Source organism: Stegostoma tigrinum, chromosome 12, assembly GCF_030684315.1.
Source record: "Stegostoma tigrinum isolate sSteTig4 chromosome 12, sSteTig4.hap1, whole genome shotgun sequence".
Classification (NCBI taxonomy): Eukaryota; Metazoa; Chordata; class Chondrichthyes; order Orectolobiformes; family Stegostomatidae; genus Stegostoma; species Stegostoma tigrinum.
In genome coordinates, this window is record NC_081365.1 from 13,113,295 (window position 1) to 13,185,383 (window position 72,089).

Below are 72,089 nucleotides of genomic sequence, written 5' to 3' on the forward strand. Positions count from 1 at the left end.
TAGAATTAAAGTCGAGGGCTAGTAGATTTACAATATAATAAATGTGTAATGCTAAAACTAACTCCAATGATCAGAAATAGTTGCTTTAAAGTTGAAACTATTTTATTCCACGGGAAATTGTCAGCAGTGCTCTGTTGAAAGCCATTAAACCCGTCGCGCTGGATGACTAGAGAAAGTGAGATTTTGTTTAAGAATAAGAAGGAAGCATATGTCAGAATTAAATAGCAGAAATTGAGTGAATACCTCAAAGAGTATAAAGGCAGTAAGAGTACACTCAAGAGGGTAAAAGGGGGACATGAGACAGCTTTGGCAAATAGGATTAAGGAGAATCGAACGGGATTGTACAAATACATTAAGGACAAAAGGATAACTAGGGAGAGAATAGGGCCCCTTAAATATCAGCAAGGCCAACTATGTGTGGAAACACAGTAGATTGGGGAGATATTAAATGAATATTTTGCATCAGTGTTTACTATGGAAAAGGATATGAAAGATAGAGAATGTGGGGAAATAAATGGTGACCTTTTGAAAAATGTCCATGTTACAACGGAGGACGTGCTGGCCGTCTTAAAATGAATAAAAGTGGATAAATTCCTAGAACCTGATCAGGTGTACCCTAGAATGCTATGGGAAGCTAGTGAAATGATTGCTGGGCCCCTTGCTGAAATATTTGCATCAATGATAGCCACAGATGAGGTGCCAGAGGACTGGATGTTGGCTAATGTGGTGTTACTATTTAAAAAAGGTGGTAAGGAAAAGCCAGGGAACTATAGACCGGTGAGCCTGACATTGGTGGTGGGCAAGTTATGGAGTCAAAGAGTAATACAGTGTGAAAACAGGCCCTTTGGTCCATACTGGTCCATGCTGACCATGGTGCCCACTCAGCTAGTTCCAATTGACCAAATTCAGTCCATATCCCTCCAAACCCTTTCCATGCGTGCACCAATCCAAATGTTTTTCAAATGTTGCTATTGTACCTGCCACAACCACTTTCTCCAGCAGCCATTCCATATATCTGCCACTTTCTGTGTGAAGAAGCTGTCACTCAGGTCCTTAAATCTTTCCCTTCTCACCTTAAATCTATGCTCTCTAGTTTTCAATTCCCCACCCCTGGGTAAAAGACTATATGCATTCATCCTATCAATGCCCCTCATGATTTTATACACCTCTCCCTACAACTCCTGGCCACATCCTCATAAATCGTTTTTGCATAGGCAACCAAAACTGTACACGATACTCCAAACACAGCCTCACCAATGACTTATACAACTGTTACATAATATCCCAACTCCTCTACTCAGTACCTTGGCTGATGAAGGCCAGCATGCTAAATGTTTTCTTTACCACTCTGTCCACCTGTGACAATGCTTTTAACCATGTCCTTGTACTCCTTGGTCCCCTGTTCCACAGCCCTCCTCAGGACCTTACCATTTACTGTATAAGTCCTACCTTGTTTGACTTTCCAAAGTGCAACACCTCGCAATTATCTGTATTGCATTGTATTTGCCAATCCTATCTGATCAAGATCCCTCTGTAATTTTAGATAACCTTCCTCTCTATCAATGATATCTCCTAATTTTGTAACATCTAATTAAGCTAATTAGAGATAGTCAACATGGCTTTGTATGTGGGAAATCCTGTCTCACGAACTTGACTGAGTTTTTTGAAGAAGCAACAAAGAGGATTGTTGAGGGCAAAGCAGGGGACATGATCTATATGGACTTCAGCAAGGTGTTCAACAAGGTTCCTCAATGCACACTGTCTAGCAAGGTTAGATCACATGGAATACAGGGAGAACTAGCTATATTGATACAGAACTGGCTCGAAGATAGAAGGCAGAGGGTGGTGGTGGAGGGTTGCTGCTCAGACTGGAGGCCTGTGACCAGAAGTGTGCCACAAGGATTGGTGCTGGGCCCTCTGCTATTTTATCAATTATATAAATGATTTGGATGTGAACATAGGATGTATGGTTAGTAAGTTTGCAGATGACATCCAAATTGGAGGTATAGTGGATAGCAAAGAAGATAACATCAGAATACAATGGGATATTGATCAGATGGGCCAATGGGACAAGGAGTGGCAGATGGAGTTTAATTTAGATAAATATGAGGTGCAGCAGTTTGGAAAGGCAAATCAGGGCAGGACTTACACACTTAATGGTAATAGAACATAGAAAATAGAACCACAGGTAAGGTTCTGGGGCGTGTTCCTGAGCAAAGAGACCTTGGAGTACACGTTCATTGTTCCTTGAAAGTGAAGTCACAGGTAGATAGAATAGTGAAGAGGACATTTGGTATGCTTGCCTTTATTGTTCAATGCATTAAGTATAGGAATTGGGAGTTCATGTTGTGGACATTGGTTAGACCATTATTGGAATAATGCATGCAATTCTCACTGCTATAGGATGGATGTTGTGGAACTTGAAAGTGTTCAGAAAAAATTCACAAGGATGTTGCTAGAGGTTGAATACACTGGGACTATTTTCCCTGGGGTGTCAGAGTTTATAAAATCACGAGGGGCATGGATACGGTGAATAGACAAAGTTTTTTCCTTGGGGTGAAGGTTGGAATGAGTAGGTTTAAGGTGAGAGGGGCAAGGTTTAAAAGGGACCTAATGGGCAACTTTTTCATGCAGAGAGTGGTGCATGTATGGAATGAGCTGCCAAAGGAAGTGGTGGAGGCTGGTACAATCATAACATTTAAAAGGCATCTGGATGGGCATATGAATAGAAAGCGTTTAGAGGGATACAGGCAAAATACTGATAAATGAGACTTGATTCATTTTGGATATCTGGTTGGCATGGATGATTTGGATTGAAAGGTCTGTTTCCATGCTGTACATTTGCATGGTTCTATGATTCTAGAGCTGCATTCATCCAGGCAAATGGCAAGTATTCCATTGCATTCCTGATTTGTACCTTGTAGTTGGCAGACAGGCTTTGGGGAGGAAGTAAATGAGTTACTTGCTGCAGAATTCCCATTCTCTGACTTGCTGTTGCAGTCACAATGTTCACATGTCTGGTTCAGTTAAGTTGCTGGTCAAAATCATGATGTTGATTGTGGGGAATCATCAAGAGTCTTCCATGCCAAGGGCAGTGATTGGATGGATATAAAAATTGCCTGGTATTTGTATGACATAAGTATTATTTGAATGCTACTTATCACTCATCACCTGAATATTACCCAGGTATTGCAATATTTGAATTAAAGCTGTTTCAGGATGTGAGGATTTGCACCTGGGGCTTAATATTGTGCAATCATCAGCAAACATCCCCATTTCTGACCAAATGATGGAGAGAAGATCATTGATGAAGCAACTGCAGATGGTTGGGGATAGGTCATTGCTCTGAGAACTGGAACAAAACAAAAATGATATGTTAAACAATAGAGGTTATGATGAAATGTGAGGAAAAAAGTAGCTGATAAAAACAGGAACCAGTATTCTAGTAAGAAAAATTAAATCCCAGCAAGATATTTAGGAAATTTCAGCTCCTTTTGATTGTCAAAGTTAAATGTCAAAGTCCTATCCTAGTTAACAGAGATAGAATGTACCTGTATTATACAGCGATGACAGCTTTGGAAAATGAAGTCCCACAAAATGCAAGACCCCCATCCACTGCTGTTAAATTGGGCACCACCTTTAACCAAAAGCATTCTGACAACTAGTCGCTGCTGTAGTGAAAATTGGTTGTTGCTGTCTGGGTCTCAGTCTTATTGTGTTCTCACATCACTGCATGTTTGACAGCCACATTTGTTTCAGACCTTCAACAAAATGTCTGCCTGCTAGAAAGCATGCAATAATAACTCGGCCACAGCATCATCTTCATAACATTCCCTTCCTCTTGAAGGGAGATGCTACAGCCTGCTCTGCTAGCTGTTGTATGTTTGGCCTGCCTGTGGGCCAGTGCCATAGTGACCCTAAACTAGGGCTTTGATAACATGGACAGAGATTCCATCTTGATGCAGAATAGGAGCTTGATTCATCATAGCATTGGAGACTCCAGTGAACATTCAAATATATCAATGTGTTTAGATAGTTCTCCAGCTCAACATAGTGGGTATTGCATGTTGGGAACCCCAACGATAGTCAGTGATATGGAATTGCTGAAAGCTACATGAAAGATACTCCATAATATCTTTCAGTATATGACAGGGAAAATGATCCAACATATTTCTTTTTCTGATCCTCAGTATGATCCTCCTGTTTGCCTGATGAATAGAGGCATTGCCCAAGAAATACACATCGTGTCAAATGTCCCAGGTGTGCATCCTCACTATTTCTGAGCTTAGCTGGAGTAGCAGTCATGTGCACCAATCAGTTGGCAAATCTAAGTTTCTTCTCTTGATCATTGCCCAGCAACCCTTTTTCAGAAAGTGAACATTATGAGGAGGTCAAGTGGGGACAACACAAGCTCAACTATGATGGCCCTTGATCTTGAAAAAGCCTTCCATTGTTATCAAGGCCATGTGAAAAATGAAACAAGAAGCCAAATATTATACTGGTCCAATGGGGAAGTTACTTCTAAGGTGTAGTTATTTTTAATCAATATGTTCGATATGTTATGATAGAAGACATAGCAGATGAAACTTAAACCTTTGGCCACAGATAGGGACATTGCCACTTCTGTGGTGTATGCTGTGAGAGAACAGAAGGAGTTTTATTCTGCTTAAAATTCACACTATATTGATTCAAGAGATCTTGGTGCAGACATGAGGACTCAAGATGCCTCAGCAATGACTCCCAATCTTGTGAAAATAATGCGACTAGAGTTATTTGTACAACCTCAATTACTTCCTTCTTGATTCTCTGCCAGACTTTCTGATAGATAAAAGTTTGCAGGAAGTACTGCACCATTGTAGAGTTGCTTTAACTTACGGCGTTCAGCTCCAGCACAAGTCTTGGTTCAATATTAGGGCTGTCACTTATTCAAAAGGCTGAGGGTTCAAAAACCCACTTAAAAAAAAAGCTTAAACACATAATCAGGGTTCACACTTCGCTCTAGTATAGAGCCCTGGATGTCTGCAGCTGCCTGTCTTTCAGATGAGATGACGAACTGAGGACCTGACTTTCTCTTTGGTGGATATAAAGAAGACCACTCTTGGCTCAGTAGCAGCGTTTCATTTTTGGGTGGAATTTTACCAACATTGTTTTTAATTCACAGTGAACCTGCCCATGATGATGTTTAGGTTCCACCAGGCTGTGTAATTTTCCCAGAGGTGGCCAATTAACATGCTGAGCCTCAGCCCACTAAGGAACACAGGAGATGGGAGACAGTTGGCACCTCTACTGGGATGGCTGCATGCTATTGATGTGAGTAGGCAAAATGGAGCGTTCTTGGCGATGGAGATGTCTTCTGAAGGCTTCTAAAGTTAGTGAAAATAAATATGTCTCCTTATGCAATGGGAAACGCTTGACACCTTTATTCCAGTTCTGGCCTCTGATTGCTGCAGGTGCATTGTGGGTAGATTTTACAGGGGGCAACACTGATCCCCTGGCTCAGTTGCACCAGACAATGAGCAGTCTTGGTGAGCTGCGCTTTCACCAGCCGCAAGCTCCCACTGACATTTTCAGCTCTCTCCCAAGTGAACACTGTAACTGATTTTAATTTGCGGCTGGCTATTGCTGGGCACGTCAACACTGCCAGTCAACAAACACTTCAGGGAGGTTGACCCAAAAAGCTACTTGCAGGAGTGCCCTGCCTACTTGCCTTCAATGCTTGCACAGATAATGAGATGCTGCCTTAGAGTCAGTAGATCATGGATTCAAGTCAAATTCTGCTAGTTTCAGTGCATTATCTGAGTTGGCACTTCATTAATGGAGCTGTATTGCAGCGATGCAGATCTCAACTTTAAATTACATCTTAAATGCAGGTTGCAGCTGTTCCCAGATTAGGGCAAAGGAGTCATTCTGGTGGCTAGATTAACAACTATCCCTCAACTAAAATCGGTGAATCATGAGTAACTGATCATTTAAATCATCGTTCATGGAATTTCGCAGGGTGCAAACAGCTACCCTTTCCAAGGCTGAAGTAACAGCATTTCAGAGTATTTAACTGATCGAGATTAATTTGAGATGACTTGAAGTAATAGAAGTAGCGAAATAAATGTCATTTCTTTCCATGAGAAAGAAGAATTCTCAGGTGGTCTAACATTTATTCCTCAAACCATGAGAAACAGATTGTCCAGCCACATATCCAATTTGTAATGATTGCAACGAGGTCAGACAAGTGGACTTCACAGAATATGAATTCCTTGGTCTGTTTATCTGGCTCAATCAGGGAGCCCTTGTTAGCAGATAAGGACAGAATTGTTAGACAGCCTGTTCACTTTCAGAGCTGGCTCTGAGGGAATTGGATGTGTTACAGATGCTCCATGTGTAAACAAAGGGTGCCTTGGTAATGGGATACTGGCCCCTGGGGAGTTATCTCACAATTGATCTATGTGGAACTTTGCCATGTACAAATCAGCTTCTGACTTTCACTACCAAAAACTAATCTTTGCCAATGAAGCTTCCTTTTATTTATTTTCATGGGGTGAGGCAGTGCTAGCTAAATCAGTATTTGCTGCCCGACCTAACTGCCCTTGAGGTGGTAAGCTGCCTTATTGAACTGTTGCAGTCTGTTTTGTGCTTGTGCATCCATAATGCAGTTAGGAAGGAGATCTTCAGGATTTTGATCTAGCATGGGTGAAAAAACAATAAAGTCTGGATGGTGTGTAACATGGGTGTAAACTTGTATCCATTCATTCACTGTCCTTGTCCTTCCTGTTGCTAGTGGTTGCGGGTTTGGAAGGCTGTTGAAGGAACACTGGTGAGTGGCTGCTGTCCATCTTATAGATGGTACACACTACTGACACTGCATGTTGGTGGTGGAATAAGTGATTAATGGTGAATGGGGTTCAGCGAAGCAGGCTTTGTGCTGGATGGTATTGAGTTTCTTAAGTGTTGCATTCATTCAGGCAAGTGAGGAGTATTCCATCAAACTCCTGATTTCTAGTTGGTGGACAGGCTTTGGGAAATTAGGAGTTACTAGCTGCAGAGTTCACAGCCTTCCACTATTTCTTGTAGATTTTTTGCATTCTGAATTCAAGAAAACCATAAACAAATAGAATGTGTTTCTTTCTCACCTTTTCTTGACAAACTAAATGACTTCCAGTTTATATTCACAAAATTATTTTCTTCAGTTCTTTGCTTGAACCACGATTGCAATGTACATGTTAAGAACAAAATTTAGGGAATTATCTACTAACTTTCCAAGATCAACCGCAGGAGGCAGGTATAATCTATAATAGGAGGTAATGAAAGTCCTGCTCACAGAAACATAGACACATATGTACAGATGCACATTGTGTTAAATCTTATAATTAGCTTTACAAGGGTTGAAGCGTTTGTCTTTACTATATTCCTTCAATTCTATCAACTAAAATAATTACTTTAAAGCAAAGATTTCATGTTTCTCTGTTCTTGAGATAGATGTGATAGAGGAAAGAATTAAACTTCTGAATGGAAATTGAATATTGAAATTTTTTTCTTAAATTCAAATATTAAACAAAACAACACCGGTATTGATTATGGAATGTGGTATTGCATTTTGAATATATAATTTACACACATTACAAAAATGAATTTTAACATTAGTTATACAGACATGATTATTGTTACAGTATGTTACAGAATATTACTGATGTGCTTAAAATAATTGATAAAAGTACTTCTTAGAATTACAGACTGGTTACATCACAGAAGGAAGCCTGTTGGATCTGTGTCAGCACTCTGTGAGAATAAATCAGCTAGTCCCAGTCCCCTATCCTGTCCCTGTAATCCAGCAAATGTTTGCATTTTTGTACGAGACATGATTAATATGCATTACAAAATTGCTACGTCTTTTAAAACAAGTATTAAAATGCTTTTGACATGTTGTCTCAGTCAATTAATAATTTTTCTTAAAAAAGACAAGCACAACTTCCCTAATAAGGAATGCAAACATCTGAATAATTACACATGGAAAGAGCACAATGCAACAGTACACAAAGCAACCAGTGCTGTATATTACGTAAACATACATATTTAAAAAATATAGTGAACTTTCACAATAGGAGTGAAGCATAAATTAAACAGTTGTATAATAGAGCACAGTAGCAATTCTTTTTTCAAAAAAAATTGCATGGCGGGTGTTCTCCACATTAAATAACAATAAATAAAACTGTTACATCAAATTCACACCAGTTGTACTAACACAAATAAATTATTTCAGTGCTGTGCCTTAAACAATTTCACAATTTAAATTTACATTGGAATGTTTTCTCCCTCATAATGGAGACCCAATTAAAATCTATACATAGTAGAAAACGATTATCTCCTCAATTCCCCAGTTCAATGATAGAACTGAAGATTCCGAATGGATTTCTGGTCATTTTGATTCCATTGGCCCAGCTGAGTAAATGAATAAGGGTGGTACACACGATAGAGTTCAGAATAATACCATTTAATTTAATGAATGGACAAACCCAACCCACTCTATGGCTTCTCCCAGGACCATGCAGTCGGCAAGAAGCATCTCTTTGTTCTTGTGTAGCTCAGTTCACTTCAGGAGTGAATTTAGGATCGAAAGGGAGACCAATAGTACTCTTTCCCTTTTTCCATCATCTCACCTTGTTTCTCATATCTGGGCCAACATACCGGGTTTGGAATTGGTAGTTTATACTGTCCCCTGAGAATAGAAGGAGTTTTTTGTCCTACTTGGGATCACATGGTCTTTGCTGGGATTAGAGCTGCCCTATTATAACATGTGCCAAATCTATTATTAGACAGTTTCCACAGGAAAATGAATGTTTAAATGTTAAACAATAAATAATTTTGACTTTTGTGTAACAATAAGCTAAATAATCAAATGCATACCTGACGTATTGGCAATGAAATAACATTAAAAATGTCAAATTCTAATCCTTCAATAGCTGATTTGTTTTCCTGTCCTTTTCAGCTTTTTCCCTTCCCTTCTTGTCTTCCTTGAAAGTAATAGACACCTTCTGGATATTGTTGTTATTGTATCTTCAAACTCTTCCCTTTGAGAATAGTGTGAAGTAATGGAAGGATCTGCAGGCTGATTAACAGCCAGACAGGCTGCCGACAGAGAGGACCCATTCTCCTCTTTTTATATCTTCATTAAACCCTTTTTACATCTTTATCTTTCCATCACTGCCATTAGCAACCTCTTTGTCTTTGGCCCTGAATACTTTCACAATCTGTTTAACTTGGTCCTCCACCCCCCCCTCCTCTGTCTACGGCATGCAACGATTCTATTAACAACAATTTTCCAACTCTATCCAGTTCTGAAGAGTCAGTATGAGACTCAAAACGCTAATTAATTTCTCTCTTCATAGATGTTGCCAGACAAGGTTTATTTTTTCCAGAATTTTCTTGTTTTCATTGTCAATGATTTTGTCTCCTTCTAATGTCCCCCAAAATTTCAAACTGGTTGCTGTCCTGAAAGGTGTTCCTATTGACTGACACCACCTCTAAACCAAATTTTACGTCAGTGACTATTCATTATATATGAATCTGAGCACTGACCATACAAAAGCTATGAACAAAGCATTAGAGCTCCCAGAGGACTTTGTTGAATGAAGTTGGAACTCTGGTTGAATTTCCAGACTTTATCCCGGGAAAGCTGAGCCAATTTCTCTTCCAGGATTCCTAAGTGAGACCAGGTAACTACTGTTCAGATTGGGGGCAATCTTTTTTTAAAATTTAGCTGTACTGTGGGAGATTTCCAATTCAAAATTGAATCTGTCATTACTAAAAAAGTTTAGATTCTAAAAGTTATGAACTTTGTATAAACAGCGAGTAAAGGAAAAGGTGGTATTTTGGTTGACACATCTCTGTAAAGAGACATTTAGGAATACTTTGCTCTATTTCACATACTGTCCTTTGAGAGCAGAAATAGGCCTCAACACCTGAGCAACATACATCAAGGTTTTAGGTCATACCATAAATACCAATGAGCCTTCTGATTAGGTTATATTTGAATTCTGTTTCCATGGAAAATAAAATGGTTAACAATTCAATCCATTTAGGCAGGGTCTTATGAAAAGGCACTTAGTGCCTCATGGTTTTCGGAATCATTGTTTGAAATTGGAGCCTAATCCAGAGAAAACTGCCATCAACAGTGTACGAAGGTGTTGGTTTCCCTTCTGCTGTACCAGGCAAAAGTGTAACATAAACCAAGTAATAATTTGCAGCAATGGCACACACAAAAATCAACTAGTGATACTGGAAGTGTGTAAGGCCATTGTACTACAGAAGGCAGGAAGGACAGGGAGGGGGTGACTGACTCATTCCAACCTGCCCTAATAAATTATTTTTGAGTGTGCCATCTATTGAGGCCATTTACTCAATTAGGTTCAATCTGATTCTAAATGCCAACACTTTCCCTCCTTTGCCTGGGCGAATTGAGACCTGTACTCATATCTACGCTGAATTAAGGAAGAAATTCCTTGCATACAGGTTTGTACATGATTGGAAAAACTTGCCAGGAATATGAATATATTAGTAGAGTTCAACATGCAGTTAGAGCGTAGCCTTGGGAGGGTGAGTGCCCAAGGAGGGATGATCTCCAATGGACTGAATGATCCTTTCTGATCCATGACTGTTCTGAGATCTGAGATCAGCTGTTTACATGTAATTAAAGATTAAAACTGACACTTTTCAGCTTGTATCGTTCAGTACTACTTTGGGCATTTAGTGGAGTGGTTATGTTAGTGGGTTATTAATGACAGGCTTCTGAAATAATAAAACAAATAATGAGATCAAAATTTCCCCTTGATAGTCTGCCAATTTGAGCTCAGTTGATAAGAGATGGAAAAATGTAAAGTTGGTGTAGGCACACATGACCATGAAGGTGCTTGACTATCTGACAAATGTATTAAATCAATAACATACTTCAGAGAAGGAAGCTATCTCTAACTACCCAAGATAGCCTGTTATGACTCCAACTTCACACTAAATTGGTTGACTCTTGAGTGACATAGCACACTTCTCTGCTGAAGGAAACATAGGAGACCTGCCAGCACCACTATTCTCTTATGGCAAATAGGGGTAGCTTAAAATGTGGCTTTGGCAGCAATGAGCCCATCCTGAGAATGGATAACAATACAGTCACTGGGGAGGGTGACAGTGAGATTTGACCCATTTGGAATGGGCCTGATAACTGAGCTTCACTTGAGATTGGGGACTGAAATTAGGAAATTAACACTTTATTTATAAAATTGCACATTCTCCTCCCTGCATATAATTTCTGATCAGGTAGATCCTAGCACTGGTTTGCTGGCGTGGAAATTGTAGGCGGTTAAGTTGTGAGTGAGTGGATCATGAATAAGGTTCAACTCAGTTTAAAGCAAAACACCAATTGTTCTTTTCTAAAATCACTGAATCCACAGGAACAGCCAGTAAACCCATTGTCTGAATGACCTACTGACCTCTGAAGCCAACCTTCAGCAAATCCACAGATTTGTTAGGATATTTTTCCCTTTGGATTCAGATTGTCATTTTTCCAGCCTTGGAGCAGACATTTTTTTGGGATGGCTGTAGGAAGTCTGTACATTTGAAAATAAGTTTTTTAAAATCCCCCTTAATAGCTGCCTCCTGTGCTACAGCACATTTACTTAGCGATGATTTCAAGGCAACTGATGAGCTTACATTCTGAGCAAAGCAAATATCAGAACTTGGGCTCTGAGTCAGTTCCCTTTCTTTTCCCCTAATTCCCAAGTGGCAACCTTAAACTGTATCAGTTGCAAGCACCACATTAATGATTAAAGTCTTGTTCCTGCCAGGTTATGTCATAGCTTGAATACAGTACTGTGAAAGTACGTGCACGAAGCAAACCATTTCTCTTTCAGACGAAAAAACACAAACTTGTTCTATCCTCTGTGGTTCCATTTGCCCTATTGCAATATTAATCCAAAAGACAAGGAATGTAACTAGTAGGGTCAGGGTGTATGATTTAACTTTTGATCGGATAGTCAATCAAGTGAAAGTTGTAACCTGATATTAATTTGGATGTTTCACAAAATCCATATTTCTGTGTTACATATTCGAATTTTAGTGAAAGGTCCCAGGCTAGAAACTTTTCTTGAGAGTTTCTGGTGGGCATTAGAATAAGGCAGTCTGGCCCTGAATCTATCCGGGGTATAGAGTTGTATGGAATTATTTTACCAGCTTCCCCTTGTGCATACAATTCCAAATGGCACAGCTATTTTATTCTTTGTTCTTGTGTTGCTTCAGATTTGTTATTACTGTGTGGAATTGTATCATACTTCATTCAAGGATTCATGCAAGAGTCCACTAAGACTGTTAACCGTCTCCTTTAGGTATTGGACCATAAGACACAGGAGCAGAAATTAGACCACTTGGCCCAAATCTGCTCTTCCATTTAATCATTGTAGAGAGATAATATCATTAACAAGACAATGCAATCACGGTGGCACACGTTCCTCCCAGGGTCAACACAATGCTGCATGCTCATCGGCATAATTGTTCTTCATTCTATTCTTGAATACATGAAACTCTTCCACCAGCCAGCTGGCTTCCTTTACCATCATGTGCACAGGAGTGAATGAACGAGTGAGAATGCTCTGCTCTGTGCAATATCACAATTGAACACCGTGGAATCAGTCACCGAGTCCAACTAAACAGTCAAAAGCAAGCAGAGCAAGACAAATCCTGAAACACAAGGCAGGCTTGTGCCGGATCCTCAGACATCAGATTCCTTTGGAGGGTCAGACGAGTTGTACGATCAATGCACCAGCTTGTATTTCTGGAAAGGGTGGCACCATAGATCTCATTTCCATACAGGTGAGGGATGCTTCTGAGGTAGGCATCATGCAGGTTGGTGTCATCTTCTACTTTCCCATTCTCACTAGTTTGGGCAATGCATCTGAAGCTCTCCCACTGTGCAGTACCAATGTGCACTTACTCGCTTTGATTGTTCTCAACCTGACAGTGGTGTCTGCTTTATGCCAAGTCATGCTAGCAGTCCTCTCCCTTCTTTTCTCCAAGTATGTTTTCATTTTAGATTAAGACAACACAAACAGAATGACATAATAAAAAAACTTACTGAATAATAGTGCATTAACATTTTCTTAGAAAACATTGTTTAAACGCTGAGGGTCTTTGAGACAGGCGGCACCCCTTCATCAGTTTCCCATATCCGTTTTTGCACTGAACAGTTCTGGTCTGCCAGCCTGTATCACAGGTTCTGGAACATGACAACCAGGGTCCTGTTACCCACTTGGGAAGGTTGGATTGTGCAGCCAGAGTCTTGATGGCATTTTCATTGGCTGAAGGCAATTGTTTCCTAGGAATAAAATAGCTGTAGCGCACGTCAAGTGGTTTCCCAGGATCAGTGGCAAGGATCTGAATTACCAGTGGCTCCTTTAAAGGGCCATAACCCATTGAATGCATTTGATCATCCTTCTGACTCCACCCACTGTAGTTGAGCACTGTGCCATTTAGATCAATGATTGTTTCTGAAGTTGAGATCATGTACTTGCCATTGAAGAGATAATCCCCATTCTTCCTTTTAACAGCTAAATAGGCAGTGAACCGCTGCTGACCCTTTGGCTTGTACTGCCGCACTTTGATATGTGTTGCTCCTGCAGGGATTCTTGTTACCTCTCTGTAACCCACACTAAAGGAACAAAATAAAATTAAGATGAAGTTTGCAAGACTGATCATATTATTGCCAAGAGTTTACTATTTCTCTGCAATATGTACAGTCTTCTCTTTGCTTTTTAAGATTTATGCAATTTTTGAAGGCCTACAATCAAAATGGGGATTGCATTTTCCTGTTAAACATACGTGGTTTTTCTATTCTCTTACAATACACACAAAGTCTGTTATGCTGTAACATAAGCTAGGTGCACCATTCCATTACAATTTCTCTTACTCTTCTGTTTCTTGACAATATATGGAGGGTTTGTTATTCTTTTACAATATATTACAGTGTTTCTTATTCTCCTACAATGTATTCAGGATTTGCTATTTATTGCTGAACCATGCCTTTTAAAATGACACCATGAACTTATTGATTGGAACCCACTAGTTGAGCTTTTAAAAAAAGCTGAAGCCATATTCAAGGATTGAAGTCACAAACAAAAATGGCTGAATATTGGCATCATGCTACTATCCCTGTTCCAGAGGCACTGAAATTGTAGGCAGTCCATCAGCAAAGCCTCTCAAGGATAAATTGCCTTAAAGAAATATGAATGGGGGCTTTCAGGCCATTAGCAAAGCATCCAAACAATCACTTTGGAACTCGACTAAATGGAGACAAAACATTAGACGCAATCATTTTGGCAATATGGCTCGAGCCACAAAAGGAATATATCCAGGCAGCATGTAATCATTAAGCCATTACATTTGGCTATTTATTTGCAGTGTATTTAAGCATCTATTTAGTAGCAAGTGTGTGTGTGGATGATCACAGCACAGAAACAGTAAAAAAGTACTCTCTGCATTTGTAAGCAACTTGCAGTCAAATGAGGAATTGGAGAAGAGGACAACCATCCTATCTCTTCTCACATGGTCATAATATATTTCTCTCAAAATAACATTCATGTAAGGGTGGAGGAATAGACACATGTGGGCTTTGGTGTTTTCTACAAGTCAGATGCACAGCTATACAATTTAATATTGCTTTGGTTCAGATCTATTTAATTAGAGCAACCTGTCAATCAAAGCTGTGTCATCTACTCATATCCATGGTGATAGCTCTCAACTAAAGCTATAAATATATACAACTTAAAAACCGAACAATTCCTGCATGTGATATGACTACATAAATACTTACCTGATAGAGTCGTAGAGTCATATGCACCGAAACAGACTCTTCGGTCCATCTAGCAATGCAAAACATAATCCCAAACTGAACTAGTCCCACCAGCCTGCTCCTGGCCTATATCTCTCCAAACCTTTCTTATTTATGTACTTAGCTAAATGTCTTCTAAAAGTTGTAACTGTATCCACGTCCAGGTCTTCCTCAGGAAGTTCATTCCACATTTGAACCACCCATTGTGTGAAATATTTGTCCTCATGTCTTTTTTAAGGCTCTTTCCTCTCGCGTTGAAAATATGCCCCCTAGTCTTGAAATCCCCTACCATGGGAAAAGGACACCTACCATTAACCCTATCTATACCCTTCATATTTTTATAAACCTCTATACGGTCACCTGACAACCTCCAATGCTCTAGAGAAAAAAGTCCCAGCCTTTCCTGATCTCAGTTACTTTAAAGCATGCTAATAAAATGTGAGGCTGGATGAACACAGCAGGCCCAGCAGCATCTCAGGAGCACAAAAGCTGACGTTTCGGGCCTAGACCCTTCATCAGACTTTAAAGCATGCATTCATTTAAAACAAATAGGTGACTTGTGGAGATAGTGAGCAAGAATCTGCCAACAAATTCAGTGAGCCCACTGTAGTCTCAAAGCTATAGTCTTAGTAGAAGCCTTTCAGTGCACCGTGAATGTCGGGATAGCTTCAAATGTATCCACTTTTCCTTTTATCCCTCTTGAGGGAGAACAAGAGAAATGTCAGGAGTCATTGTGACATTCTATATAAGTGCAAGGTTTATGGTCAAGATCATGAGTACCCCAGTGAAGAGTGGGAGAGTCAGTTGACCTGCTGTTCTATACCTGAGCACACTAAATGTGTTGAACAGCTGGCAGCACTTGGCTTTTGAGACTGTCAGCGGACCAACATCAGTCTGTCTATGAGGCAGTGTGAGACGCTGCAGCTGGACTGCACATCTGGATCATGTGTTTGTGAACAGAATTTCTAACAGCATTAGACAGACTTTCATTCAGACATGGGAGACTATCATCTCTGTGGCTCTATGTTGAAAGTCTCTTAATTTTCAACCTTATGTATCTCAGCATGACAAAACTGGAATTGCACCAGAGCATGTTGCAGCCTTTGATGACTTTGTGGTCTCAATAATTGTTGCATTTAAACTAGAAATCAGGCGGAAAGGGATTCGGTGCTTCAATCAATCTGTCTGCCACAGTGTGGAGACCAGTTTGAAACTGCTGTCATTTATTTTTCATAGCATTCCACTGAACACTGGAATTTCCTTAAATTCAACCCATAGGAGTTGTCTGTTCCATAACCTGTTGTATTGGCCAACATGCACCAGGGCAGACCTGCCCAGAGTGTAACAGTGTTTAACCCTTCCCTTAATTAGCCTTAATGTTGCAGACGTTGCAAAATAGTGCACTAGCCTTTTACAATTACATCAATGACTGTGAACCACCTTAATGACTTGCGGACATTATAATATCCTTTAACCCTTTTACTGCCCGGCTCAATCATCTAAGCCCTCGTACAGTTTCACGATCCCCAGTACTTGTCAGATGCACACCTATACTCATACATACCCAGTGACTTTGCAGACTCAGATCATTAAGTAGGCCCGTATATCTGCTCAGTCCTCACATGCTACTTATGATGACACTTCAAGGAATGTTGGCAATGACCTAGTGGTCACTGTTTATATATGGGCACTCATTGTGAGTTATCAGGTTATCAGACTGTGACACTTACAACAGCTGGACTCAGTTCTGGATTTATGTTTTAGTAGGTGGGCCTCCATAACAAGTGATGGGAAGCAATGACCTAGTAGTATTATTGCTGGACTGTTAATCCAGACACCCAGGTGATATTCTGGGGACCTGTGTTTGAACCCCCGCTATGGCAGATGGTAGAATTTGAATTCACTAAATATTAAGAATGTAATGATGACCATGAATCCAATGCCAACTGTTGGGAAAAAAGACTATCTGGTTCACTAATACCCTTTAGGGAAAGAAACCGCCATCCTTATCTGATCTGACCTACATGTGACTCCCAGATCCACTGCAATGTGGTTGATTCATAACTGCCCTCGAGGCAATTAGGGATGGGCAATAAATGCTGCCTACTAGTGATACCCTCATCTTGTGAATGAAGGAAAAAAAAACTGATGCTGTTGCTTGGTGAACTCAAGCGCCTACCTAGTAAACAGAAGATCCTGAGTTCAAATATTAGAAGATGCACCTCTAGAGACTACTCAGGAGTGTGACTTCTGCTTCAAAGTTGCAGAACATTATCCGAAATGAAAACTACAACTGGTCAAATTACAATGTCAGGCAAATACCATGACAAATGAAATGTCACCAATTACAGGCAGATCTCCATGTCACTGGTAAATTTGTTGAAGCTTCACGGATGAGGCTAAATTTAGCATCTCACTGTCACCCTATTGGGATCAGTGAATTCAGCACAGGACATGAAGTAACTGTGTAGCCTTCTGAACTGTGCTACATCTTAGTGCCACACCATCTGGTCCATTCCAGCAATCACTTGAAGTATCTATTACGTAAAGAAATACAACTGGGGGAACGTAGGTCAATAGGAAGCTATAAGGACAGGGCTGGAATATTTGGAGACTGGTTTGTAAAGAGCATTTCCTCTCTTCCTGACAATTACCACTCATTAACTTATCTTAAGTGCATCTAACTACTGACTTTCCTGCACTTTTGATGATGTCTGATCCAAGCATTCAACCTTAATTTAAGAGAGTTTAGGGTCTGTTGGGAAGTTAAACTGACAGGCTGCTTTCCCAGAAAGAAAAGCTGTTCTAGTTACAATTGGTTCTGACTAAACACTAAGGAGCAGATCCACGCAGCCACTGAGCAGATTGTTAACATCCCTTCCTGTTAATTTTCCCATCCATCTTGTTTCCCAAAGTTGACTCAGTGCTAAGATGCCAATTAAATAAAGCGCTGTTTAAAATTTAAAGGGAGTTTTCCAGCACAAGTGTTAGTGTAAATTTTTCACCGACAGAAAAAAATGAACAGTTAGATCTTTTGCTTTGGATCATTCTGCCTTGTGCATGGTTGGAATATGCACGTGCACAGATATTAGGTTAGGACAAGATCACGGTTAATCATCTCCTATTCCATTGCAAAATAACTGCTAACTGACACAGCCTAGGCACATACATGAAGAACTCTAGCTTGGAAAGGGTTTTAGAAATCTGCAGGTGCTGATTTAAATATGCAGAAATTAACTAAGGGTAGAGGTAAGAGGAAGTTTAGATAAAATAGAACTAGCAATATGTTCCAGTACCCAGCAATAACATCTATCATTGACCTCTAATTTCATAAACTACGATCTGAGAAAGATGCCATTGATGTTAATGCTTTCAAAAGGGAAATTTAATATCAAAACACACGAAAGGCACATAAAATGTCATTGACGCTAATTTTCACCTCATTTAATGACATAATATATTGGTCCAAATTACCTTTTCTTGGTAAAACTGCGTGATATCTTCACACAGGTGGAGCTATCTCCTCCACAGACCCCACACTTGTCATACTGCAGCTTGGAGCCAATTATACCATCACAGCCAGTCCTGACACAGCGTCCCCGCACACATACTGAATTGCTATATGGCTGACATTCCGTTCCATCTATTACCTGGAGAAAAAGCAAAATACAGTTCAAGAAAGGAAGCTGCTAGTTTTCTCATCATTCATGGTTGTTGGGTAGTCCACAACTTGAGAATTACAGAAAAATAATACATTTTGCCGAAGCTTTTTGTCTTGCATTCATCAGGATACTTTGCAAGAATTCTAATTCAAGGGGCAAACCAACATGGAGACAGCTGATTGATTAGAAATGATTGTTAGAGGTTTTACCATGGACAAAAAAACATTTTAACCATGATTAATACCACATATGTAGGTCATATATTCAAAAGACTGACAGTTTATATCAAACAGCCTTCTTTGTTAGATAAGGGAGCTTTCCTATGCATTACAAAATATTTTGTTCTTAAATTCTAACTCTATGACGTTCAGTTAATGTATTAATTCATTTGTCATGCAACTATTGACCATATAATATGACATAAGCCGAACATCTGCTGAATAAAAAAGCTGAATTAAAAAAAGTTCGGTCGAAGAAGAAAGCCTCAAAGCTAAAAGAGCCAGTTGCAAAAATTATTTTCTGTAATAGAGTTAGGCCCTGCAGACATCTCCACATGCTATACCTGTGATCGTTGTAGATGCTTTACAAGTGCTGATGTGAAGTCTAAGTGAAGGAGCAAGATATGAGCTGTGTCGAACCGCACTCTGATTGTAAAGTAGGAGTGAAAAGGAACTAAACCAAAAAGCAATGATAAATATTTTGGTTTGAAAGCCTGTTCAGTGTAGCAAAAAGACTGTGAGTAGGTAGAGTTTTGAGGCTAAGGAATATTAAAGTAGAGCCTGTGGTAAGTTTTGATATCAACGCAGTGAAGATGGCCAAAGAATTTGTGAAATTGTTAATCCCAATGTTAGATTGGGTTTGACATAAGTGGGAGAAAGATGGGTAGAAGTCTCTCCCAGTCAAATAGCTTGTAGCAGGTGACAATCACACTGGGGATGGGGTGTGAGGGATGAGTTGCAGGAAATGCAGGAGACACGGTCAAGGGCGTTCTCGACCACTGAGGGGGGGAAGTTGCAGTCCTTGAATAACGAGGACATCTGAGATGTACGGGAGTGGAAAGCCTCATTCTGGGAGCACATGCAGTGGAGACAAAGGAATTGGGAATAGGGGATGGCATTTTTGCAGGAAGGTGGGAGGGAGGACATCCTACTTCCTACAGACTAAGGGGGTGGCCATGGGCACCTGCATGGGCCCCAGCTATGCTGCCTCTTTGTAGGTTATGTGGAACAGTCCCTCTTCCGCACCTACACTGGCCCCAATCCTCACCTCTTCCTCCGGTACATTGATGACTGTATCGGTGCCGCCTCGGGCTCCCACGAGGAACTCGAACAGTTCATCCACTTCACCAACACCTTCCATCCCAACCTTAAGTTCACTTGGACCATCTCTAACACCTCTCTCACCTTCCTGGACCTCTCTGTGTCAATCTCTGGCATCCATCTAGAAACCGATATCCATTTCAAGCCCACCGACTCCTACAGCTACCTAGAATACATCTCCTCCCACCCAGGATGAGGCATTCCATTCCCGTACATCTTAGATGTCCTCGTTTTTCAAGAACCACAACATCACCTCCTCAGTGGTCGAGAACGCGCTTGACTGTATCTCCTGCATTTCCCGCAACTCATCCCTCACACCCCGTCCCCGCAATAACAACCAAAAAAGAATCCCCGTAATCCTCACATACCACCCAACCAACCTCTGGATCCAACACATCATCCTCCGACACTTCCACCATTCTCAATCCGACCCCACAACCAAAGACACTTTTCCCTCCCCACCCTTGTCTGCTTTCCGGAGAGGCCACTCTCCCCGTGGTTCTCTTGTCCGCTCCACACTCCCCTCCAGCCCCACCACACCCGGCACTTTTCCCTGCAACTGCAGAAAGTGCTACACTTGCCCTCACACCTCCCCCCTCACCCCCCGTCCCAGACCCCAAGAAGATTTTCCACATCAAGCAGATGTTCACCTGTGCATCTGCCAATGTGGTATACTGCATTGCTGTCACTGTTGTGGCTTCCTCTACATTGGGGAAACCAAACAGAGGCTTGGGGACCGCTTTGCAGAACACCTCCGCTCGGTTCACAACAAACAACTGCACCTCCCAGTCGTGAACCATTTCCACTCCCCCTCCCATTCTTCAGACGACATGTCCATACTGGGCCTCCTGCAGTGCTACAATGATGCCACTCGAAGGTTGCAGGAACAGCAACTCATATTCCGCCTGGGAACCCTGCAGCCCAATGTTATCAATGTGGATTTCACCAGCTTCAAAATCTCCCCTACCCCTACCACATCCCAAAACCAGTCCAGCTGATCCCTGCCTCCCTAACCTGTTCTTCCTCTCGCCTATCCCCTGCTCCCATGTCTAGCTGCATCCCCATTTCCTACCTACTCACTTCATCCTGCTCCCTTGACCTGTCCGTACTCCCTGGACTGACCTATCTACTCCCTACCTCCCCACCTATACTCACACTTACTGGCTCCATCCCCGCCACTTTAACTTGTCTGTCTCCTCTCCACCTATCTTCTCTCTCTGTCTTTGTTCCACCTCCCCCTCTCTCCCTATTTATTCCAGAACCCCCGTCCCGTCCCCCATTTCTGATGAAATGTCTAGACCCGAAACATCAGCTTTTGTGCTCCTAATATGCTGCTTGGCCTGCTGTGTTCATCCAGCTCCACATCTTGTTATCTTGCCTTCTCTGAAGTAGACAGTTTACATCTCTTCAAGATATTTTCTTGCACTGCCTTGTATTTAAGCTGGTTTCCTACTTTCTCATTTTTTGAATATTCAGCTAAACCAGCAATTGGCGAGAAGAGTGAGTACAAAAATACCCATTTGCAGTCACTCTTTATGCCGTCTCCATGTATTGGACACCAAAGAATTTTGGCACATTTGACACAACCAGCAAATAAGGATAAAGGTCCACAAAAGTACTGAGAGTTAGTATTGATTTTGGGCACATCATTTGACCTGTGGTTACTAATCAGAATTTCATAGGGTAGGGAGGGAATGTGTCAAACCTATTTTCAACAAAGCACATGCTAACCACCCTGAGAAACTTTACATAAATGGCAGTGATACATTGGAATTTCTAGAATTATTGGCAAAATGCTAAGCCACACATGCTTTCTTCAATTACAGGTGAGAGCCAAAACATTAACGCATTAACACCATTTCGGTCTCTAAATTGCATATAGCACATGCTGTAAAAATATGCTCCCTGTCAATCTGTGGGCAGTTCTTATTTCATATATTGCCTCAACAAAACTTTTACTTCAAGAATACTTACAAAAAAAGATGTTTTGTGCTTGGATAGGTAAGAAATGGCAGTGCAAAGGAATAGAAGTCCCTTATTAAATCACCTCTTTATAAAACAGATATGCAATTCTGCTACACAATTCAACGTGAGAAAATCTTCTGTCATTTTGGATGTTAACTCCCAGCCAAATGATTGCACACTAATTTCCTTTTCCAAAAGAGAACATTGAGAGCGGATTTGGTAGACAGGTTTAAAATCATGATGTGCACCAGGCAGAGGGAATTGGAGTAATAATGGGAACTGCAGATGCTGGAGAATCCAAGACAATAAAATGTGAGGCTGGATGAACACAGCAGGCCCAGCAGCATCTCAGGAGCACAAAAGCTGACGTTTCGGGCCTGGACCCTACATCAGAGGAGAGGTTCAGAATTGGAGAGCACTGATTTAAAGTGATTGACAATAGAAACAGTGGCAGCACAAGGAAAAACTGTGTTACACTGTCGGTGGTCAGAAATTCAGAACCTCAGGGCATAGTGGAGGCAGGTTCAAACAGAGCATTCAAGAAGCATTTGGACAAGAACCTGAAATGACAAAAAAGCTGCAGGGCTATGGGAAAGGACGGGAAAATGGGACTAGCTGAGTTTCTCATACATAGGGCTGGCATGGGCACACCAGGTAGACTGGCTTGTAACCATACCATGATTCTTCCCTGTTTTCACTGGTGCCATTTTTAAAATTACCTTCATGGTGCTTGTATTTCGACTGCTTTTGTTTGAAGCTGCCTTTAGTTATTTCTTTCATGCAAATCAAATTCTCAGACACAGACGCACACTCAGACTGAATTTAACTTGACGACAGAAAGGATATAGTTTGTCATGATCCAAACTTCACATGTTTACCTTCTGAGAAAACACAACATAATATCCTGTTCCTTTTGCTCGACAGGTCAATTTACAGACATCCGCAGGGATCACACCAGCATACTTTGGAACCCATTCCACATACGTTTTGACTCCTTTGGCATCAGTCTGGTACCCATTCCGCGCCTCACATTGTTCATGTCGAAAAGATTTGCCTGTTTGAATGGAAGGATTTTTAAAAAATTATGCATTGGATTTGTTAGTTTTATTCATTATGACAGAGCAGTTTGTCTTTAAATGCAGATACTTTACAAACTAACTAAATGGTTTTCACTAACTGCATCAGCAATGTGCTGGTGTGAGGTAAAATAGGGAGAAATGACTTGAGTCATAGAGTCATTCAGCACGGAAGCAGACGCCTCTGTCCAACTAGTCCATTCCAGCTGTAATCCCAAACTAAACTAGTCCCACCTGCCTGCGTTTGGCCTGTATCCTACCAAACATTTTTTATTCATGTACTTATACCAATGCCATTTAAACATTGTAACTGTACCCACATCCACCACTTCCTCTGGAAGTTCATTCCACACACAAACCAATCTCTGTGTAAATGAACTGCCCTTCATGCCTTTTTAAAATCTTTCACCTCTCACCCTGAATATATGCCCCCAGGTCTTGAAAGCCCCCCTCCTCGGGAATAGAGACCTGCCATTCACCATATGTATACCTCTCATGGTTTTATAAATCCCTCAGATCACCGTAAACTTCGTATGGTCCAGTGGAGGGTGTTGGATTAAGTATAAAAATACTCTCCTTGGAAATTATGAAGAAAGTTTTTCTATTGGTCTTCCTTTTTAGCCTAACTGTCTTGGGCAATAATTATTCTCCCTCTTGGCTAGATGCTGGACTTCATTTAGTCTTACCTTTACCATTTCCATTATAGGCTTCTCTTTTTAATTGTATCCACTCCACCGATACTGGATTTGCTATGGAATCTTGTTCACGCATCTAACAATAAGTTCTTTTGATTCCAGTTTTCTGACACTGGATGTACCTCCTAGCATGATTTCCACCTTCGCTCTCAATGCTGTTGATGTCTGCTAAGTTTATGCAGCCTCTGAAGATTGTTCTCCTTCTAACCTGACTGCTTTCTTTTCAATAATGGTTTCAGGGAGACAGGGTGGCTCAGTGCTTAACACTTCCACCTCACAGTGCCAGGGACGTGGGTTTGTTTCCACCCTCAGGAGTGGGTGGAATGTGTAAACTCCACCCTTGTGCAGAGCTTGCACATTTTCCCCATGTCTGTATGGATTTCCTTTGGGTGCTCCAGTTTCTTCTCACAGTCCAAAGATGAACAGAATGGATGGATTGGCCATGCTAAATTGCCCGTAGTGTTCAGGGATATGCAGGCTTATGTGGGTTAGCCATGGGAAATGCAGGGTTACAGGTTTGGGGTGGGATGCTGTTTGGAGGGTCAGTGTGGACTCGTTGGGCTGAATGGCTTGCTTCCACATTGTAGGGATTCTATGATCCTACACCTAACGTATATTCCATATTGCACTTTCTAACCTTATAATCCTCTGTCTCTCTAATAAGTGAATTTCTCCTACCATCTATGTGCTCTCCTGCGTATTAAATTTCCTTCTTGCCCTTATTTTTCCTCTGCATAATAAATCTTCTAATAATCGCTGGTATTTGAATTTTACTTTTAAACTTACTGAGCTCCGTTCCTACCCTGATACACTTCATTCCACACATAATTCTCCTATTGGAGTGCCATGAATAAATTGGCCTCATGATGTCTCACACACTCACTGTGTGGTATTCTTCCAACTCACTGCTCTGCACACATAGTTTAAGTTTTAATATTTTCCACTGTTTTGGAAATGCAATTTTTTTTGATTGAATGGCCAGAATATAAAGTGCGGTCATGCAAACAGTATGCTGGAAAAAAATTCAATTTTCTGGCATCTTATAATCAGACATTATATGGTTAGATGCCAAAACCAATAGGATCTGACTGCAGTCTCAAAACATGAGCCACCAATAATGCTTAAAAAAGTGCAAACAAGCTTCAGGGCTCTGAAGTGAGCCAATCCATCATTCCCTTACCCTTTTGCTGTGCAAATCTTCAAAGTGCATCATGGCTTAACTCATTTGCAAATGTAAATTTGTTCAGAAAGTCAGCTCTGTTAGCAATTTAATTCATATTTAAAGATGGTATTTCTGAAAGCTTTGATGTACTTTTGTTTTTCTTCCACGCAGTCCAATGGTCAGACTCCTTTTGTTGAGAACTGCTTGCCAAGTCTGAAATCCATCTTTTAATACTTGCTAGAGCCAGTCTTATCCTGGCCACTTTATGCACTGCTCACCTCTAACTATTTCACACTACATTAGGTGCTGCAAATGCAGCCTGACATAACAGATGTCATAAAGTTGAAAACTGTATAATATTCTGTGCTCACTCAATATGGTGTCACTTCCCAAGATTTTTAATCCAGTCGATATGCTATTAGATAATGAACAGAGGGAAACAATTGGCTATTCAATGGTGTCCAGATTTCTGTCATAAAACCATGGGTTTATAGAGCAAGGATTGGTTGCACCTACTACCGTATTGGAATGCTTAATGAATACAGTTATAAATCCTCTACCTACATCGTTAGTATTATTGTTTTGACTATCATCCTTGAGACCTAACTGATGTTCTGGGGATCCAGGTTCGAATCCTGTGAAGGCAGATAGCGGAATTTGAATTCAATAAATATCTGGAATTAAGAGTCTCATGATGACTGTGAAGCCATTGTTGATTGTCAGGGAAAAAGAAACCCATCTGGCTCACTAATGTCCCTTAGGGCAAGACACCTGCTAACCTCACACAGTCTAGCCTACACCAGGCCCACAACAATGTGGTTGACTCTCAACTGCCTTCTGGGTAATCAGGAATGGGCAATAAATGTTGGTCGAACCAGCGAGACCCATATCACATGAATGGATAAAAAAAATTGTCGAGACGATTCAAATATGTTGCAAGTGGACTGACTGTAGACCTTAAAAGGTAAGTCAGCTGAAATGTTTTATGTGTATTTTCTTTCCCCTTCCCATGCAGACAATGGGACTTTCTCAGAGTACCTCCAGGACTAAGTTCCTCCAGTTGCTCTGGAAACCTCGCTAGAAACCAAAGATTGAGCACAGCACTTCCAGAAAATGAGATGACAGAGGGAAGCAGCTCACGGGAAATTCCCACCCATTGGTATGGCTTCATGGATCACTACCAGTTTCCAAGGAGTTTTAAAAAAAAATTTCCAAGACCTTTTACTTCTGAAGAAAAGTGGCACCAGAGTCAGAACGTTAATTCCGTTTCTCTCTCTGCAGATGTTACCAGACCTGTTGATTTCTTCAATATTCTCTATGTTTGATTTTTTTTGTGCTTCAGTAGGAATATTTGTTATTAGAATTGGTAGTGTGGATGTGCAGAGGGATCTCGGTGTCCGTGTACATAGATCCCTGAAAGTTGCCAACCAGGTTGCTAGTGCTGTTAAGAAGGCTTACGGTGTGTTAGGTTTTATTGGTAGAGGGATTGAGTTCCGGAGCTGTGATGTCATGCTGCAACTGTAGAAAACGCTAGTGCAGCCTCATTTGGAATATTGCGTGCAGTTCTGGTTGCCCCATTACAGGAAGGATGTAGAAGCATTGGAAAAGGTGCAGAGGAGATTTACAGGATGTTGCCTGGTCTGGAGCGCAGGCCCTATGAAGAAAGGCTGAGGGGCTTGGTCTGTTCTCATTGGAGAGAAGGAAGCTAAGAGGAGATTTAATAGAGACATACAAGATGATCAGAGGATTAGATAGGATGGACAGTGAGAGTCTTTTTCCGAGGATGATGATGTTAGCTTGTACATGGGGGCATAGCTACAAATTGAGGGATGATTGACTTAAGACAGATGTCAGAGGCAGGTTCTTTACTCAGAGAGTGGTAAGGGTGTGGAACGCCCTGCCTGCCAATGTAGTTAACTCAGCCACATTAGGGGCATTTAAAGGGTCCTTGGATAAGCATATGGATGATGACACGATAGTGTAGGGGAGGGGCTTAGATTAGTTCACAGGTTGGTGCAACATCGAGGGCTCAAGGGCCTGTTCTGCGCTGCATTGTTCTATGTTCTATGTTCTACGTTCTATGTTCTATGTTCTAATTCTTGTCAGCTAATCTAAAGGCTATTGGCATCACCTACAGTGAGCATGCAGACCAAAAAGTCCCAAATTCAATTCCTGTGTTTTGTGTGACCTTATTAACAAGGCAGCAGTAATAGGCCTCAGTGCCCCTGGGCTGGAACGTGTGGGACATGGTGTGTGTGTAGGGGTGGGGAAGGGAAGAAGTTGAAAACCACAGCAGGATCCTGTGTTTGATTACACCACTTTGTTATAAAGGGCATTTGTGAGGGTATTGGATAGAGGATAGTTTCAGTTCAGCTTTTGAATCAAATAACCCACAGATATTAAGACATTAAACATTAAGAAAGGCTACATGGGTGAGATGTAGCAATCTGACTTCAGCTTTCTAAATCTGTTGAGCGAGGGCCTGAAGGAATGAAAGGGAAAGGAGAGCAAACCAAGCCAAAGCACTGTCCCTGATTGGTGTATTTTGTAAGATAGACGTACCAGTTTGCGGGCATGGTGTCACGTTGCAGGATCGATGGATGGCACGTTTCCCCACACAGTATTTGCCATTGTTTCTGGGAGCAGGGTTGTTGCAATGTCGACGGGAGAACTGCACACCCCCTCCACACGTCCGTGAACACTGTCCCCAGGAACCCCATGACCCCCAGTTTCCATGAGCTGAAGCCTGTAATTCAAGCAGCAATAAATATAACTCATAGAAAGCTGTTTGCACTTGGAAGTGTTAACAGTGTGTCAGTAAGAATCCAAGAATTTTCAACTTTGCTAATACAAGATGGTTTTACAGACAGCCAGCGTGACAACGTTCTCCACGTTGTGGAACTCAAGTTCAAGTCTAATGCTCCTGGCCCAACCAGTTGCCATCATACCACCCCAGTACCTTGGCATTACGGAATTTTTAACACACATGCCGACATTGTCTGTCTGTTTCTAAGGGGAGAGCATTTCAGTTGAGCCCAATCTATTTTTAACAGGGATAAACATGCTCAGAAAGCCTGGCTCGAGGCTTCCCTTCATTTTCCACGAGCTAATTTATCCACTGGACCATAGGGGTACTTGGACCTATAAAGTCAACATTTAAAAAATATACTCACTTAGAAATCTATGAATCTATCCAATTGCACTTGTAGGTCCTAAAATTACATCACAGGATAGTAATGCATTCATCTACAGGAACCTTTGCTCCCTGCTATGGAACAAGACATTTGCATCCATCCAGATGCATAAGCCAGTCAACCATGGTGTAATTTCATGGCCACAAGAAACTGAACCTGATCTGATAACCACAGGACCAGGCATCATGAGGACCGGGAACTGAGAATTTGCAACTGTTTCTTTATTAAACTATTCAGATGACTTTTTTTTATCCTTAGGAACAGGAGAAAACCCACTGCTGTTTGGCAGCCAACATCAAAAGGGATGTGTGGGAAAATAGCTTTTGCGTTACGACATTGGAATGAAACAGGACGTTGTTCTGTAACTTGCTAGTTTTATTTCCATTGGAATGGGGCACCAGAATCTTTGTTCGCTGCATTCTTGATTCCAGACTGGCACTGGAATGGTACCAGCTGCTCAGATAATCGCTGCCTGGGATATTTGCCTTCAATTTTTCAAATACATATATATCATGGTAGAAATTAAACTAAATTGAGCACTACTTTGAGGTGTGGGAATCCCTCCATGTTGTTTCTCATTTCCTCTTCTGAAGGTGGAAACTTGTCTTTATGAACTTTCAAAACCACTGAATGCATTTTTGATATTTGAGCCCAGATAAATAAAGTTAGCAGTCTATTCAGCTATGGGACACCTCATGGTTACATCTGATCATATCTTCACTACAAATATTCATACACTCGGGCACAGACAGACCTACACACACACACACACACACACACACACACACACACACACACACACACACACACACACACACACACGACACAAAGGGACATATAGAGACATACGGACACGCATAAGACACACACACACACACACACACACACACGGACACACAGACACACATATGACACATGAGATACACACAAACAAACATTGGGAACAAATGCACATTGACTTACACACACAGACACAAATATGACATTTGAGACACACATAGACATGTGGACACAAAACATACACAGACAGACATATGAACACACACAAACACACAACAGCAGTGACACAGGCAGACACATGGACACAAACACACACACACAGACACACACAGTCTAATCATCAGTGTAACCTTTAGACCTCCTACTCACCAAGTAATGCTTCCGTTTGGTTTTGTCCACACACTTCCCATGGAGACAGATCCTCCCCTTTCCGCATGGTGTTCCCTCCACAGCAGGAAGCTTCTTGGTCATGCACACCATTTGTCCCTGACGGATGACAGCACACCACAGGCGGGAGCAGACATCCATTCCTGGGCACACAGTGTACTCTGGCCCAAAAGCCAGCTTGCACTGACGAACAGCATCATAGTTCTGGCCTGGAAGCTCCTCGGGTACATGTAAGGGATTCTGTGGGAGATCAAGGAGGCAATCCCCTAGAAGGGAGAACAATCAGCATACTGTGAAATAAAAATAAAACTATGCATGCATCTAGAAAAATCTGACAAATCCAACAAAACCTAGCTTCCCTGATGGCTTACTAGTGTGACAGTGAAAAGATAGACTTGTAAATTTCTAGCACTGCTATCTGGTCAGGAGGATTGGTACAGTCAGTGACAATGCAACTGACCTATTAGAAAAGGAAAATATCAGCTTGGATTCTTTCTCCTACTGTTAACAATAGTCTTGTGCCAGTAATTGCATCTTCTAATCTTTTTCATGGGATGTTGGTGTGCCTCTGGTAAAATCTTCAATTGTTGTCCATTCCTAATTGCTCTTGAAATGAGTATCTGGCTTGGCCATGTCAGAGGGTGGCTCAGTGTTAACCACATTGCTTTGTTGTCAGTTAACCTCCTGCTCACACCTCTAGGTCCTATGTTGTATGGGCTATTCCCAACACAGCCAACCCATTTTCAACTATTCACACTTCTTGTTAGCACCCCACCGAGCTATTACGTCAGATATAATAAAACAAAGAGCTGTGGATGTTGGAGTCTGAAATAAAAACAGAAACTGCTGGAGCAACTCAGCAGGTCAAAACAGCATCCATGGACAGAAAGCAGAGTTAATGTTTTGAGTCCGGTAACTCTTCTACAGAACTGGACACTCCTGGACTTGATATTAATTTTGCTTTCTCTCCATAGATGCTGAGTTTCTCTAGTGACTTCTGTTTAAACACTTCTCTCTTTCTCTCTCTCTTAAATTGTCACCCAGCTATCTCTTTGTCTGCCTATCCCTTTTCTTCTCTCTCTCTGAGCTCCATCTCCATGTACTCTATTCACTATGCTTCTCCGCCTCCAAACCCTGTCATCAGCATAAATTCCATTCTTTCCCTTTCTGGTGAAAGGCCACTGGATTTGTAATGTTAAAGCTGTTTTTCTCTACAGATGCTGCCAGACCTGATGGGCCTCTGAATCATCAGTCCACCAGGGACACATTCACGTACACATGAACAGGCACTTTGGGGAACTGTACCCCTTAGAGAGATCCAGGCCTATCAGGATAGACTGTCAATAATTAGAATAAAGGAAGCAAAATCTCACTGACGTTTCAATGGTTAAATAGATAAATATCATCCAGTCAGTAACATTGCTGTGCCTCACTATTCTTCAAATAGATGAAAAGACTTACTCAATTCAAGAATTAGTAATATTGACACTCACAATATTCCTTTGAAGTGATGAAAACTAACATCCTCCTATTCTGTTAGTATCAGTCACTTCCAGGACAGGGCCATAGCATCCTTCTAGTCTGCAATGGGCATCTGTTTTCACTCCTGGATTATCATCTCTCCTTGTGACATCGCAGTGTTTCTATTTTCCAGCTTAGCTATCTCTGTGGTGTCATGAATCAAACTGCTCATTTAGCACCAATCTGTGCTGAAATACAAGTTGTAACTACATCCACTAGGGATTTGATTTAGAATGCCCAAATCTATCCCCCAAGTTCTAATGAACTGCATCACCTAACTCCTATGGTTCAGATTAGATAAATTAAGAAAAGATCTCCATTGTCTGTGGATGGTAAGCCTTCCTAAAAGCCATATGAAGATGGTTGCAATTCTCTCTGTATTCAGGCCCACAATCCTCCTCAAAAAGAACTATCAAAAACGTTGCTTAACAGGTTAGTCCAGGATTTCCCGAAGTGAGATTGTGATTCCAGTGGGTTGAAATTTTGGGGATCCAAGCTCTGGACACCATGTGGCTCTGATAAGTTAATAGATATGCATCTACTCTAACATGCGCTTCGTCCAGAGCTCCCCTTACTCTACTCTCACCATGAGAACCTACCCATGAAGGCCGGAACAATTTTCAAACCTCACAATGTGGTCGAAGTGAGAAAAGGTTTGGGAGCACTGGGCTAGTCATTTCATTTTTATTTGTAGGACCCTGATGTGTGCAATTAGCTGTCATATTTAAACATGTGATATCATTCACTATATTTAAATAACAACTTATTGGTTGTGAATCACTTTAAGATAGTCTGAAGATGGAAAAAGGCTCCATATGAAGGGAAGTTACTTTCTCCTTGCATTTTTGCAGTAAATGAAACAAATCAATGATGATTGAAGCGCACCACATTCTGCGCTCATTTTAGTTTATACTTTCTTTGGATTCTCCTCCCAGCTTTTCTCCTTCCTCCCCTCAAATTTTTGGCTAGAAAGCAGCACAGGGCTGTGATCTCCACAGGCGGGAAGCGGAGATTGTAAATCCACCCAAACCAGAATAGGGACTGTTGACACCAATCCAATCTGTACTGGCCTTCCAACCAAGTCTGAGTTGCAGTAGCAACATATGCTTTTAAAAGGATGTCACAGCTTGGAGCTACAGATAGCTATGGTAGAAGTTCCAAATTGTTTCCATCACATAGTTGACCAGGAATCTCTCCTACTCTTTCCAGCTGCTTTTGGAATGCGTTGAAAAGTTTACAGGTTGATTCTCAACCAGTTTGGCCATGTTACTAAAGTTTCTTTGTTCCTAGCATAGGACTTGAACCCACAGTCTTATACTTCTGAGTACCAACTAGACTTATAAATGACCTGCATCTGACAGTGCCATGATTGACTGACTGAGCCATGTTGGACTGGTTCTCTTTGGTAAAAACAATATAATTGAAGTGAGATTGCACTCTATTGGAATGGCCTAAGCTAATTTTGACACATGACTATTATTAAAACACAGGAAGTACTAAAACATGGGAGGGACACAGATAACACATTGGTGTTAGTTCATTTTGAGGATACCTACCATGACCGTCATCAAAGAACTCTGTTACTGTAGCAGAAGTGCACTTTGACCATGGTTTGGAGGAGTCGATGCTAGTCAGAATGGAAGACATTAGCCGCTTGTCTTCAGTCAAGCCATATGACTCTTCGCAAAACTTGGAGTCATCATGGGACAGTCCTAGGAGATGTCCTTTGATCAACCAGAAGTAATTATATTATTACATAAGCATTGTCTTACTTTAAACATTATTTCATAATTTTGAATGTAATGCACCTCTTGGTTAACTAAACTTATTCCAAAATCCCAAATAAGCATCACTTAGCCACTGCTTTGATCCCCTTTTAGAGCTGAATTGGTGCCTGGCATCCTGGGCCTTAGACTTTTTTGCTTGGATTTTCTGGCATTTAAATCAGTATGAAATATTATGTTCTTATAGACCTTGCCCAACTCTATTCTCTAGAGCCACGTGTAAGTACATAGAGGTGGTTGCATGGTGACACTTCTTTTGATTAGACTATGATAGAGCCAAATTCTAGCCCAAATTCTACTCTGTTGTGTCCTCTGCCGACTCATTGGGGTCAATCCCTCACTCTACTTATCTCTTGAATTTACAACTTGATTTTTTTGAAGAAAATTTACATACCAATTTCATGAGCGACTGTAAATGCAGCATGGAGCCCATCGTCTTCAATGATTGCACAGCTGCGGTCTGGAGAGCAGATGGTTCCGACATCTGCCATTCCCAAAGTATCACATGAATGATGTCCACACAAATTCTGCAAATAAAAAAGGTTAGAAACATATCGGATTCAAAATCTTAAAACAAGCATGGCTGTTATATGTTCAAATTATTAACGCAGCATGCTAGAACGACAATTAATATCTGACTAAGGGATTAAGACTTGAGGTAAAGTTTTCATCAACTAAACACCAGAACATGAAGGCAGTGGACCATTAATGCAATATTTTCCAAGCAATAAGTGCATCACTGCAGTTACAATTGTGAGGTGCTATAACTTGATGGCATGTGAACTCTGACTGTGTCTACTCCAGTCCACCTGCTCGACCACATCAAGGATGCTCCAAAGCACTTTGGAACCAATGAAACAATTCTCAACTGTAGTCACCTTATAATGCAGGAAATGTGGCAGCCAACACATTCACAGAACACTCCCATACATTATCATATGAAAGTGATCGGTTGATCTATTTTCATAGAACATAGAACATAGAACAATACAGCGCAGAACAGGCTCTTCGGCCCTTCGGATGTTGTGCCGACCTGTGAACTAATCTAAGCCCCTCCCCTACACTATTCCATCATCATCCAAATGCTTATCCAAGGAATATTTAAATGCCCCTAATGTGGCTGCGTTAACTACATTGGCAGGCAATGTAGTTCCACGCCCTTACCACTCTCTGAGTAAAGAACTTGCCTCTGATATCTGTCTTAAATCTATCACCCCTCAATTTGTTGCTATGCCCCCTTGTAAAGCTGACGTCGTCATCCTCGGAAAAAGACTCTCACTGCCCACCCTATCTAATCCTCTGGTCATCTTGTAAGTCTCTATTAAATCCCCTCTTAGGCTTCTTCTCTCCAATTAGAACAGACCCAAGTCCCTCAGCCTTTCCTTATAAGACCTTCGCTCCAAACCAGTCACTTATGTAATTAAGAGATAAACATTGTCTAGCAATTGGGTGTAACTCCCTTGCTGTTATCCACTATAGCACTATGGGGTAGTTTTAGATCCAATAAAGTTTGTAGACAGAACTTTAGCTTAGTTTTTGATTTAGAAAGAGGCACATACATTGGTGCGGAACTACCTCAGTAATGCAATGAAGGGTCAGTTTAGATTGTTTGTGCTCAGGTGTCTGGATTGAGTGTTGATCTGAAAGTAGTTGACCTACAGCTGATAGAGTGAAGTAATGTTGGGAAGTTCGATGTAACCTTATATTAAGATTGGGCTTTTGTTTCTGTGGGTCTCGTTTCTATGGATTTCCTTACCTGCCGGTTTATACCAATTTTATGTTTTTGTACAAGTTGCACATTACGATTTTGAGTGACTTTAAATGCATTGTGGAGGCTAGCAACTTCTTTTGTCCTTCACATGCTGACTGTTGACATCTTTGCTTTCATTTAAAGCTAACGGCAGCACCCCTCATGCACACCGTCCACCTCAGTTTGCCCCCATATGGCTTCCTGCTAAGACACTGTACAAACTTACTATATTACAATGCTTCAATGATTTATAATGATATCAGCAGATCTCATATTCCATTGCCCAAGGATAGTCTGGAACAACAGTCACACAAAACTCTAGTCCGACTCATTTTTCAGTCTGTTATGCTTGTACTCCTGGGGCTGTGGTCTAAACAGATAAATTTAGGTAATTGTAGCTACTGGTACATTTCAGATTTCAGGTAAGAAAATCACCACATTGAATAACTGCCTTCCTTTCTGACTATAGCGCAAACATGATTTGCATTTTTAGATTGTGCATTGGCTATGTTTCAAACATCATGACTAGAGTTGCTATTTTTAATATCCCTCCAGACAAACATTTTCAAGGTCCAGCAAAAATAGTTGTTCCCAGTGAATGTTCTTTTCAGAAATTGACAAAATTGAGTTAACATTTACCATTATTTTATCCCACACCCACTTTCATTAATTTCATTTGGTCTATGTGACCTGACTGCTCTGTGATGATTGTGTATGTGATTAGAAGAAGGTAAAGGATCAGTTTCAGTTGCAGCACGCATAGAACATAGAACATAGAACATTACAGCACAGTACAGGCCCTTCGGCCCTCGATGTTGTGCCGACCTGTCATACCGATCTCAAGCCCATCTAACCTACACTGTTCCATGTACGTCCATATGCTTATCCAATGATGACTTAAATATACCTAAAGTTGGCGAATCTACTACCGTTGCAGGCAAAGCTTTCCATTCCCTTACTACTCTCTGAGTAAAGAAACTACCTCTGACATCTGTCCTATATCTTTCACCCCTCAATTTAAAGCTATGACCCCTCGTGCTCGCCGTCACCATCCTAGGAAAAAGGCTTTCCCTATCCACCCTATCTAACCCTCTGATTATTTTATATGTTTCAATTAAGTCACCTCTCAACCTTCTTCTCTCTAACGAAAACAGCCTCAAGTCCCTCAGCCTTTCCTCGTAAGACCTTCCCTCCATACCAGGCAACATCCTAGTAAATCTCCTCTGCACCCTTTCCAAAGCTTCCACATCCTTCTTATAATGCGGTGACCAGAACTGTACACAATACTCCAAGTGTGAATTGAGCAGCCTGGTAATGGCCATATCACAAAAAGAATCACTTGATAAAATCTTTAAGAGTGGCTGATGCCCACAGAGCTGTACCCAGTACAACTCAGCATTTTCAGTGGGAAGTGTAAGAGTTTATAAAATAAATCAAAGAATGAAAGATTACGCAGTGAACCAGATATGGTCAGAAGCTGGTTTATCAATGGCCTCATATTTCCTGGAAACACAAGAGTCTTTATCTACTTTTCACATTTCATTTTTGAGGATCCACAGTAAGATTCAAAGCTGTTACACCCCTTTGCCTTCAGAAAATAGAGGGGCATGGGGCTTCAGTAATTGGGAGTTTTAAATAAATCACAAAATGTTGACTCAAATACAAAACTAAAACAGTGATTTGGTATTCCTGATGAAGAATGACACTTAATGAATCTTGACAAGTTTCGGTTATTGAGCGATGGATGAAGCTACTGGCTGAGGCTCGATTTTCTGAGGAATATTCTGTGTATTTGACACACCTCAACGTTTTCTTGCAACTTCTCAGAACATTAGTCTATGAAAATACACTGAACACATTAATGAAGGTGTTAATCCATTTGAAATAAACATTTCTGTTCTGAGGAAGGATCACTATACCCGAAAGCTTAACTCTGATTTCTCTCCACAGATGAGCTTTACCAGCCACTTCTGTTTTTGTATCTGATTTCCAGCATGCGCAGTCCTTTCAGCTCATTTTAATAACTATTTCACTGCCATGCATGTTGTTTTGTAACAACCTCTAAACTGCTCTGAGGTAGGGTCACTGGACCCGAAAGGTTAGCTCTGTTTTTTCCTTCACAGGTGCTGCCAGACCTGCTGAGCTTTTCCAGCAACTTCTGTTTTTGTGTCTGATTTACAGCATCCACAGTTTTTTTGGCTTTTATTTCGGGTCATTGTGCATGTCACTGTCAGTGTAAAACCAAGAAGCAATGGTTAAGTGAATAGTTCAAAACTGTCATAGAATCCCTACAGTGTGGAAGCAGGCCAACTCAGCCATTTAGTCCATGCCAACCCTCTGAACAGCATCCCACACAGGCCGATCCCTCTAACCCTGCCTTTGCTATGGCTAATCCACCTGGTCTGCATATCCCTGAACACTATGGGCAATTTAGCCTAATCAATCCACCTAGCCCACACATCCACAGACTGCGGGAGGAAACCACAGTACACAGAGAAAATCCACGCGGACACGGGGAGAATGTGTCAACTCCATTTCGACAGGTGCTCAAGCCTGGAATCTAGCCCAGTCCCCTGTTGCTGTGAGCAGTGCTAATCACGGAGCCATCGTGTCTAGGCTCTGGTTGCCAATAAATAATTTGTTTCACTCTTAGAGAATATGTTTCCAGCCCTAACTTATTGAGCTGGGGCTCTTCTCTATCTGCGGATGGTGAAGAATATTTTCTGGTAGCCAAGAGGGGCAGTACTCATAATCTATGCAAACTGATCATTAGTGGCACTATGAAAAAAAAGGAGGGAGATAAACAGTACTGCAGAGACATAAAAATAATAATTATAAAAAAAACAAACATATTAAAGGAAGGAGGCAATGAGCTGTGTTTTCACACAGGTCTCTGGCATTAGTTCACAGCTTCCAGAATCAGGTGCTCTTGCTGGTTAGTGTTTATATTGCTGCCTACATTTAAAGGTACAGGGTTTCACAGCTTGGAATGATTTTTGTTTTGGTCGCTGCAAAAGGTTTTGGCAAATAAACAAATTTCTGTTCAAGTACACACACACACACACACACACACACACACACACACACACACACACACTTTCTCAAACACACATGCACACACACATATATATACACACACACATAGACACACACGCACACAGACACGCACACATACATATACACAGACACACACAAACAGACGCACACACAAACACACTCGAACACACTTTCTCAAACACACACACACACACACACCTGCACATGTGCCACAAAGTAACAGACAGGCTCCCTGTTTATTATTTACCCAATAGTACGACACAAAAACAAACATGTTCAATATTAGTCACAGTCTTGTTCCGGTGTGGGATTTGATAGTTACCTTGTCAACAGTGAGCGTTCCCTAAATAAATTCTTCTATTCATAGTATGGTTATTGATAAAAAAAAACAACTGTCCAACCACTCTCCATCACCAAGCTCCTCCATCAATCACCTCACTGTACACTGACTGGTTTGACCTGCTCTTCTCACTTCTGATCCAACCTTTCTATCTCTGCCTCCTTTCTCCAAAAGAGCGCTACTATGAAACACGGAATTTACATTTCATTTTCTTAAACGTTCCAAAAATAAAATATCACATGATAGGAAGGCAGCTGTATAATTAAGGATTATATTTCCTTGTAATATAACATGTGACATGGATAAGCTGCTTCAATGAGATGCTGCTTGGCCTGCTGTGTTCATCCAGCCTCACATTTTATTATCTTGGAATCTCCAGCATCTGCAGTTCCCATTATCAATGAAAGGCATATTATCTTCTGACGAAAGGCCACACAAGATACTTCGTTAAAGTTGTAAACAGAGAAATATGCGACAAGGTAATTTTGCCTGATAAATGAAAAAAAATAATGTGAAAGTAATAAATTGTGGGTTACTGAATTGCCAATCATGAGGGCCTTGGCACAAAGTGGGAATCTGACAGTCTTTCAACCTGAGACTAATCTGGCTAGAAACAGCTTCAATAATTTTTTTATAAAGTCATCTATGCTCAACATGCTTTGAACTCCAGGAGCAGATAGGGAGGTATTTATAGGCTCATATTGTGTGCCACTCGTATCAGTTTCTTCTCCTGAGAAAACTGTGAAATGGAACAATTAATCAGTCAAATGTGTTACAGGTGACACTGATGAGTCACGAAAAATCTGTTGGCCACAGTTTGATCTGTATAAGAGGATATTATACTCATTATGGAAATACATAAGGATTCAGTGTGACTTAGTATCATCGGTGCTGCTATTTGCTGCTAAGCTCATTATATTCTGATAGTGGGATCTTCAGGAGTGGATGCCAACATCAAACAATCCCTGTTAGTTAAAGTAATGGGTCACATTAGAATGAAATATTACAGTTTTAGTTATTATATAACATCTTTGTGATTTAGAGTCACTGCCTTGCCAAGTTTGAAACAAGCCTCATGCAATAGAAATGCCTCAGCTTCACTCAGTATGACAATGACTGCGATGTTTTGAAAGTCTTAAGATAATGCAATTGCCAGACATTTCTACCCACCCCCAATTCACACTTGGCTTGTTACACAGTCTCCTTCAAATATCTATTTGCCCTTTTTCCAGTTTTATCCCCTCACGTCCTGATTCTGGGTTGAATGTACACTTTTATTGAAGAGGTTAATCTTCTGGTACCTCATCCTGAATGTCCGTTTTCAGTTTCCAGTCTTAGCAACGAGTGTTAACATGTTACTCAGTTGTGGTGGCTGTAACTAGCTCACGCAATCTAGAATTCCACTGACTTCAATATGCGCAGCATTTGAGTGGGGGGTGGGCTAGGAGATGTGGATGAGGATAATTAGCTAGAGATTGGGAGGAAGAACTCCAATTTTTTAAACGTTGTGGATCAGAGGCCCTGAGGAAATTTCAGTGCTATTATTGCTAGAATCATAGAATCCCTGCAATGCAGAGGCAGGCCATTCAGCCCATCGAGTCCACACCAACGGTCCGAGGGACATCCCACCCGGAACCAAGCCCTATCCTACCCCATAACCCTGCATTTCCTATGGCTAATCCACCTAACCAACACATCCCTGGACACAATGGGCAATTTAGCATGGCTAATCCACCTAACCTGCATATCTTTGGACTGTGGGAGGAAACTGGAGCACCCGAAGGAAACACATGCAAACACAGCAAGAATGTGCATACACCATACAGGCAGTCTCCTGAAGCTGAACTGAACCTGGGTCCCACGCGCTGTGAGGCAGCAGTGCTAACCACTGAGCCACCCAATACCATGCATAATAAGAGCTATGTTAATAGTTCTGGTAAAACAAGGTTAAGATACTCAATGAATCACAATTTCAATGCAGTTGTTGAAGGGAGGAAAAGAACTCAAAGCACTGCTGTGCCTTGAGGGAGCAATGAAGTTCGAAAAACTAGTTACACAGAAAAGCAGACAGATAGACACACAGGATGTGGCTGGCATTTATTGCCCCACGAGGCACGTAGCAATCAACTACACTGGGTGTGGATTAGTGAGCAATTGGCATGGGTCACCAGATTCTCCATTCCAGATTTTGTTGAATCCAAAAGCCATTGTAGATTTGAACCTAGGTCTCGAGAACATGATCTGGGTCTCTAGAGTAATAGCCCAGCAATATCATTACTACGCTATTGCTTCCCCACCTAATCGCTGTGGGTGAAGTTGCACCCAAGAAGTGATAGCATGACTTCCTACCAAGTGACAAGGCATGTTGTGTATCCTGTCTGTTCAAGCCGACCTGGAAAAGCCTCTCAATTCACATTTTCAAGACTTCATAAATGTGGTCCTTTTATGAGCAAATCATTTCTTTCTCTGTGCTTTTTTCAACATTTTCTCACATGCAGATTTAGTATGTGAAAATCTATGGCTACTCAAAATTGGAACTTTTCTCCAGTTCTAGTGGTTACAGACTGAGAACACTTACTCCAAAGGAGCAAAGGAGACTAACTAAGCGTCAATAAGCATCTACTCATTGGCTGCTAAGCGACAGAAGGGTCTCAATCTTCATTGCTGCTCTCTATTAAGATAACAAATCTTATGCCAATGTGGTACCATACATTCAGCCTGGAAGACAGGTCTTTGGCTCATTCTCTGCTGATGTTCCTTCCTGAAGGAGAGTTTGGTCAGTGGTGGCCGCAGGAGCAGAGTAAGAGACAGGCCCCAAGTCCAACTCAAGCAAAGCACAAATTTAAGCCACGCTATTGATGGCATTCTGAACCACACTCTCGTATAGTATCTAGCTGACTGAGGTAACCATCTTCCAGTAATTCAGAAGTCTGAAGTGCAAAGAGACTTGAGAGTTCTAGCCCAGGATTCTCTCAAGGTAAACTTGCAGGTTGTGTCAGTAGTTAAGAAGGCAAATGCAACTTTGGCATTTATTTTGAGGGGATTTGAAAATAAAAGCAGGGATGTACTTCTGACGCTCTATAAAACACTGGTCAGGCCATATTTGGAGTATTGTGCACACTTTTGGATCCCATATCTCAGGAAAGATATACTGGCCATGGAGTGATTTCAGAGGAGGTTCATGGGAATGGTCCCAGGAATGAAAAGCTTAACATATGAGGAACGTTGGAGGGTTCTGAGTCTATACTTGATTGAGTTTAGAAGGATGAGGGGGATCTAACTGAAACTTACAGAATACTGAATGGCCTTGACAGAGTGGATGTTGGGAAGATGTTTCCATTGGTAGGAGAGACTAGGACCCGAGGGCACAGCCTTAGAGTAAAGGGGAGAATTTTTAGAATGGAGATAAGGAGAAATATCTTCAGTGAGGCAGTGTGGAACCTATGGAACTCACTGCCACAGAAGACTGTTGAGGCATGGTCATTGGGTATATTAAAGACAGAGATAGTTAGGATCTTGATTATCAAGGGGATCAAGGGTTACGGGGAGAATGCAGGAAAATGGTGTTGAGAAACTTATCAACCATGATTGAATGGCAGAGAGACTCAATGGGCTAAATGGCTTAATTTCTGCTCCTATGTCTTGTGGTCTTATAATTGATCTTTTTCTGGTTCACAATTGGGTTCTGTGCACAAAACTTGGAAAAGGAGACCTATTAATGCCCTCTTTTGATGACTGTGTCCAACAAGTCACATTGAAAAGGGGTAATGGCTCAATGGTATGATTACTAAATTACTAATCCAGTAGACCCAAGTAATAGAGTCATGGAGTTGTACAGCACCGAAACAAACCCTTTGGTCCCACCAGTCTGTGCCGAAATAATCCCAAGACAAACTAGTCCCACATGCATGTGCCTGTCCCATATCACTCCAAGCCTTTCCTATTCACGTACTTATCCAAATGTCTTCACACTGTTGCAATTGTACCCATATCTACCACTTGCTTAGGAAGTTCATTTCTCATGCAAAACACACACTGTGCAAAAAAGTTCCAGGTCTTTGTTAAATCTATCCTCCTCACCTTAAAAATGTGCCCCCAGTAGTGAAATTCCCCATCCTAGGGAAAACACAACCACTAACTCTACCTTTATCTCTTATTTTAAAAACTTCTATCAGGTTGCCTCTCAGCCCTCTATGTGCCAGTGAAAAAATAAACCCTAGCCTATCCAGCCTTTCCTCATATCTCAAACCTTCCATACCTGGCAACATCTGGTGGCCTGGATTCAACCCCTGCCATGGTAGATGGTGGAATTTGAATCTTGAATTAAGAGTCTAATGATGACCATGAAACTACTGTGGATTGTTGGCAGAACCCATCTGGTTCACCAATGTCACTTAGGGAAGGAACATGCCATCCTTTACCTGGTCTGGCCTACACATGCCTCCAGACCCATAGCAATGTGGTTGACTCTTAACTGCCCTCTGGGCAATTAGGGATGGACGAAAAATGCTGGGCTAGCCAGCAGTGGCCTGCATCCCTCGAATAAATTTTAAAAAAACAGCCACCAGGGTTTGGTGAGTCAGCTGTCCACTGTCACTGAATAGCCTGGCACATACACGTCCCTGACTGAGTTGCAATAGGAAAATCGTACCAACAGCATCTCGCAAATAACCAGGAAAGGTGGTGAGATTGAAAGGAACAAATAAAAAACACCAGCACAGGACTCTTCAGGTCAGGCATTTTCCATTCCTGAACGATTACATGTAAACTCCTGTTGGCCCTGCTGATCCTGAAAACCACCTCTGAATGCAAAGCTAGAAGCTTGGAAAGCTGCCCAATTTCGATGGCGTTACAAATCCAGTCACCAAACCATAATTAAAGGAGGGAAAAATACCAGATTTGTAAGATCATCTTAAATTTAACTCCCCGTGCATCGAAACTACGATTCCATGTCAGTTTTAAATAGGCGTCAATAAGTCAGTTAAAAAATAAACTGTCCAGTTACGGTTAACAAAAAGACACACTGTCTGTAGAAAGGGGGATAGCAGGGTTTAGACAATTCCTGGATTTGTTGCAATGAACTGAAAAAAGGGGAAAATTCCGTGTCAAAATAATAGGGTTTGGGCTACATCCCCCTCCCCCTCACTCTTGTCCAATCGCTCTACCTTTAGCTCGTGAAAATTTCTCTTCAAGTCTAAAATTAAACTCCACAAGCTTCCTGCGGTTGTATGGTTACAGAAGGAGTGATGTTAGGAAAGTTTGTATTCGCAAGTGTTCCTCTCGAGACTGAACTTGCAATTGAACTTGAACTGATATCCAGCTTCCGCAGTTCTTTCGGGGTTTTAATGAACTTGCAAACTCCAGCTTCTGAAGTTCCCACGAATAAAAACAACCCCGAAGTGTTCGCTGCGGGTTGGTCCAAAGATGTTGAAATTAGCATAAGGATTACTTAAAGTGGCACTGCCTTTTTTAGGTTGTTAAAAAAAGTTAGGCAAACCTATTTTCATTCACAGAGGACGAAAAATCTTACTTGTCTCAGCAAAATATGGTCAAACAGGCGTCACATGCCTGTGATAAGTCCTCAGCGGAACTTGGCAGACAATTTTTCTGGAGGCTTAGATTTAGAGAGCACATGCTCCTAGCTTGCAAGCCACAAGAGTTCTATGTTGATAAACATTTTACTGGATGGCTATTGGTGGAGGCTGACTTCATCTTCATTCCTCCTGCAGAAGTGAGGGAAGCACATCCGCCGCAGAAAGCGTGAACAGTTCCAAACATCGCGAACTCTATCTGACCACCGCTTCCAGGCCAGGGGGATACTGCTAGCGACCGCTAACCTTCTGAATCAATTACAACTGAAGATTCAGTCGAAGAACACAACACCCAAGATGCAATTCGTAAATTTTAGCTGCGCTTTTCAAATTCAAAGGCAAAGGATTTACAGCACTTCCCGGGGATCAGCACTACCTTTGAGATGATGGTTTACACATCATCACGTGGACAGGCGGCGGCTAACGCTGCTCTTTGGGCGAAAATTAATCAGGGCCACGCTGGATCACACCACAGTCTCATAAAAACAAAGAAAATAACAGCCGGGGAGGCCATTCGGCCCGTCAAGCCTGCTCTTCTGTTCATCACCATCATGGCTGATTGTCCAACTCAATAAACCTAATTCCCGCTTTCTCCCCATAACCTTTGATCCCATTCACCCCAAGTGCTATATCTGGTCGCCTCTTGAATACATTCAATGTTTTGGCATCAACTACTTTCTGAGGTAACGAATTCCACAGGCTCACCACTCTCTGGGTGAAGAAATGTCTCCTCATCTCCGTCCAAAATTGTCTACCCGGAATCCTCATACTCCGACCCCTGGTTCTGGACACACCCACCACCGTCGGGAACATCCTCCCTGCATCTGCCCTATCCAGTCCTGTTACAATTTTGTAAGTCTCCATGAGATCCCCCTTCATTCGTCTGAACCCCAGTGAAAACAATCCCAACCAAGTCAATCCCTCCTCAAACGTCAGTCCCACCATCCCCAGAATCAGCCTGGAAAAGCTTCGTTGCTCTCCATCCCCAGAGCAAGAGCATAGAAATAGAGGCCAAAACTGCACACAATATTCCAGGTGTGGCCTCACCATACCTATAGGTATATCTATTTCATTTTCATATCGATCTGTCTATCATATCTTTACATCTGTCTGCCAACTTATCTTTATATCCATCTATTGATATAGTCTGTGCATCTCATCGTTGTATCTACCCATCCATCTCATATTTATCTCTATCTATTGATACATTCGTTTGCCTACCCACCTCATTGATCTACGTATCTGCTTATCCATCTCATCTCTACGTCTATCCGTCTATTTCATCTTTAAGTCTATGTGTGTGTGTGTGTGTGTGTGTGTGTGTGAGTTGAATGACTTACCTCCCGGGTGAAGAGGATCGCAGCATCATAGTGTTCTGCATGGTCCGGGTCCACTTGGTTCTGCTTGTGTTGCCACTTGCAGAAGTTGTGGAGGGTGCTCGCCGCGTTCTTGCTGATCACCGGCCCTTGGTCGTTCTCGGTGAGGACTATGATCCTGACTACGGCCAGGCGGACAGGGTTCTCGATGCTGGCGTGGCCGAACAGTTTGGAGGCGATGGAGGCCAGTGTGAGCAGGTAGTGGCGGACCTTGTCGCCGTACTTGTGAGACATGGATTTGTCAGCCACCAGCAGCAGCTCGACGTGCCGGAGTCGGGACACCGAGCGCCTGGAGCGGCCGGAGCTCCGGGTCTGTGGGATCCGGGCAGCGGGCTGACCGGCGGGGCTACGGATCTCACAGCGGCCGGCTTCTGGAGACGGGCTCTGGAAACTGAAACGGTCCCGGGTGAAGAGGTGCGGCACTTGGTCCGCGGCGGCACCGAAAGGAAGGAGACCCGTGCTCCCGGAGCCGGAGACAGGGCTGACGGTGTAACGGGAGCGGCCGACCGCGAAAAAGCCTCGCAGAGCCCCGCAGAGGTTGAAAGCAGCTAACGACACCGGCTGGGAGTTGACCGTGCCCCGGTACAGGCAGCGGGGGCTCGGAGCCTGACCTAGAGGGGACAGAGCTGGGCTGCCCGGGGCAGGGGAGCCGAGCGTCTCGTCCCTTTCCAAATCGAGCAGGAACCTCTCGCCGTCCGCGTACACCAAGTAGCCGACCTTGCCATCCCCGGCGTAAATGCGATCGACCTTCTGTACCGTCCCCTTCCTCGCCTGCCACCCCCGCTGCAGGGGAGAGAGCTGGAGGTGACCCGGCTCAGGTAGGTCAGACTCCTGAAGTGCAAAACACTGCACCATCGTTTGCAACAGGCTGCAGACAGCCAGGAAAATAAACAGCACCATGTTTACAATGACAGCGCAGGAGAGAAAATTAAAAACCAAACAAACAAACACACCAGGTTTCAAAATAAGAGTTGTACAAAAAAAGCATGCAAGAAAGACATGAGGAAAATAATGAAACTCTCCTAAACTTCCGAGCTCTGTATTGTCAGACGCGTTAAAATATTTATTTTTCAGGGGAACAAAGTTCTTTTGCCAACCGCCCCCCTCCCCCTTTCCCTGTAGAGGAGATCTAAGATGTGAGACCGTCTAACAATGAATTTATAGCGAATTCTCAAAACGGGGTCGGCTGCAATAGATCCGTCACCGCTGCGTCTTAAAGGCAGTGAGACCGCCCCTTCTTCCCCCCTCTACCCCCCGCCCCCCCCAACACACACACACAACATCCCACGGCCGTATCCTGGTGTTAGTCACTAAATCATAGCGTCACTGGGGCCGTGGCGTCAAAATGTTGGGAAATGAGTCCGGGGTCCGCTGCTTTCTTTAGCGTGGGTTTCCAGCTGGCAGCTCACCCTGCCCGTCATGAGCTGACCGTAAATCTCCAGGTTCTCTGGGATCTTTTCCAAGGCTGGATCCCACGGGGGTTTTGGGACGGAAGGGACAAGGAGCCTCGTGGGGAATGAGTGCTCGGATCGCCGTTTTTTTTTCTCATCAGCACACTCAGAGCTGGCGTTGAGCCGCTGAAAGTACAGTGTCACTTTAATAGCCCGCTCTGTTTCGCGGAGGTTATCGTGACTCAGTAAGCAACACGGCTGCTCTGTGAGGCTCATAGTTCAAGAGTTCAAGTCCCTACTGCCGGCTGAGGTTGCCACGAAGGGTTCTCATTCTCAACCTCTTGCTTGAGGTGTGGTGACCTTCAGGTTAAACCGCTAATGAGAGAGAGCAGTCGGTAGGGACTATGGTCACTTTATTCAATGCTGATGTGTCCGCGAAAATAGTTGGAGACCTCTCAATTTTAGTTCTTTTGCCGCTTTCCTGTGCTTGAGTTAGTTAGGGGCGCTATTGGCACTGGTGTTCCTGACCCCAGATCCCTGAGTTGGAGGTAACACTGCATTGTAGACCCCGGAGCGCATCCCAATCCGAATGATCCCAGTTGATGTACATTGGAGGGGTTGCAGTGAATCCCCACTTATCTGGATAGTTTTGTTCGCACGCTGCCACAGGATTTACTCTAAAGATTGTCATCTTGGTACTCAACTGTTGCCAGCGCTGGCGCAGTCAGGAGTGCAGCGGAGCACCCGGACAGTCATTACTAATAGTGATACAAATTACTTCTTCTCTCCTCCCCACACCGCCCCACTGACTCCTTCAGCTCACTCCTTGGGCAATCACCTAAGATCACACCTTTCATTTACAGTCTGTGAGGAATGAACAGTTTCCGGCTGTGAGTCGCTTCAACTTTCCAAAAAAATGTTTCGAAAAAGTGTAAACAATATTCGCGCACCTGGCTAATTATTGTATTAACCATACTTGTACCCCCCCCCCAACCCGGTGTGATACGCAGGGATTTGTACTTTGCGTGTCAAATGTGAGACAAGTGCAGCGTCCCAGAGCTCTATTTACACAATCACATTGTGTACGTAGCGGACAATTCTTTAAGGTTCTGTTATTGCTAACAATCTCTATACTCATGTAGGGGAAAAACACACACTTTAATTGAGAGTGATGTTTGTTTTGTATGCATAATGGAGCATTAAGAGTGGGACGTCAAATACTAGCCTTGCCAGCGAAGCCCACGTCCCCAGAAGAATGAAATTTTAACAATCCCATGCAATATTTCAGATCGTATTAAATCATAGGCATAATTTTCATGTCCTCACTCTTCCAGTAGAGAGCAGCCTCACAGATCGAAACTGAGGGACACAGGTTAATATTGTGCAGTAAAATTGGACTGATTGGACAAAATATTAAACAATGTTATCTATCGATCTGTCCATCTATGCATTCGTGTATATGGAAGTAAATACACCATTTTGAAAATACTTCTCCGCACTGATTACGAAATAGTCGGATTTTGCGAACAGACTTTGCGAAAACGCTATCAACCAAATTACAGTTCGCGGATCCTAATTTGAATAAATCTCAGAAGTTGAAAGTAACTGCTGAATACGTTTTACTGAGCTTTGAAACAGAGTGAAATAAACGGACGGGGCTGGGATCTTCTTTCCTCTTCTCCAGGTGGGAGCATCTCTCCAAGTGCGCTCCTACAACCGACTATAAAAAAAGCTTCATTACACAAATAAAGTCTAGTAACGCCTTTGGCTGACGCTGTGTTTTTTTTCCTCCCTTGTGTGCCTGAAGTCTGGCTGCGGATGCTGGCGGGAGATTGAAAGAGTCGAGCTGGATTAATAAAACCGTAGGCGCTGTCCAACCAACTGAGCGAGTGCATTTATTGAGCGCCAGTCATTCCCAACCCGAACAGTAGCGAGATGACAAACCAGTAATTGCACTTCAAATCGAATGCAAAACCAAGACAGTAGCCTTAATTCAAATCAAAAACAGAAAGTGCTGGAGGAATTTAGTTGGCCTGGCAGCATCTGGGGAGATGGAGAACTCTGTACTGGACTCAGAACATTAATTCCGTTTCTCTCTCCACGGACAGCAAAATGCTGTCCGCCAACACTCACCCCCCCCACCCCCACAACGCTGCATTTCCCATGGTTAACTCACCGAGCCTCCACATCCTTGAACACTATGAACAAAATTAACAAGGCCAACCTAACCGACCCGTACATCTTTGCACTGTGAGAGGAAACCGGAGCACCCGAAGGAAACCCAAACAGACAAGAGGAGAACGAACAAACGGCACACAAGCCACCTGAGGCTGGAATCAAGCCCAGGTCCCTGGCACTGTGGGATGGTAGTGCCAACCACTGTGCCATGCTGGTGTTGCTCTAATGCTGTCATATCTGCTAGGTTTCTCCAGCACTTTCCCTTTTTTTGATTCGGATTTCCAGCAATCCGCAGTTCTTTGTTTTCTTTTACCACCTTCATTTGAATTTTTCCCTCTGGAGAAAGTGTTGAAATGATTTAATTGCGAACGATCTTTCAGGGAAACAAGCGGGAATACTCAACCAAACCAGATTCTTTCATTTCATTACCGACTTGTTCATTGGGAATGCTGTGTGCTGGAACTGACTTCGAGATCACCAGGAAACTGAAGTTTTCATATTTTTAAATGGAGCATTATTATCGACCAGGGACAAAAGATTCGCATTTGTTTCGTAAATTTGCATTTGGACTCGCACCCTCGGAAAATGACTGGCTATTCACCCTATCCATGTCCCTCATGATTTTATAAACATCTGTAAGGTCAGCCTCAGCCTCTCACACTCCAGGCAAAAAAGTTCCCAGCCTATTTAGCTTCTCCCTATAGCTCAAACCCTCCAGTTCTAACAACATCCTTGTAATTCTTTTCTGAACCCTTTCAAGTTTAACAACATCCTTCCCATAGATATGCAACCAGAACTGAACCCAGCATTCCAAAAGTGGCCTCACTAATGTTTTGTGTAAGCAGCAATATGATGTCCCAACTCCTATACTCAATGCAGGAGCAAATTACTGCAGATGCTGGAATCTGTACAAAAACAAAAACAAAATGCTGGAGATCACAGCAGGTCAGGCAAGATCCATGGAGAGAAAGCAAGCTAACCTTTCAAGCCTAGATGACTCAGCTCTGATGAAGAGTCATCTGGACTCGAAACATTAGCTTGCTTTCTCTCCATGGATACTGCCTCATTTCAAAAGAATGCAGGGGGGACAGAGAGAGCAGAGGACTGGTGCACAGACCATTGTAGGTGGCTAGAAAGAGAGACATTATTAAGTGTATTGGGTTTTTGGGCTTGATAACCAGTGACACATGGGGCAAAAACCTGGAAGCTGTGCTGATTCTTTACAAAACTCAGGTTAAGCCACACTTTTGGTACTGTGTCCAGTCTGGTGTTAACTTGAAGTAATCAGTTCACTTACTAAGATGATATATTTAAAAGTAGTCTGGAAGCATTCTAAACATTCACTTGGTTGAAATTAATACTTCAAATAAATTGACTTTTCACCCAAATACAAAACTTGAACTGATACAAGTTGCGACCAGTTGCAATGGACATTTCATGTTGTGTTTCACTGTGACTTGTGAAGATGAAAGAGCATGAAATGGGCATTATTGCACTCAGAATCAATAAACTAACAGGTTATAGTGTATGGGGTGAAATCATCACCTAATTGAAGGCTGTAAGAAAGGTGGAAAACCCTGCAGTTCTGTCACATGTTTCTAAGTGCAGGATGTCCCAAGGTACTTTATGATGTACTGTACTGCGGAAATGTTGAAACCAGTTTGTGCACAGCGAGCCCCCACAAACAGCCCTGTGACAATTACACAATAATCTATTTCGGGTGTCACATTGGCTCAGTGGCTAGCACTGCTGTCTCACAGCACGAGGGATGATTCCGGCAATGGGTGACTGTGTGGAGTATACACATTCTTCCTGCGTCTGTATCCAGGTGCTCTGGTTTCTTCCCACAATCTTAAGATGTGCAGGTTAGGTGGATTGGCCTGGCTAAACTGCCCTGTGGCATGCAGGGTTGTACAGGACAGGTGGATTAGCCATTGAAAATGCAGGTTATAGGGATAGTGTGAGATGCTCTTTGGAGGGTTGAAACAGATTTGATGGCGCAAATGGCCTATTTCTGCACTGTAGGGATTCTATGATTTGCTGATGGTAATTGTTGGGTAAATGTTAGCCAGAGCATGGGGGAGGGTGCCCTGTTCATCTATAAAGTAATATCATAGAATCTTTTCCAGTTTTCAACCTGCCTGAGAGGTAAAATAGGTCCTTGGATTCATGTTTCAACTGGATAATGGTATTGTCATTAAATAGGACAAATAGAAGATATGTGTAAAGAAGGGACAACTATATGGTAGGGATTAATATGTTGGACCATTTGCAAACTATGGCTGTAGATGTACAAGATGTGAAAATAAAACAAAAACCGAAAGCAAAAGGTAGTGAACCAATAAGACACGAGGGCACAGAAAAACAAAATGACTGCAGAGATAGATGACTGCAGCCTTGTTTCAGATACTCAGCAATACTTCTCATTGGATCCTGAGTTTCTGTTAACTGTATCATTTTCCCTTCAGACTCCTGACATCATCAACATCATCGCTTATTAAAGAGAAATAGGATATCACTAAGATGTGAAAAGATCAAAGCCCAGAGGACAGAAGAAAGATTGTAATCTGTTGAGATTTATGGTAAAGAAGGTAGAATAATAATTTTCATCAAATTATCTCTCAGGTGTGGGTTTCACTGGCACTCATTGCCCATCCCTAATAGCCCTGGAGAAGTGTGGTAAGGTGCCATTCTGGATTGCTGCATTCCGAGGGGTATAGGGACAACCCGTAACACTGTTTGGAAGGGAGTTTCAGGATCTTAACCCAATCACAGTGAAGTAACAGTGACAAGTAGTTCCTGATAAGATTATGTATATCTTGGGAGGGAACATTGCCTGAGACAGTATTCCCAAGCATCTGCTGCTTTCCTAGTTTTAGAGATAGGTTTGAAAGATAAAGTTGGAACAGCTTTAGTGAGTTGCATTAGCATATTTTGTACCTGGTACATACCAATGCCACTGTTGTCAGTGATGTAAAAGTGAAAGTTGAATGTGGTGAATGGGATACCAATTAAGCAAGTTGCTTTGTTCTGGATAGAATCAAGTCTTTTGACTGTTGGTGGAGGTGCACTCATCCAGGCAAGTAGACTGCATTCTGTCACACTGCTGACTTGTGCTTAGTAGATGGTAGACAGGCTTGGGGTATCAGAAAATGAATTATTTGTTGCATGATTCATAGACTCTAGCCTTCTACTGTGGCTGCAGGTTTTATATGCTTGCCTGCATTTGGCCCTTATTCAAGTTTAACAGCATCCTTCTGAAAGATGGATGACCAGAATTGCATACAGTGCTCTAAAAGTGGCTTCACCAATGTCCTGTACAGCTGCAACATGAAGTCCCAACTACTGTACTCAATGGCCTGAACAATGACGGCAACCATGCCAAATACCTTCTTCACCACCCTGTCGACCTGTGACTCCACTTTCAAGGAACAATGCATCTGCACCCTTAGCTCTCTTTGTTTGGCAACATTCCCCAGGGCTTTACCACTAGGGAGAAGACTGTCTAGCTCACTAATGTCCTTTGGGGAAAGTGGTTGACTCTCAACTGCCTTCTGAGCAATAAATGCTGGTGGTGTCAGCGGTGCCCACAGCTCCATGAATGATGCATGGGGGTATCTCCCGCATTTGTGTTTACATTGATGTCATCATCAATGCTGCTTCCTCTTCTTGCACAGAAAGAGAAAAAAAACATGTATGTTCTCACACCTTCACCTGGCAGGTCACTGATGTTTCCCTTTTTTCCCTTGACTTCTCTGTTTCCATTTCTGGGGAAAGCCTGTCTAAAAGATATTCATCGCAAACCTACATCTCCCACAACTGCACTTCTTCATGGCCTGCTTCAAGCGTTCCATTTGTCCAGTTTCTCCATCTCTGTTACATATGTTTCAATGCTGTATATATAGACATAAAGTCCCAACAGTGTGGAAACAGGACCTTCGGCCCAAAAGGTCCACACTGACCCTTGGGAGCATCCCACCCAGACCCATCCCCCTTATAACCCACCTAATCTACACATCCCTGAACACTATGGGCAATTTAGACTGGCCAATCCACCTACGCTGCACATCTTTGGACTGTGGGAGGAAACCGGAGCACCCAGAGGAAACCCACGCAGACACAGGGAGAATGTGCAGATTCAACATAGGCAGTCACCCAATGCTGGAATTGAGTCCAGGTCCCTGGTACTGTGAGGCAGCAGTGATAACCGCTGAGCCACCGTGCTGCCCCAATGATACCTTTCACAACAGTGCTTCTGAAATGCTCAACTATAATTTCAAACCTACCCCCTCCACCCCATTCAACTCAATGGGGCCCTCAGTTCAGTTCAACTGATTTCCTGTATTTCTGCCCTCTACTTTCCCCTCCCTCCTAGGACCAGGATAGGCTTTCCCTTGTCCTCGCATTCCTTTCCTAACAACCAAAAAAACATGATTTCCTATTTTAGTTGCCTCTCGCATGATACAGGAACAAAACACATTTTAATCTCTCCTCCCTCTCTATCAGCACTCCAAACAGACCACTACCTCAGTGACACCCTAGTCCATTGATCTATCTCACCCAACATTTTAACCCTATTCCATGGTACCTTCCCATATGGTCACGAGATGTATAACACCTGCTATTCTATCTCCTCCATCCACACTATCCAATATTGTAAATACTCCTTCCAGGTAAACCAGCAATTTATTTGTACTTCCTTCAAACTTGTTTCTTATTGCAGCTCACAATGCAGCCTACTCTACACCGAGGAATCAAAACCCTGACTGGGTGCCTGGTTTATGTCACCCATTCATTCAGAGCACAGACATTACCCAGAACTCCAGTTCTTTTCCATTTGAATATCGTATTTGACTCTCATGCTCTAATTTCCGTCTTAGGCTTGTTGCAGTGTTTCAGTGAAGCCCAACACAGGCTGGAGGAACAGTACCTGCTTTTCAGTTCAGTCTTTTACCAGACTCGTAGAGTCAACACTGAGTTCAATAACTTCAGACCAGGGACTTTATCCTTCATTTTGATTCTCCCCCACTTGATGACATGTTTTGGTTTTGTTTTCAGCAAAGATGATTTATTTTCTGCTATTGTCACTTACTACTGACAGCTACTTTGGAGTTAGCTTTCTTTCTTACAACAATTACCATTCCCTTTGCTTTTCGTTCAGTGCCACCTTTCCTAAATCTTTGCTTCTTGTTCCTCCCCATCCTTGACCACAGCATAAAATCCATCACTTTTCCATCTATCTTTCGTCAGTCCTAAGAAGTGCTGAATTGCATGCAAAATGTTAATTTGTTCCTTATTTCCACAAATGTAGCCAGACATTTTGAGTTTCTATTGCACCTTACTTCAGACCTCCAGCATCCACTGTATTTTGCATTTGTTTGGGGTTTTGGATTTTAATGGAACAAATAGATGGATATTGTCTTGACTTCAATTGTAGGGTGAAGGAATACAAAATATCTGTCACGAATACCATGCAAAAACCTTCCTTACTCCCATAAAGCACACCTCTGCACATAACTGCACCTTGATCCTTTAGCCTCTTAAGCGGAATTAGTGTATTAGACATGTATGTATTAGGAATGGTGGCATAGTGGTTTTGTTACTGGAATTGTAGTCCAAAAGGCTGGGCTAATGATCCAGATATTTAAGTTAAATCTCACCATGTCAGCTGGCGAATTTAAATTCTGTTAATTAAATAAATCTGAAATGAAAAGATAACATCTTTAATCATGACCATGTAACTGCTACTCTATTATAACAACTCAACTTGTTCATTCATGTCTTTTCAGGAAGGAAATCTTACCTGAACCCAGATTCACAGCAGTGTGACCGACTCCTGACTGTCCTTTGAAATGGCTTAGTAAGACATCATTAGCCAAGAAGATGGCTCACTATCTCCTAGTCTATGGCAATTAAAGATGGCAAAATGCTGGTTTTCCTAGTGATGCCCACATCCTATGAATAAATAAAAAAAGTAAAACATTTATCTTCATATTAAAAATAAATGGCCTGCAATTAAATAAATAATCGACATTTTGATGTATTAAATATTATTAATTTGAATGTTTCTGTTTTAAAAGTTGCTTTGAAGAATAGTTTTCCACAATAACACAGAACAGAAATCGTGTTGGATGATTCCTCTTTAAAGAGGCTCTTAACAGTCGGCAAAGTAAACAAAAAGGATTTTTGTTATTTTGTAATTGGGCTCATGAATCAATTTATAGTTTTTAATTGTCATTATATTCAACAAAAAATACAAGATAACTTCATTTCTGGCAATGGGGCAAAAACAATGCTGTGCAGCAAGTAAAATCAAAATAAGCAGAACTGTGTGTAGCCAAGTGATAGCTGAGCTGTTATTGTAATCAGAGAGATCCAAAAGCAAATAAACATGTACGTGCAAAGAACGGTCAATAACATTCATAGCTTCCCTATTGACTCAGGAGGTAAGTACATTGTTGTTCTGGATCATATAGACCTAAAGTTTCCAAGCAGAAACTTCAACTTAGTTGACAAAATGTAGTGTTGTGAAAATCTTATATTCAGAGGCAAGGCACAAATCTAACCATTTCCATATTGTTTGGGCTCATTGATTTTCCATGACATTTATTTTGAAGATGGATTTGAATTTTATGGGAAATCCAGATTTGAATTTCACACTAATTCTGATTTCCATTTTAGTAGCTACTCTTAACTTGAACTTTGTTCTGCAAAACAATTTTAATTTTTCACCCAAACCTGACTTGAATTTCTTACTGATTGAATTACACGCTGATCCTGATTTAGGTTCATGCTCAGCTGAGCAGCTGTTAAAGAGATCAAAATTATCATGTTGTAGCTTGGCAAAGAATGGTTAGTATGACTTACATTAAACTGTCTGAACATGAGTTCACATAAAATGCAACACTTCTTAAAGTGTTGGGTGGAAAAACAGCCAGGACCTATTCACTTTGCCTTTGACATATGGGCAGTCACGTATGGAGCAATTATGGATCTGTAATCCTTTTCTAGCAATTACTGGACAACAGATCCGGACATATGGAGTGGAAACGTTTACTAGTGGAGGTATTTAGGCACCGTAGATCTCTAACGACCTGCTCTTCTGAGTCATACTTCACTGAAGCCTTTTCTGGTACTGGAATAGCATCCCTACCTCTGAGTTAAGCATCCTGGGTTCAAGTCCTACCCGCTCTCGAGATGCATCAAAACACACATGGGTGGGTCGATTAAAAATGTGCCCCAAATGACCTGCTCCTCCAAAACATGCTGCACTGCTGCCTCTTGCAGCACAGTGGTAGAGTCCATACCTCTGATTCAGAAGGCCCAGGTTCATGTCCCACCTGCTCTAGAGGTCTATCATGGTATTCCTGACCAAGTTGATTTAAAAAGATGAAAACATGCTGCACGTGACAGCTACTTACATTTAAAGTCAAAATTCATGTTGTGAAGTGCCAAACAGAGATGTTATCAGACAACATTTGACACTGAGCCCAATAAAAATATATTAAGGCAGATGATCAAATTATAGTTTTTAAGGCATGTTGCAAAAAAAATGGGGAGAGTTAGAGATGCAGGTCGAGCATGCCAGAGTTTCAGGAAGCAGGATTCAAAGGTACAGTTGCCAGTGGTGGGGAAATACAAATTGGGGATGCGCAGAACTGGGGGAGTGCAGACTTTGGAGGGTTATAGCAGTTTATGTCTCGTCATGTTACTCATATATCGTATCTTAAAACCTTACGCATCAGGTATCAAAGGTTTGCACCTCCTTCCACAAATGAATACCAGTTACATTTACTTTCAATGCATTTCCAACTGAGTCCCTATCTCAACACTACTTCTGCCACACCTTTGTTACTTCCTTGCATGACAGGTCTAATTCTTTGCTGGGTACTCCCAAAGTCAAAGCTGGAGAAAACCTGTTTAACCCTACTCCATCTCCATTCCCTCCCTTTAACATCCATATCCCAATTTTCAAAATACCCTCATGGACTCGCTTTCCCTGACCCATGCAGTCTCCTGCAGCTGAATAATCAATTTTGTTCATTTGGGTTTGAGAATGTTGTTTTCTTACAGCACAGTACAGGCCCTTTGGCCTACAATGATGTACCGAACTTTTACCCTAATCCTAAGATCTATCTAACTCCATTCCTACCTTCTACTTTCGTCCATATGCCTTTCTAATAGCCGCTAAATGCCCCTAATGAGGCCGACTCCACTACCCTCTCCGGCAATGCATTCCATGCCCCAACCACCCTCTGAGTAAAGAGCCTACACCTGATGTCTCCCCTAGATCTACCTCCACTCACTTTAAAACTGTGCCCCCTCTTAATAGCTACCTCCACCCTAGGAAAAAGTCTCTAGCTGTCCACTCTATCTATACCTCTGACCATTTGGTACACCTTTATCAAGTCACCTCTCACCCTTTGTCGTTCTAAAGAGAAAAGCTATATTCCTCTTGCCATCAACTGCTGTTGAGAATAACCAGGTGCATTGCTGTGCTATAATTAAAAATTGACTTTCTAAATTCTTTCATTGTATTCATTTGCGGGATGTTGGACATCACTGGCTGGTCAGTATTTATTATCCATTCCTAATTGCTGTCTAGGACTGTCTAGGACTGCAGGACAGTCTGTTATGTGTTTGTGACAACATGAACTTGATATAAAATTTCTGGTTGAATATTGTCAAGTGGCTAGTGAGCTCGTAAGTACATTCAAAATTGACTCACCTAAGGTTCCAAAAATAATGGTCAAAAGTTTTCTGCTGAGGTTATGATGTTGCTAACGTATAATCAACAGAGCAAGTTTTTCCCTGTGATTTCATATCACCGCAAGCCAGTATGTTGCATAGACTTAACACTTGCCTTGATTTTTCCCACATGCATTATGATATACCCATTCACATTTCTTATTTACATCTTCATATCATTATGCTAAAAATACAGAATGCAACATATTAATTTATCATATCAATAATCTTATGTTGTTGAGATACCAGTGGTTGAAAGCAGTTTATTGCACTTTGTGTATTAGGTTGTGATGGCTGTGGGGATATGGGGATAATACTGGAATTTGGTACGACACAATAGAACTGGCATAGACACAATGGGCTGAATGGTCTCCTTCTGCCCCATAAAAAATTTGTGATTCTGTGGTTGCATATCATTATTTATGTTTATTCCTGCCATGACTGGATATTGATTATGTGAGCACATGATAACATATTTTGCAAAGTGTTGGTCTTAGTGCACCTAAATGTATTCATTTTAAAATACTGTGAAATGTTAACCATGGGTTAAGTAGTCATCTGGACTTTCTGTTTTCTCACTGCTGAATTTCAAAGTGTAAGTTTCAAAGTGTTTGAAGTTCAAAGTTATCAAATGTTTATTGCCCTATCTCAGTTCAGCTTCACACAGTATTGCTCGCAGATTGGGGCCAAAACTCGCACAATCGACTTCTGGTAAGTGTTAAGTTCATGGGTTTCAGATGAGGTAACATTCATGGAAATAAACAGAAGAAGACAGGAAATATGTCAAATGCTCCAGAGGTAATCAGCATCAGCAAGAATAAGGCATACATAAGTTGACATGACATGGGATGTGCAATAAATTGCCAAACCAACAATGACTACACCCCAATAATGAATAGGGAAAAAAGTCACTGATGGTGAGATCCATAGACAGCACTTTACAAACCCAAGACCACTTCCATCTGGAAGGACAAGGGGAGCAGATGCATGTGAACATCACAACCTACAAGCTCCCCTCCAAGCTTCTCACCATACTGACTTGGAAATAAATTGCCATTCCTTCACCGGTGTTGGGTCAAAATCCTGGGACAAACACCCTCATGGCATTGTGGGTCTACCCACAGCATGTAGTGGTTCAAGAAGCTGGTTCACTACCACCTTCTCAAGGTTAACTAGGGATGGGCAATAAATGCTGGCCAGCCAGTGATGCCCACTTCCCATGAATGAATAAAAGACACCAAGGGCAATGATTAGATCTCACTTATTGAGATGGTCACTACTAGGCACTTACATGGCCTGAATGTTACTTATCACCTATCAAACGAAGCCTAGGTATTACCCAGGTCTTGCTGGGTCTGAATGTGAACTGCCTCAGTTACTGAGGTCTCATGAATTGTGTTGAACATTGTGGTACCATTTGCAAACATTTCTACTCTGATCTGATAATCGAGGGAAGATCATTGATGAAGCAGCTGAAGCTGATTATGCCGAGGACGTTACACTGTGGAACACCAGGAGGTGTCTTGGAGCTGAGATAACTGATCTCCAACAACCGCAACTGTCTTCCTATATGCCAGGAATGACTGCAACTCGTCATGAGCTTTCCTCCAATAACCATCGACTCCAAATTTGCTGGGGGTCCTTGATGCCACACTTGGTTAAATGCACCTCAATGTCGAGTGAAGTTATTCTCACCTCATCTCTGGAATTCAGTTTTTGTGTCCATGTTTGAACCAAGGCTGTAATGAGGCCAGGAGCTGAGTGGCCCTGGCGGAACTCAAACAGGGCATCACTGAGGAGGTTACTACTGAGCAGGAGCTGCTTGGTAGCACTGTTGATGACATCTTTCATCTCTTTACTGATGGTCAAGAGTAGACTGATGGGGCGGTAATTGGCCGTGTTGAATTTGTTCTGCTTTTTACATACAGAACACACTTGGGCTAAGTTTTCCTATTGTTGGGTAGCTGTCTGTGTTATATCTGTACTGGAAGAACTAAGAACATTACAGCACAGTACAGTCCCTTCGGCCCTCGATGTTGTGCCGACCTGTCATGCTGATCTGAAGCCCATCTAACCTACACTATTCCATGTACGTCCATATGCTCATCCAATGACGACTTAAATGTACCTAAAGTTGGCGAATCTACTACCGTTGCAGGCAAAGCGTTCCATTCCCTTACTACTCTCTGAGTAAAGAAACTACCTCTGGCATCTGTCCTATATCTTTCACCCCTCAATTTAAAGCTATGACCCCTCGTGCTCGCCATCACCATCCTAGGAAAAAGGCTCTCCCTATCCACCCTATCTATCCCTCTGATTATTTTATATGTTTCAATTAAGTCACCTCTCAACCTTCTTCTCTCTGATGAAAACAGCCTCAAGTCCCTCAACCTTTCCTCATAAGACCTTCCCTCCATACCAGGCAATACCCTAGTAAATCTCCTCTGCACCCTTTCCAAAGCTTCCACATCCTTCTTATAATGCAGTGACCAGAACTGAACGTAATACTCCAAGTGCGGCCACACCAGAGTTTTGTACAGCTGCAGCATAACCTCTTGGTTTCGGAACTCGATCCCTCTATTAATGAAAGCTAAAACACTGTATGCCTTCTTAACAGCCCTGTCAACCTGAGTGGCAACTTTCAAGGATCTGTGTACATGGACACCGAGATCTCTCTGCTCATCTTCACTACTAAGAGTCTTACCATTAGCCCAGTACTTTGCCTTCCGGTTATTCCTACCAAAGTGCATCACCTCACACTTGTCTGCATTAAACTCCATTTGCCACCTCTCAGCCCAGCTCTGCAGCTTATCTATGTCTCTCTGCAACCTACAGCATCCTTCGTCACTATCCACAACTCCACCGACCTTAGTGTTGTCTGCAAATTTACTAACTGATCCTTCTACGCCCTCATCCACGTCATTTATAAAAATGACAAACAGCAGAGGACCCAACACCGACCCATGTGGTACACCACTAGTAACTGGTCTCCAGGATGAACATTTCCCATCAACTACCACCCTCTGTCTTCTTTCAGCAAGCCACTTTCTGATCCAAACTGCTATATCTCCCACAATCCCATTCCTCTGCATTTTGTACAATAGCCTACTGTGGGGAACCTTATCGAACGCCTTGCTGAAATCCATATACACCACATCAACCGGTTTACTCTCATTTGAAGAGATTGGTTTGTGATGCATGTTTTGAAGCATGGTATTATTACTGGAATGTTGTCAGGGCCTACAGCTTTTACAGTATCCAGTTCCTCCAAGTCATTTCTTGATATCATATGGAGTGAATCAAGTTGATTGAAGACTGACAACTATGATGCTGGGGAGATCTGGAGGATTTTACATTTCACATTTTAATTTTTATTGCCACGTTTACACAGATACAGAAGTACTGGAGTACAGTGAAAAGAGCATGATGTCACACACATGGTGCCATCTTAGGTATCTAGGTACAAGAAAAGTTCAGGTACAAAGTAGTAACAGAAACAAATTAAAAATTTAAGCATTACTTCACAGAATATTAGAAAAATAAAGGAATACGTTAAAGACTTCTGCCATTTAAACCAGAAAAGTAAAGGAAATAGTTAAAAGCTCAACAGCTTATAATGGTCCTCTGCTTATCTTGCTCTCCATAGATACGTTCTCAATGCCGCTACCGCAGACTCTATCAATGTTGCTGAAACTGCTGAGTTTTCACTTTCTCCTGGTGCCTTGGGAAAGTGCCTGGTCAGGATCCACTTGTATTCTGAGCCGAGACACTGCCATGAGCCACTGAGAAACCAGCCTGGGACCCACCACGAGCTGCCGGGAGACCAGGCTGGGACCCACCACGAGCTGCAGGGAGACCAGGCTGAGACCCACCACGAGCTGCTGGGAGACCAGGCGGGGACCCATCGTGAACTGCTGGGAGACCAGGCTGGGACCCACCACGAGCTGCTGGGAGACCAGGCTGGGACCCACCACGAGCCGCCTGGAGACCAGGATAGGACCTATGACAAACCTAAGGTGGGCCCAGCAGAAGATAAATAAAAAAAAATTAGGGGAGAGAAGATGGAACATGTGAGTAAGCTTGGTAGTAATACAAAATAAGATTGCAAGAGTTGTTTTAAATATCTAAAAGGCAAAAGAGAGGCATGAATGGACATTGGATCACTGGAAAAGGATGTTGGAGAAGTAGTAATGGGGAACAAATAAAGTGGTATAAAATCACGAGGGGCATAGATAGAGTGAATGCATATAGTCTTTTTCCCAGGGATGGAGAATTGAAAACTAGTGGGCATGGGTTTAGGCTGAGAGGAGATAGATTTAAGAAGGACATGGAGGGAAATTCTTTATCCAGAGAGTGGTGTGTATATGGAATAGGCTGCCAGAGAAGGTGGTAGAGTCAGGTACAAGAGCAACATTGAAAAAACATTTGGATTGGTACATGGCTGAGAAGGCTTTAGAGGAATATTGGCTGACAACAGGGATAAAGGGGCAACCTTTTTCAGGATGGCAGCTATTGAGTAGTCGAGTTCCACAGAGGAGGCTGCAGAAAGATTTAGACAGGCTAGGAAAGTAAGCAAAGAAATAGCAGATAGAATACAATATTGAAAATTGTGAGGTTAAGCACTTTGTTGGGAAAAATAGAGGTGTAAAGTATTTCCTAAATGGGGAATCTCTTTGGAAATCCGAAGCACAAAGGGACTTGGGAGTCTCCGTTCAGGATTCTCTTAAGGTTAACAGTTCAGTTGGCAGTTAGGAAAGCAAGTACGATGTTAGCATTCATTTCAACAGGGCTAGAACACAAGAGCAGGGAAGTACAACATGTAAGGGTCTGGTCGGACTACCTTTGGGATATTGTGAGTAGTCTTGGGCCCTGTATCTAAGGAAGGGTGTGTTGGCTTTGAAGGGAATCTAAGGGAGGCTTATAAGAATGATACGGGGATGAAGGGCTTGTCATGTGAGAAACAACTGAGCACTCTGGATTTGTACTTGATAGAGCTTTGAAGGATTAGGTTAGTGGTACCTGATTGAAATTTATAGAATACTGAAAGGCCGGGATAGAATGGATGTGGTAAAGATGCTTCCATTAGTAGGAGAAACTAGGACCTGATGGCGCAGCCTCAGAGCGAAGGGATGATCTTTTAGAACTGAGACGATGAGGAATTTCTTCAACAGAGGCTGGTGAATCCATGGAACACGTTGTTGCAAAGGGCTGTGGAGGTCTTATCTTTTGCATCAACATGCTGGGCTCATGCATTATTGAGGATGGGGATAGTTGTGAAGTGCCCTCCTCCAGTAAGATGTCATAAAGTCAGGAGGTATGGGATATCATTCATCAAGTCAGGAGGTATGGGATACAGGGTGATTTGGCTGTCTGGATTCAGAATTGGTTGGCTGACAGGAGGCAGAGAATGGTTGCAGATGGTAAGTATTCTGCCTGGAGGTCAGTGCTGAGTGGTGTCCCGCAGGGCTCTGTTCTTGGGCCTCTGCTCTTTGTAGTTTTTAGAAATGACTTGGATGAGGAGGATGAGGGGTGGGTTAGTATGTTTGCTGATGACACAAAGGTTGGAGGTGCTGTTGATAGTATCGAGGGCTATTGCAGGCTTCAGCGAGACATTGACAGAACGCAGAGCTGGGCTGAGAAATGGCAGATGGAGTTCAACCTGGATAAATGCGAAGTGATGCATTTTGGAAGGTCGAACTTAAGTGCTGAATATAGGATTAAAGGCAAGATTCTTGGCAGTGTGGAGGAACAGCGGGATCTTGGTGTTCAAGTACATAGCTCCCTCAAAGTTGCCACCCAGACGGATAAGGTTGTTAAGAAAGCATATGGTGTTTTGGCTTTCATTAATGGGGGATCGAGTTTAAGAGCTGCGAGGTTATGCTGCAGCTCTACAAAACCCTGGTGAGACCACACTTGGAATATTGTGTCCAGTTCTGGTTGCCCTATTATAGGAAAGATGTGGAGACTTTGGAGAGGGTGCAAAGGAGGTTTACCAGGATGCTGCCTGGACTGGAGGGCTTGTCTTATGAGGAGAGGTTGACTGAGCTCAGACTTTTCTCTCTGGAGAGAAGGAGGAAGAGAGGTGACCTGATCGAGGTGTACAAGGTAATGAGAGGCATGGATAGAATCGATAGCCAGAGACTTTTCCCCAGGGCAGGATTGGCTGCCATGAGGGGTCATAGTTTTAAGGTGTTAGGAGGAAGGTATAGAGGAGACGTCAGAGGGAGGTTCTTCACCCAGAGAGTTGGGAGCGCATGGAATAGTTTACCAGTGGTAGTCGTGGAAGCGGAGTCATTAGTAACATTTAAGAGACTGCTGGACATGCACATGGACAGCAGTGAATTGAGGGGAATGTAGAGTAGGTTATTTCATTTTTGGATTAGGATTATTCCACGGCACAACATCGTGGGCCGAAGGGCCCGTACTGTGCTGTACTGTTCATTGTTCTACGTTCTATGTTTAATTCTCGACCGTCATTCAAGACTGGATGTGGCAGCACTCAGAGCTCAGATCTGATCCATTGGTTGTGGCATTGCCTAGCTCACTCTCCCATTTGCTACTTACACTGTTTGGCACTCAAGCAGTCCTGCATCATAGCTGCACCAGTGTTGCACCTAATTTTTAGCTATGCTTGGTGCTCCTCCTGGTATGCCTTTGTGTATTCTTCATTACTAGGGTGAATCCCTTGGCTTGTTGGTAATGATGAGTGAGGGTATGCCAGACCTGAGGTTGCAAATTGTTTTGAAGCACAGTCCTGCTGTTGCTGATGGCCCACAACACTTCATGGATGACCAGTTTTGAGGTGTTAGATCTCTTTAAAGTTTATTTTATTTAGCATGGTGTTTGTGCCACACAACAGGATGCAGGACATTCTCAAAGTAAAGATAAAACTTCCTGACACCATAATGACTGTACTATGATCATTCTTCCTAAAACTGTCATGAACAGATGCCTATGTGGGAGCAGATTGGTGAGGGTGACGTCATCTATGTTTTTTGTCTTGTTGGTTCTCTCATAATCTTCTACAGATGCAGTCCAACAATAGTCTCATATTGGACTTGACCAATTCTCCTGCTGATGATATGCCAGAGGAAGTGGTGGAGGCTGGTACAATTACAACGATTGAAAGGCATTTGGGTGGGTATATTACTAGGAAAGATTTAAAGGGATGTTGGCCAAATGCTTGCAAATGGGCCGAGATAAATTTAAGATATCTGGTTAGCTAGGATGAGTTGGACCAAATGGTTTGTTTCTGTGTTGTACAACTCTATGACTCTTGGTTGCTGCTCAGTACAACTGGAGTTTCCATTATGCTGGAAGTAGCCCTAGTTAGGATTGCACCATGTCGAGAATCAAGACAAACATAGACATCAGTGCACACCAGGGAAAAAGTGTTTAGGGTCTCGGCCCGAAACGTCAGCTTCTGTGCCCCTGAGATGCTGCTTGGCCTGCTGTGTTCATCCAGCTTCACACTTTATTATCTAGGTACCCAACAGTTTCCTGTTCCAAATTCCTGCAAATGCAATCCATATTTCCCAATTTGCTCCATCTTTTTTGCTTCATGTTCATTTTCTTTGTTAGATGTGAACTTATTCATTGCCTTACTTTTTTGCTGTTTCCATTGCCAAATCATTAATATCATCTTGCTTTCAAACAGCTTCTCTCTGAATTGAGCCTCTGCAGTTGCTACAAAAGACTTCTCCCAACTTGACAAACTTATCTTTCAGTTTTAATTCTGGTGAAAATCACGCCCAAAATGTTACCTTGTCCTTTCATCTAACATACGTTGATTGTTCCATTTGTACTTTTAACATCTTCTTTCAGTGCCAAAGTCTGCCTTTTCAGGGAAATGAAAGAAAATCGCTTTGTATGCCAATTCCTTGTCACTATCCAACTGCCTCTCCTGGGGTGTGTGTATGTGGACTTTGAATGGCTTAATTGATTTCTTACACTTAGTTCAGCAAGTTCACACATAAAGAGTGATCACTGGGGTGAGGGCTTGGAATTCAACAACAATGCACTCAACAGAAACTGGGCACCTTTCAGCAGAAAACACATTTTTGGGAGAACACTTTCTCTTTGTTATTCAGTAGCAACAAGAACTTACATTAATGCAATGCCTTTAACATGAACAAAAGCTCCAAGTTGCTTCACAGAATGTTATTAAATGGGAAAATATTTTGAATAGACATCAAATACTCACATGTTGTGGTCTGTACATGTTTGACATGTGCAAATGTTGACACAAACAGATGCATTAACACATCTTTAGCAGCTTGCTGTCTCTCCCTTGCAAGTGACAGTTGAGCTATAAGAACCTTGTCTGAAACCAGTTATTGTCCAATGGCACACACTGAAGGTAAATCGCACCACTTTGTACAGCACTGTTCTTTCAATCATGATGACTTTGAAAAGCATCTTGGAAAAAAAAACGAATCATTGATTCCTTTCTACTGACCTATTGAAAACCGTCACATTTACAAAGGTGTTTTCTATTTGTTAACCTTGACTGCTGTCACTTCCCTATTATCCCAGTCCAAAATTAATTGAGTGGAAAATTGTCCTCATTCCTCAGTGACTTTAAGATGAGGTTTTTGCATGAGATTGATTGATGTCTGCAGCATGATTGCTAATTGCAATTTAATTATGCTGTGGTCAACCCTCATGAAGTTCAGAAAGCTCATAAAAAAAACACCTTCTCAAACAGCAGGCTACAGAATGCCTAATGTTCTACCAGAGTGACACACTTGATAATGAACAAAAACAAATCGCTGGAAAAGCTCAGCAGGTCTGGCAGCGTCTAAGGAGGAGAAAACAGAGTTAATGTTTCGGGCCCAGTCACCCTTTCTCAAAACAGAGGAACAGTTCTGAGGAAGGGTCACCGGGCCCGAAATGTTAACTCTGTTTTCTCCTCCACAGATGCTGGTAGACCTGCTGAGCTTTTCCAGCGATTTGTTTTTGTTCCTGATGTACAGCATCCGCAGTTCTTTTGGTTTTTATTTAGTACACTTGATAGTGAGTCTGCTGGAGGCAGGATTAATTGAAGATCTTTCAAATGATCATCACCATAAGTCTATAAGACATAGGAGTGGAAGTAAGGCCATTCGGCCCATCGAGTCCACTCCGCCATTTAAATCATGACTGATGGGCATTTCAACTCCACATCGTCTGACAAGGAAGAATGTGCACAGCTACAGGAGAAAGGTAAGGGAGTAGGACTTGTTAAATTGCTCCTACAGAGGGCCAGAAGGCACTTCCTTCCAGAATAGAACCATCCTATGATTCCATGATTTGATTCTTTATTTCATTGCTTGAAATAGATTGTCATATTGAGATGTTTACAAACTAGCTCACGACGTTATTCTGTCAGAAAGGAACCTAGTCACAGCTCTGTGCACAATATTATTAATAGTATATCAGAGCAATACTGAGCTCCACTTCCCACAGTGTTAATCTTATTACCTTTTAATCACTTTTCATATTTGCTGTGTAGTTGTGCCAAAGCCCCTGGTATACAAGGACTTCCTGAAAGCCGCATGATGAAATAAAATGTTAAATATGTGCTTACTGAAGTAAAACTTTAATTAAATGGCAGGGGAGATGCTGATAGGCTTCAATTTAGGCTGAACAATTTTTTTTCTGAGAATATTCTGCTCATCAAAGCAAGGAATGTGAATCCTGAGGAATGGAACAAATTCCCATTTTTGTTTCTTTAGGGTTCTTATTAAAATAAAACATCTTTAACTCTGCAGCAAGTGAACTCAGCCCCCTATTATTAACCACTTACTCCATTTGAACACTCATTCCATTTTCGGCCCTGGCAGCCGAGTGGCCTCTTTTCGTTGTTATTTCCAAAGTGAATGAGATTAGTTTGGATAATCTAGGATCAAACCAACACAGAGCTGGAGAATGAAAATGCCTCCATCATATGAAACAGTCCAAGTGAAACTTTGTATTCTGCACGTGACAAACACTAAGAATGACAAACAGCTGCAAAAGCAACAGTATAAGTGGGTTGTACTAGTAATGAATGGAAAACTATGTTGCTCCTTTGTTTGGGCCTGGTATTTGTATGAACCATAGAATCCCTGTGCTGTTCAAGCAGGCCATTTAACCCATCAAGCCCACACTGGCCCTCACAACCAACCTCATTCCTCCACCTAACCCCTGTAATCCTGCATTTCCCATGGCTGGCTCATCTTGCCTGCACATCCCTGGACACTATGGGCAATTTAGCAAGGCCAATCCACCTAACCCGCACACTGTTGGACTGTGGGAGGAAATCAGACCATCCAGAGAATGCCCATACTGACATAGGGAGAATGTGCAAGCTCCACACAGACAGTCACATGAGGGTGGACTCAAACCCAGATCCTTGGTGCTTTGAGGTAGCAGTGCTCACCACTGAGCCACTCAAAAGATCAGATTATTCAGATGAGTTCAGATTGTACACTCCTCTTCTGACCTAGTTAGGGTTGTCTTCATACCAACCACAGAATAAAAATAAACTCAAAGCACGCGGCACTAGAATTAGCCTCAATTCTGTGCCTCTGAACTGCATCGAATTATGACTTAAAGAACCAGGTAGGGAATTGAAAAATAGAATTCAATCCATTTGTATTAAATAAAAATTCATATCATTTGTCGTTTAAGAGCTTTTATAAAACAGTTCTTCGCATAAGTAAAGCTAAACACAATCTTCCTTCAGTTATATAATGAATTTCAGTTACAGCAAGCATTTTTGTATTATATAATGACATTACTTTAATTGATTTCATTTATGTAAAGCTGACTCAAATAGTTACAAAATGATTATACATAAGCATAGTGATCCAGTGCTGTCCGTGGAGAATAATTTTCGAAATTTTCCATGGTCACTTACGGTTCCCATCTTCCCCATTGTATCGCAAGGGCTATATTCAGAGTTTTAGTTCTGGGGTACTATGCTTCTCAAATGAAATACTCTGAGATTCAGAATGTGGGTACAGCCAAACAGACATCTACTCTGCCATATAAGCTGAGTCTATTAATTATCAGCACAGTTAAAGAAAAATTCAATTTATATCACAGCTTAATTTGCTTAATATCATGCAATTTGATAGAACAACTCCTTGTAATAGTACTGTAATTACTGACATAAAGCTCTATATACCATCCCATTTAATTTCCTTAATATTACACTCTAAATATGGGAATGAGTTAGAACTTATCAGACAGTTCATTGAGTCTTCCTTATTGTGGAATGGTAGATGGAATAGAACACAAAAATAGGCCGGTTTATGACAATTGTATGTCCTGTTGGTGACACCACATCTAGAGTTCTGTATACGGTTTTGTTGTCTTTTTCTAAGAAAGGATATAAATGCGTCAGAAGCATTTCAGAAGGTTCACTCAGTAGACACTTGGAAAGGAAAGGGGGGTTGTTATGTTTTGAGGAAAGTTTGGACATGTTGAGTCTGTATTATTGTGATTTAGAAGACTGAGAATGTCTCTTACTGAGATATATATATAGGATTTTGAGAAGATTTGTGGCACGGTTGCACAGTGGCTCAGTGGGTAGCACTGCTACCTCACAGCATCAGGGACCTGGAGTTTAATTCCACCATCGGTTGACTCTGTATAGAGTTTTCATATGCTCCCTATATCTGCATGGACCTCCTCTGGGGTACTATGGTTTCCTCTAACTGCCCAAAGATGTCCAGGTTAGGAGGATTGGCCATGCTAAATTGCTCATAGTGTCCAGGGGTGAGCAGTCTAGGTGGATTCGCCATGGGGAATGCTGGGTTACAGACATAGGGTGGGGACTAAGTCTGGATGGGGAAGGTCAGTGTAGACTTGAAGGGCCAAATAGCCTGCTTCACACTGTAGGGATTCCATGATTTGACCAGACTGTAAGTAAAAGGAACAAGAGTTGCACTTCAGCTCCTTCAGCCTTCTCTCTAATTCAATAGGGTCATGTCTGATCTGACATTCCTCATGTTCACTTTGTTCCCTGTAACCCTGATTCCCCTACTGATCAGGAATCTATCACAACCTTAGATATGCACAAGGACAGTGTGCCCACAGCTCTCTGTGGCAAGGAGTTCCAAAGACTCACAACACTGTAGGAGAAGAGTTTTCTCCTCATCTCAGCCTTCAATTGGTGCTGTTTTATTCAGAGACTGCACCATGTGGTCCTAAACTCTCCCAAATGGTAAAATATCCTCTCTGCATTTAAGACCATAAGAACATAAGACATAGGAATGAAAGTAAGGCCATTCGGCCCATCAAGTCCACTCTACCATTTCAATCATGGCTGATGGGTATTTCAACTCCACTTCCCCACACTCTCACCGTAGCCCTTGATTCCTTGTGAGATCAAGAATTTGTCGATTTCTGCCTTGAAGGCATGCAACGTCCTGGCCTCCACTGCACTGCGTGGCAATGAATTCCACAAGCCCACCACTCTCTGGCTGAAGAAATGTCGTCTCATTTCAGTCTTAAATTTAGCCCCTCTAATTTTAAGGCAGTGCCCACGGGTCCTAGTCTCCTTGGCTAACGGAAACAACTTCCCAGCATCCACCCCTTCTAAGCCATACATTATCTTGTAAGCTTCTATTAGATCTCCCCTCAACCTTCTAAACTATAATGATTACAATCCCAGGATCCTTAGCCGTTCATCATATGTTAAACCTACCATTTCAGGGATCGTCCGCGTGAATCTCCGCTGGACATGTTCCAGGGCTAGTATGTCCTTCCTGAGGTGTGGGGCGCAAAATTGGACACAGTATTCTAAATGGGGCCTAACTAGAGCTTTATAAAGCCTCAGAAGCACAGCGCTGCTTTTATATTCAAACCCTCTTGAGATAAACAACAGCATTACATTCGCTTTGTTAATCACGGACTCTACTTGCAAGTTAACTTTTGGAGAATCCTGGATCAACACTCCCACATCCCTTTGTACTTCTGCCTTACGAATTTTCTCACCATTTTCAAAATAGCCCATGCCTGTATTCTTTTTTCCAAAGTGCAAAACCTCATATTTACTCACATTGAATTTCATCAGCCATTTCCTGGACCACTCTCCTAAACTGTCTAAATCTTTCTGCAGCTTCCCCACCTCCTCAGCACTACCTGCCTGTCCACCTATCTTCATATCATCGGCAAACTTTGCCAGAATGCCTCCAGTCCCTTCATCCAGATCATTAATATACAAGGTATATTAACACTGAACTCTGCGGGACATCACTCGTCACCGGTTGCCATTCCGAAAAAGAGTCTTTTATCCCAACTCTCTGCCTTCTGTCAGACAGCCAATCCTCAATCCAAGTCAGTAGCTCACCTTGAACACCATGGGCCCTCACCTTGCTCAGCAGCCTCCCGTGGGGTACCTTATCAAACGCCATTTGGAAGTATAGACAGATAACATCCATTGTGTTTCCCTGGTCTAACATACTTGTTACCTCTTCAAAGAATTCTAACAGGTTTGTCAGGCACGACCTGCCCTTACTAAATCCATGCTGACTTGTTCTAATCTGACCCTGCACTTCCAGGAATTTAGAAATCTCATCCTTGACAATGGATTCTAGAATTTTACCAACTACCGAGGTTAGGCTAACCGGCCTATAATTTTCCATCTTTTGCCTTGATCCTTTCTTAAGCAAGGGAGTTACAACTGCAATTTTCCAATCACCTGGGACTTTCCCTGACTCCAGTGACTTTTGAAAGATCACGACCAAAGCCTCCGCCATTTCCTCAGCCACCTCCCTCAGAACTCTAGGATGTAGCCCACTGGGACCTGGAGATTTATCAATTTTTAGACCTTTTAGCTTTTCTAGCACTTTCTCTTTTGTAATGTGTACCATATTCAACTCTGCCCCCTGACTCTCCCTAATTGTTGGCATACTACTCATGTCTTCCACTGTGAAGACTGACACAAAGTACTTATTAAGTTCTTCAGCTATTTCCTTATCTCCCATCACTAGCCTTCCAGCATCAATTTGGAGCAGCCCAATATCTACTTTTGCCTCTTGTTTGTTTCTTATGTATTGAAAGAAGCTTTTACTATCATTTCTAATATTACTAGCTAGCCTAACTTCATATTTGATCCTCTCCTTCCTTATTGCTCTCTTTGTTATCCTCTGTTTGTTTTTGTAGCCTTCCCAATCTTCTGATTTCCCAGTGCTCTTGGCCACTTTATAGGCTGTCTCTTTTTCTTTGATATATTTCCTGACTTCCTTTGTCAGCCATGGCTGTCTAATCTTTCTTTTCTTTGGGATGAACCTCTGTCCTGTGTCCTCAATTACACCCAGAAACTCCTGCCATTGTTGCTCTACTGACTTCCCTGCTTCCAGTCGATTTTCGTCAATTCCTCTCTCATGCCCCTGTAATTACCTTTATCTAACTGTAATACCATTACATCTGATTTTGCTTTCTGTCTTTCAAACTGCAGACTGAACTCTACCGTATTATGATCGCTGCCTCCTAAGTGTTCCAAAGTTCCAAGTTTACTCAATCAAGCCCCTTAAGAATCCTATCTGTTTCACTGAGATTACCTCTCATTCTTCTACATATCAATGGGTAGAGTTCCAAATTGTGTAGTCTTTGATCATAAGACAATCCCTTTGTGTTGGGCAAGATGCATGCTGAAATGATGTTCCCCGTTGTAATTGAGAACAAAACGACAGGATGTAGCTTAAAAGTAAGGGACCTTCCATTCAAGATGGTGATGAAGAGAGATGTTTTCTTTCAAGGTTTGAATCTCTCTTCTCAGAGAATGCTGGATGCAGAATTATGTAGTAGGTAGATTCTTTTCGAACAAGTAAGTCGAAGGTTATAAGGGATAGGCAGGAATGTGGAGTTCAGGCCACAACCAAATCATCCATTTGGTGCACTCTTGCTTCTAATTTGCTTATTTTTATATTCACATGTGCTGACTTTGCATATTCCCCCAATGCCACTTCTGGCATGCTGACATAAATATCTTGGGGATGTAAACAGGTTTGGGCCCAACCAAAGCGTTAACTCAATCTGGGAAAAGATTGAAATAACTGCCTGGTTTGAATGAAACCGAACACATTCCATAAGCCAATGAAACTGGTTGATTGAACTAATCCTCAAGAAGCCTCATTGTGTAACAGCATACATTTAACATTTTAAACAATATTTTATTGGCCACCCTGAACTGAACCCCTGACCCCATGTGGGGTTAACATATTTATAATTTTGTTAGACAGTGAGTTCCAAATTTGTTAGCCAGTGCTCGTGAAAGGAG

At 42.1% G+C, this 72,089-nt stretch overlaps 1 protein-coding gene across 1 annotated transcript; it reads right to left on the reverse strand.

Annotated features, from left to right (window-relative positions):
• Nucleotides 1–7,610: 7,610 nt before the first annotated feature.
• LOC125456851 (A disintegrin and metalloproteinase with thrombospondin motifs 5) lies at nucleotides 7,611–45,710 on the reverse strand. The gene is made up of 8 exons (XM_048540304.2): nucleotides 44,484–45,710; nucleotides 32,800–32,932; nucleotides 32,178–32,345; nucleotides 29,083–29,366; nucleotides 27,302–27,485; nucleotides 22,685–22,860; nucleotides 18,335–18,510; nucleotides 7,611–13,681 (listed from the first exon to the last, which is right to left on the reverse strand). Exons 1-8 carry the CDS (start codon nucleotides 45,417–45,419, stop codon nucleotides 13,123–13,125), a joined length of 2,616 nt encoding a protein of 871 aa, XP_048396261.2. The 5' UTR covers nucleotides 45,420–45,710; the 3' UTR covers nucleotides 7,611–13,122.
• Nucleotides 45,711–72,089: the final 26,379 nt, after the last annotated feature.

Coding starts and splice junctions, on each gene's coding strand:
- LOC125456851 (XM_048540304.2), bottom strand. CDS start 45,419: ATGGTGCTGTTTATTTTCCTGGCTGTCTGCAGCCTGTTGCAAACGATG. Junction 22,861..27,301: donor GACACCATGCCCGCAAACTG/GTACGTCTATCT, acceptor CCATTCAAACAG/GCAAATCTTTTCGACATGAA. Junction 13,682..18,334: donor CGCAGTTTTACCAAGAAAAG/GTAATTTGGACC, acceptor TTGTTCCTTTAG/TGTGGGTTACAGAGAGGTAA.